The 69932-nt window shown below is 34.0% G+C and overlaps 10 protein-coding genes across 14 annotated transcripts; 3 read left to right on the top strand and 7 right to left on the bottom strand.

The window, feature by feature from the left end:
* Positions 1-10251: 10251 nt before the first annotated feature.
* On the bottom strand, positions 10252-11503 carry LOC107178185 (zinc finger protein 7-like). The gene has a single exon (XM_015533060.3). It carries the CDS (start codon positions 11225-11227, stop codon positions 10616-10618), a length of 612 nt encoding a protein of 203 aa, XP_015388546.2. The 5' UTR covers positions 11228-11503; the 3' UTR covers positions 10252-10615.
* A 5909-nt stretch (positions 11504-17412) lies between these two features.
* LOC102622612 (uncharacterized) lies at positions 17413-21579 on the bottom strand. The gene is made up of 7 exons (XM_006466466.4): positions 21429-21579; positions 21257-21347; positions 21097-21141; positions 19760-19857; positions 18528-19461; positions 18322-18431; positions 17413-17747 (listed from the first exon to the last, which is right to left on the bottom strand). Exons 2-5 carry the CDS (start codon positions 21308-21310, stop codon positions 19383-19385), a joined length of 276 nt encoding a protein of 91 aa, XP_006466529.1. The 5' UTR covers positions 21311-21347; positions 21429-21579; the 3' UTR covers positions 17413-17747; positions 18322-18431; positions 18528-19382.
* Positions 21580-21657: 78 nt separating this feature from the next.
* Positions 21658-23634, top strand: LOC102622905 (pentatricopeptide repeat-containing protein ELI1, chloroplastic). The gene has a single exon (XM_006466467.4). The coding sequence runs from the start codon at positions 21738-21740 to the stop codon at positions 23604-23606; it is 1869 nt and encodes a 622-aa protein (XP_006466530.2). The 5' UTR covers positions 21658-21737; the 3' UTR covers positions 23607-23634.
* Positions 23635-23924: 290 nt separating this feature from the next.
* On the bottom strand, positions 23925-33044 carry LOC102623204 (WD40 repeat-containing protein HOS15). 5 transcript variants are annotated; one of them, XM_006466471.4, is made up of 15 exons: positions 32720-33044; positions 32249-32398; positions 31594-31734; positions 31117-31473; positions 30254-30348; positions 30104-30150; positions 29167-29317; positions 28094-28157; positions 27438-27596; positions 27221-27342; positions 26281-26355; positions 26019-26072; positions 25840-25913; positions 24696-24770; positions 23925-24430 (listed from the first exon to the last, which is right to left on the bottom strand). In XM_006466471.4, the coding sequence occupies exons 3-15, from the start codon at positions 31607-31609 to the stop codon at positions 24211-24213; spliced, it is 1509 nt and encodes a 502-aa protein (XP_006466534.2). In that variant the 5' UTR covers positions 31610-31734; positions 32249-32398; positions 32720-33044; the 3' UTR covers positions 23925-24210. The 5 variants fall into 5 exon arrangements, with proteins under 5 accessions (XP_006466534.2, XP_006466532.2, XP_006466531.2 ...); XM_006466469.4 differs by lacking the exon at positions 32249-32398 and having other exon boundaries at positions 31117-31465; positions 31589-31734; XM_006466468.3 differs by lacking the exon at positions 32249-32398.
* A 7369-nt stretch (positions 33045-40413) lies between these two features.
* LOC102624248 (cytochrome P450 81Q32-like) lies at positions 40414-43202 on the top strand. Its single transcript, XM_006466473.4, has 2 exons — positions 40414-41369; positions 42300-43202. Exons 1-2 carry the CDS (start codon positions 40470-40472, stop codon positions 42915-42917), a joined length of 1518 nt encoding a protein of 505 aa, XP_006466536.2. The 5' UTR covers positions 40414-40469; the 3' UTR covers positions 42918-43202.
* A 1355-nt stretch (positions 43203-44557) lies between these two features.
* LOC102624536 (cytochrome P450 81Q32-like) lies at positions 44558-46472 on the bottom strand. Its single transcript, XM_006466474.4, has 2 exons — positions 45421-46472; positions 44558-45282 (listed from the first exon to the last, which is right to left on the bottom strand). Exons 1-2 carry the CDS (start codon positions 46315-46317, stop codon positions 44656-44658), a joined length of 1524 nt encoding a protein of 507 aa, XP_006466537.2. The 5' UTR covers positions 46318-46472; the 3' UTR covers positions 44558-44655.
* A 4250-nt stretch (positions 46473-50722) lies between these two features.
* On the top strand, positions 50723-52742 carry LOC102624820 (cytochrome P450 81Q32-like). The gene is made up of 2 exons (XM_006466475.4): positions 50723-51790; positions 51897-52742. The coding sequence occupies exons 1-2, from the start codon at positions 50855-50857 to the stop codon at positions 52515-52517; spliced, it is 1557 nt and encodes a 518-aa protein (XP_006466538.2). The 5' UTR covers positions 50723-50854; the 3' UTR covers positions 52518-52742.
* A 141-nt stretch (positions 52743-52883) lies between these two features.
* Positions 52884-53963, bottom strand: LOC102625103 (hypothetical protein). Its single transcript, XM_006466476.3, has 4 exons — positions 53583-53963; positions 53373-53477; positions 53107-53250; positions 52884-53022 (listed from the first exon to the last, which is right to left on the bottom strand). The coding sequence occupies exons 1-4, from the start codon at positions 53829-53831 to the stop codon at positions 52981-52983; spliced, it is 540 nt and encodes a 179-aa protein (XP_006466539.2). The 5' UTR covers positions 53832-53963; the 3' UTR covers positions 52884-52980.
* A 1447-nt stretch (positions 53964-55410) lies between these two features.
* On the bottom strand, positions 55411-59159 carry LOC102623579 (PKS-NRPS hybrid synthetase cheA-like). Its single transcript, XM_052444916.1, has 5 exons — positions 58645-59159; positions 58472-58558; positions 57194-58377; positions 55934-57113; positions 55411-55807 (listed from the first exon to the last, which is right to left on the bottom strand). The coding sequence occupies exons 1-4, from the start codon at positions 58687-58689 to the stop codon at positions 56246-56248; spliced, it is 2184 nt and encodes a 727-aa protein (XP_052300876.1). The 5' UTR covers positions 58690-59159; the 3' UTR covers positions 55411-55807; positions 55934-56245.
* Positions 59160-66817: 7658 nt separating this feature from the next.
* On the bottom strand, positions 66818-68847 carry LOC102614380 (UDP-glycosyltransferase 84B2-like). The gene is given in 3 exon segments (XM_052444414.1): positions 66818-67638; positions 68246-68783; positions 68785-68847. Coding segments are annotated over 3 exon segments (1422 nt in total).
* Positions 68848-69932: the final 1085 nt, after the last annotated feature.

Below are 69932 nucleotides of genomic sequence, written 5' to 3'. Positions count from 1 at the left end.
TAACAAGAAACCTATATTGCCTTTTGAATAAATTATCATCATTTAGCTTTAGGCATAAAATTTTGTTGTCTAATGATTTCAACAACTTGTAGTTATTTTATAATAAGATGATTGTCAGAGATAAATTAATTATTTAAAGATGAATTATGGTGCAGCAATCACGTGGATGTGATATGATATTTAATCAAAATTGATTTGGTTAGAATTTGTGTTTTGTACTTGTTCTGGTGTCGAGGATCATGGTGAACAATTTTATATGACAAGGGTAGGTGAGCTCTTGCATTTGCTTTAATTTACATCATTATACAGTTGAGTTACAAATTACACACGCACACATACACATTGTTTTCTTCACCATCTATTGAGACTGATTATATTATTATGATAATTTTGATTAAATATATATTTGGGGATTGAAAACATAGTGATTTACATTGACATTAAAGGAATCCTAAGGAAAAAGTGTATATGTGTGAGTATAATATTTAAAGTGCTGGGCAGATAGAATGAGATGCATGTGTCTCACTTGTTTACCACTCTAGCTAGCTAGCCAGTTAGGGGATGATATCTTCATTTCTTTTTATTAATTTTTCTTTTGTTACAAGAAGCTTTTTCGACAAAGAATCCAATCTTAGTTAAAAATTAAGAACAGGGATTCCAATATGAAATATGGAACTTTTTAGGTAGTTTAAATACGAGCACAGTACGTGCAAATATACTTACGCACGCAACTCAGTTTATGTGCCAAAGTTTGTATTAATTAGATTTATATGATAAAAGTAAATAATCAAATACAATATATTCGGTTTTTTTTTTCATATTTAAATTCTTACGATGGTTGTTATTTTTGTCATATGTGAATGAGATAATGTTTTTTTAAATCTTACCATATGTGCATTGCATAATTAATAATATTAATTCTTGTTATTTATGTATATCTTAATGGTTTTGATCCTTATCATATGTGAATCACATATGACAATTTGGACCTCTCAAAATGTAATTAAATTAACTAATCAAATGCAATATCTTAGATTCATTTCCAATTGACTGCATGCACTTGACAGTCATATTTCTGGGTCATTCGTGCATGCTATATTAGTTTTGCTTCTTTCCATAAATATGACTAAAAATATCAAAACGTTTATGTCATATGTTTACAAAGTAGGAGGGGTTAATTCTAGCCATTCGTGCTTGTTATATTAGTCTTGATTTTAGCAACTTATGGATTTTCATACCATTTCTATATATCATAATCGTCTAATCCTTGTCATGTGTGTTTTACATAATGATGTTGATTCACAATGATCTTTTGTGGGATTGATTGCATCAAATAAAATATATCACAAAGTGATGTAAATGTTTGATATTTATTTAAATTTAGCTCACAATCTTACAAAAGAATTAAAATTCAATTTTTTCTAATATCTGGTGTCAGATTTTGCATAATTTAATTTTCAATTGTGATACTTTAAAAACTTCAACAATAATACTACTAATACAAGTTATGTACAAATTTTATACATGCAATCTAATATAATATGTTGTATATATTATTGTAATTTTTCTAAGAGTAATTTTCAAGCAACTTTATTGGTTGACCATCAGAGTACTAATATTAGAGAATTAGGGGCTTAAAATATTCATTTGAACTTTCTCATTCCTCTAACTTAAAAGTATAAAATTAAAAATAGATAGTTTATTTTCTTTTAGCTTTTTGAAAATGTGAGATATATAAAAATGATAAAATATTCTCCAATTAATTTATGAGTTCCATATGAAGAATTAATTCAAAAAAAAAAGGATTATATACTAAAATCGGTCTAATTTAATTGTTTTTCCCCTAATTCATTGTTTTTAGGTTAAATGAATCTAATTATAAAGAGATATTTTATATTCTTCAATTGATATCCTAAGATATTTTATCCAACGTTACGTGATAATCATTCATTTTATGGTTGATGATTAAATAAGTAATTTTATAAATTATGAAATTGTATTGTTCTATAAATAAATAATGCATCACTTGGGTCCTATTTGATATTGCGGTTCAAATGTTATAAGTAGTTTATTCATAAGTTTTGACAAAAATGACACTTGAAATGTTTTTTAAAAAGTTGTTTATTTCATAATTTTCTTTATTTTGAGGGGTTTTCTTTTTATAAGCAGCTTATTAAATAAATCACCACACCTTTTTAAAATTTGTATTATAACCTTAATATTTTTAATAAAAGAAAAATTACATTTTTTTTTAATAAACCCTAATGCAAAAATAAAAGAGAATTAGACTTATGTCTATTTTGATTATTATATAATAAAATAATACTTTTGTAATAAAATTTAACAAACACGCTTTTCAAAATTACAGAAAAAATAAGAAAATAATTTACTAAACGCCAAGCTATTTTTTTAATTAGCAGCTTATTTCACTTGTACGGAATAAGCAACTTATTTTATCAATCATTGTAATCTCAAACTGACCCATAGACCGAATTGTTTTGAGATATCATGCACACAGTTCTTGTAGAGTTTTGAATTATAAATGAAACAAATTATTTTAATTTTCTCATTAATTTCTTGTTACAAACAATTATACAAACTAAAAAGGAAAAAGAAAAAGAAGCGATTGTGAAACAATTGAGAGCGATGAAAAATGGCGAGTGCGAGCCTTTGCACATATTTGTGATGGGCAACAAATCAATTCTCACATCACATGCGTCGTGTATCTCATAATATATATATAATATATTTTGTGAATTGGGGATCAATCGAGCTCTTTAGTGAAAGTAATTGGGAAAGAGAAAAGTTCTTTTAATTGTGTATAATTGGCATCTGCCATTAATTATTTGCTTCATTAAATAGGAGCAATTATTTGCTTTCTGAAGTGAAAAGAAATTGCTTTTAACAAATTATTTATAGGTGTTCGTTCATTCATAGAATGGGAGGTTGTGGATGTCCAAGTTGCAAGTTGTTGTGTTAATTAATCACTATATATAATTATAAGATATTAATTAAATGGCTCAAAAAAAAATTTATTTTAATTTATTTATTAAATCTAAATCATAAAGATTTCCGTTTAAGATCAATGATGATCTGGAACCATGCATTGCTTCTAAGATCGATCTTTACTTATTATTTGTTAAACATAAATATTCTTTTAGCGCTAAAAGAAACTACATCAAACTCACCAAGAAGTACAACTGAGATATATTTATGCCACATATATATGATTACAATAACCTGAAGGCTTATAATTAAGAATAATAAGAATGGATTTAGAAAAGATAGCTGCAAAGAGCCCTAAATCCGATAAAACGAATTCTCCTTAGGCACAGCCAATGGTGTAACAAAATGTTTGAAAGAGCAGGTTCATCATCTGAATGGCGAACTCAATAGCTCGCTCCCAAGGAAAAGACAATGACTCCGATCTAATTCTATCCGGCATATATTTAGAAAGTGGAGAAAGACATCCTACAATAATAACCGCAACAAAGTGTGGGCAAAACCCACTAAAAAGAGAAATAAAATTCCACATAAAATAAAAATAAATAAAGATAAAACTCTCACAAAAAGGAGAGAAAGACAACCATTCTATTATTGGCATGAAAAGATTGATGATTTACTCCTTCTCTCACAAAAGGAAGTGGCGGAGAAGATAGTTTTGATGGCTAGAGTTTATTATTTCGGAGAAAAAGAGAGATTTTTTTATAAAGTTATTATTGTTTTAAGAAAAAGATAAAATCATTGATCGTAATAATATCTTTGATAGAGAGGACCCTCACACTTATCCGATCAATGATGTCCTTTTCATTTTGCATTACAGCTACCATTTTTCATGTGCACGTACGGCTCTCTTAAGGGGATTATTAAAAAAAAGTCAGTTTTTTTTTTCTATTGAAGTTAATATATATCACTTATTTTTCACTGTTTTGATGATAGTCTAGATAAAATTTAAAGGAAAAGTAAGGAAAATGGGTAGTCATTTGCATAATATTTTATCTTGAAATATAAGATATATATTTATTATAAGGAAAGATGTTCAACAAAAAGTATAATAAAAATATTTTATTATTAATTTTTTACTCCCAAACTTCTATTTCTTATTTTTAGCTTTTAGATTTTTGTTTATATAATTTACTGAATTCATAATAAATATGAATAAAAGTATATTTGAAAATGAGAATAATATTGTAAAATTATTGTGGTAAGGGGATAATTAGTCATAATAAAAACAGTTGGGTAAATGATATATATTGATTTCAATAGAGAGAAAATTGACAATCTTTCATTAAAAAATTATCATATTTTCAAGTGCTATTTAAAAATGTGAATATTTTACTTAAGAAATGACTCATAAAAGTTAATAAAATAACAATCTTATTCAATAGTTAATTAATCAAAATTAAAAATTGGATTAAAAAATTAATATTAAAAATTATCTCTAATACTATCATTGAATTCTTAACTAGTGATTTTGATTTTGAATCAAACGTTTACGTATTGTTAATGGAGTAACGGACAGATCTCACGGCTCATCCAATCAAAATGATTTATGGAGACGTTTTTCTAAAATAAAATTTTCATGCGCATGGAGCCATCAACACGGCCTACGGTGCAACAGTGGCACCGTGCCACAGTTGCACCTAGCCGTTGGATGCAGTTGGATTGGTGGGATCCACTGACATCCAACTGCATCCAACGACTAGGTGCAACTGTGGCACGGTGCCACTGTTGCACCTAAGGGGAATCCCTAATAATAATATATGAATTATGGATGTGACCCATCCTTATCCTCATAATCCTAAATTTTAATTTATCAAGAATTAATGTTGAAGCTTCAACAAAAATATAAAAATATATCTTTAAGAGATCTATTAAAGTTTTTCTTTCACTTGTTCACTTGAGTATAGAGTTCTTGTTCTGAATTTGCACATCATAAAACTAACCTTGTTTTCTCTGTTTTGTTCACGCAATTGACTTCCGGTTTACGACTACATACAAGGGAACATATTGACTATATGCCGATAAGCAATTGATTTTAACATTGTTTACTTGTCTCAACATAACTCGGTCAGAATTTGATTTTGAATTTGTAAGTCATCAGAGAAATAATCATCAAGTCCCACTCGCAAACATCCATACTCTGCAGAAGAGTTTTAGATACAGAGTCAAGTAGTTAATTTTTTAGGATTATCTAGTTGGAAGAGACTAATAAAATCAACGCCAGTCTTATAAAGGAGTCCGTTTTAAACGGGTTTAAAATTCTACCACCTCTAATGTCTTCGCTTTTGGTCATTATTTGAACGACAGGGCAAAGTTAACGTCAATTTAATGTGATTTTCGTTAGCATGATCAAATTTTAAAACACAATCCTATTTTTTTTTTTTCTTCTTCTCTTGTTTAAAATCTGAAGAATGACCTTAGTGAATACATGACGTGATAGTACAGTAGTCAGTTGTCAAAAGATAAAATAAATGAAGAATAATTTTAACCATACACAACACAAGGAGAGCTCAAAACAAGAAAGATATTTCTTCATTTCAAATTTCAGGACCTTTGATGGATCATGGAATTATTGCGGTGAACCCCAAACATTCCCGCTTGCCTAAAAGATTAAAAGAACCCCCATCATTCGTCATACTTAAAAATTTTGACTGACGGGGCGGTACATATAATAAGATTCTTATTACTCGATTAGCTTTGTCACATCCCCAGATATGTCATTAACTAAATGAATATAAGTAACCTTGTTGTTCCTCAAACAAGCAAATAAAACAAGAAAAACGCCAACCTATAATTTCTTTTTCACTCACGAAACGTGGTCCCTGTGTTAGGCATATTATATGTGGTGGAGACCAACTGGGCACTGGCTGCTGGTGCACGCACTTTTTTCCTTTATGTCTTGCATAATGCATATTGCCTAATCTGCTCTTGTAATAATTACAGTCGTACAAGTTAGGTCACTCCAACATCCGTACGCAGCAGCTACTTCATTAGTTTGTGAAGAAATTGCAATGACACTTGAACTTGAAGATGAATCGATCATCTTCTGAAACTGAATTTTCAAACTCCATGAACATTAAAATCACACACCCGTGCACTTGTCATTTTCACATGTTCTTAGACAATTGAGTAATTAATTGTGCCATCAACGAAAGGACTTACAGAGAATTTTCATCTATCTTACCCCAAAGCATGAACAATTAATGTAGTATCATATCAACTTATTTTAAATCCATCTTAAAGAAATAATAGGTAGTTAGTTTATATAAGTGTGAGAAGAAAATTTCATCTCTCGAGGTAACTTTTATTTATGAGTTAAGTTCATGATCTTTTATACATTATCAAAATCAAATTCATACATAAGTAAGATCCATATAATATTTTCACATGATAAAGACTAGTAAAAGAAAGACCACCTTATACATGACAGGGATGTTAAATAGGAAAATTATTTCATGTTGGCTGAAAATGGTTCTTGAACTAATTAGTATATAAGCTTAGGCAATCTTTAGCTCAAATCTATGTGAAAAATTGATGGTCATTTTATAATCAGGCTTACGAGCTTCTATAAAAAAATATTAATAATTCTGTGAAAAATACAAAATAACAGACACTTGCTATCATGTATATCGTTGTCTGTTAGGCCATGCAGCCTCATGAAATAATTTTCAACTTCAAAAACTTGCATTAATTTGTCATCGCTCCATCTCAATCTCTATCAATCCATGGGGAACTTTTATTTTTAACATTCATTGCATTGTACACTCCTACAAGATTTTTATAGCTAAACATAGTCGTTGTACAATAAGTATACGCTTGGCCGTTCTTACCAAATATATATTCACACTAATTACTTTCATGCATGCATTTTCTTTTCCTATTATCTTTCAGTTTTATTTCTATTCATATCATTATATTTAGTGGTGAGTTGAGTTCTTTACTTGCACGAAAAATGATGCATGCACTCGTAGATGCACCTTTGAGTAAATATTAGACCAACACTTACACTGTATCAGCATTGAAAAATTTTAAGTATAGACTCTAGACTGTAGAAGTTGAATTTTTTTTAAATTTTTCTACTAAAAAAGGCAAAAAGAAATATATGCACCCGTGACAGATTTTCGCTTGAGAATTATACGCAATATCTAGAAGAAATGGTTTAACTAGGTAGCAAATAACAATCTGACTTCCTCAAAGATACTGGACAAAAGGCATGCATCCATAGGAGCGCTGTTGCTTTCGAAGGCTTTAGTTTTGAAGAAATTCAGCATACGATAATCACTTCACGTTCGGTGATAAACCAGTATTATTATTCCTTTCATATTGGGGACCCAACTATCATGTGGGCAAATTGATATATGCATGCCCTAATTTAGTAAGATTGAACTCAATGATTTTTCATTCTTTCCTTTTCTACTTACACGACGAGCACACCGGTGGCAGGCTTTGTCGTGATCTCTCACATATAGAATGCCACCTCAATTACCACTATTTATTTTACTAGATGAACATGTACCTCTTCATGTTTATCTGTGGCTCAAAATTTATTTTCATGAGTGCATGTTTGAAATAAGTTAAAAAGCGTATCATGGAGACAATCACGCGTGCTTTGTTTCTTTTTCATTCATTCATTCATGTTAATGAGATCAATGACGTGACTCCATTTATATATCATTTAAATCATCTTGATTCATAATGATAGTTGTTTGTTTCTGTAATTGGTATTAAACGAAATTATCTGTAACTAAACCAACTATATCTAGGAGCATAGCCAATTGATTATTGCTGAGGCCTTGGGGATTTTGATGCGCACAATTTCACATATGGGTCCATCTGACAAATATTTCATTATCTTCTGAAATTTCAAAGAGATTGATACTCAATAATTGACTACTACTCTCTTTTTTAACTAGTTATATTTTAATAATTATTGTCCCACTCTGGCTAATGTTATCCTATTTATTTAATTAATAATCATATCAAATATATTTTATATCGATGGGTCATCAATTTCTCCATTAATATTTTAATTAGTTAATAAATTCAGTAATTCATCTATATTCTACAGTTATGGAACACGGATGGGTTGCACGTGAAGAATGAAGAGTGATTGTGATTTAATCCAATTATTCATGATAGACAATCAACAGATCCCCTTTATAAAGAAAACTTTATTATTACGACTTATAACGAATTAATGTATCAAGTTTCTTAATTATTATTATTTTACGTAACTAGAAGAACAACATATGACACCTAGTTTTTTTTTTTTTGGGGGGGGGGGGGGGGTTGAAGAAACCTCCATGTGTTCCATAAAATTAATTGAAAATTTTTAATATTTTAGAACACATATAAATTTCTTGAATGTCAACTTTGTTGCTAGTATTTAATTAATTGAATACTTTTTTTAATCAAAATTAATTAAAAATAAAAATAAAAAATTATAGAAAAAAGTGATGGAGCTGTCATAATTTTACAAGCTACATTTCCTCTTGTTAGGTGGAGAAAAAAAATTAAAAGAATGAAACCACCTGTTGTTTGATAAAGTTATTAGTCGAAAACTCCGTGATTTCTAAAAAACATTAAAGCTCTACAATAAAAGCAAAGAGTGATAGAACATTAAATGATAATATTACGTTTGCCATGAATAAGTTTCCACAAAAAGTCAAATCTCATTTGTATGCCAAACAGACGGTGGGCATATGGCAATTGGCAAAGGCTCATCAAATAATATATCTGTTTCTCGTGTTGAGAAATGCTTTAACGCCTAGCTGGGCGATTTTCATGATGGTTGGTGATACGATGTAATTAAATCGAGAGAAATCGAAGGGCTGCAAGCTAAATTTAGCCTAAATGCGAAGGTTGGCGGTTAGGTTAGGGTTTTAGGTATCTACAGTAGTTTTAAGGCGTTTGTGCTCTTCTTGGCATGTGTAAGAGTAAAAGGATATGATAAGAACACTGATTTCAAACACCACATGGCTTGTCGTAAGAGAGATCATCATTATTCATAGGCTTTTGAGTTTTGAGGCCAATGTGTTGCATATGTGTGATGTATCTTAATTTCTTGGTCAAGGCTAACAAGATTCTTGTCTCATCTCGCACGGGTGTTTAATTAAAGAGGCAACTTCGTCCTCGTATGTAGACAAATTTTGTTTATTATGTGGAGAATTTTGCCCTCAAATTCAAATTCCAAGCATCCTATTCCGGCACGCTGATGCCTAACTTTGGTCGTGGTTAAGAAATTTCCTGTCTTACCTCACACGGCTACAACTTGATTCCTCGCAGAGACTTTTGATCAATAGCGGACAATGATATCTAGAAATTTTATTTTTAGTTCTTATTTTATTTGATATTACATTGCATATTTTATAGATAAGTGCAGCATGAACCCTCGGTTCATCTACTCAGAGAAGATCATCACATACACAATCGATACTTCTCGAAATATATAAACATGGTCAAATTAATTGTTTTCTCATAATGTATATGCTAAGTTGGTATCAAGGGTTTTAGGATGTTTGTGGGCACGGCTGTGGAAATATGGTGCAGAATCTTAAGCCCAATGAAATGAGTATGAATTGTGAGTAAGCCTTTTTACAATCCTAAAATTTCTCATAGAATCCATTTCTTAATGAAATTATCCAAATACTAAAGATAAATTAACTCATTTTTTTGTTTTGAATAATAATTTAATTAAACACTTGTATAAAATATACTTTTAAAAAATATTTTATAACAAAAGTATTTGAACTGCACTTAAATTATAAAATATACTTTTAAAAAACATAATGTTAAGTGAAGTATTTGAACAAAAGTATAAAATATACTTTTAAAAAACATTCAGACCTTTTTTTCGGCTTTCACCCTTTCGTCTCAGCATTTGAATTCTTTCTTGAACTGCACTTAAGCTCCTACTAAGTTAAATTATAACAAAAGTATAATTTTATTATATAAAATTAATTTTTTTGAATAATTTATTGTTTTGTTTTTTCTTATGCACTTAATTACACAACCTTAGATTACAGCAAAATCTGTGTTATTAATGATCTGACCCGAAAATAGCTTAAAAACTCAAATATATTGTTAATTTAGTAATTGAGTAATATGAAATATCCAATTACTTGGCCATCAATCGATGTGGCAGCTTGTTATAATAGTCACGTCAGATTAATTACTGAGACACAAATTAAGACTCGAGTAACATAATTTCGTTTGACAGCAAAGAGAAGGAAATAAAACCCTACCGAATCTCCATCATTTATTGGATGAACCGGGGAATTGGAGGCTGGATAAAGGCCCAATTGTTCATACACAGTCGGCCGGAAAAGCCCAATTGTTGGTCAAATGAATGTTGACTGCTGGTCCGTTTGCGACACTCGACAAACTTGGTAATACTGCCGTTTAAAAACTCGACGTACTTTCAGTACGATCTAAATTTTGGGATAAAATTGCAAAAATATGGCTATCAGGCTATCTTCTTCCACGCACACCTATATCTATATTAGTATCTTTGTTTCATAGATAGCGTATTACAAGAATTTCAACACGAGCAGGGAAAGGGGTTAAAAAAAGAAAAAGAAAGAGACAACATAGATACATACTGTCTTAAAATTTATCCCAACTTAAGATTCAAGTCGAGCTCGAGATTGTGCAAATCTGGTGCCGGTTTTGACGAATTATCGACATGACAGCTTCCAGGCCAAAACATATCAATAGTATCTTCAAGCATGAATGGCGTCCATGGGATCATATCAAAGCCTGTGCTGGTGGCATCGCCAAATCTTGCTACTAAATTCGGCCCCAAGGCTCCGCTGGATCTGTCAACGAGAGAGTGAGGCTGGACGCCAAGTGATCTAAGAGGGACAGAATTGAAAAGAAATCCAATTGAACTCATCATCATTCTATGATTTTGAAACCTTCTAGCAGCTTCTCTTTCCCTTTTGTGAGCATTCTGGTGACCACCTAAAGCTTGTGAACTATAAAACTTTCTCATGCAAAAGTTGCATGAGAAAACCTTGTTCCCACTTGCAGGTTTTGATCGGCGATCAGTGCTGTCCCCTGCTGCTGCTGCTGCTGCTGCTGTGAGAGCTTCATCTTTTTTAAGTCCTAAACTCAACCAATCCCCCACTTCTTTAATTCTGCTTTCACCGTTGTCATTTGCTTTCAGTTCTGCATCTAGATTGTTGCACGATGTCTGACCAGCTTCTTCCTCCTGGTAAGTCATGGGAATAATACTATTCTCCAATCAGAAGGGTATATGTAAGTTGAGTTTTTTATTGTGCTGCTCTTAAATAGGGATAGATCACTAAGGAGTTTAATGGACAGAAAGAAAAGCATTAAAAGGAAATGCAAGTGGCCTTGGATATTATTAACATCAACTCTCAATTCTATCTGGTGTTCCCACAAAGTGATGCTTGATCATTTGAGGGGAATTGCTGATGTCAACTTTTAGTATTGGTCTATATCAACACATGGATTCCATACTTTCACCTTTATAAAGAACCTTCTATGGCATCATACATGATTTCTTAACAGAAGCTTTAGCTTAACTAACATTAGAGCAATTAATAGTCCAACTATATAAATTGCAATCAATTTGCTCAGAGGCCACGCTTTAGACTACGTAACAACATTAGTGAACACGAAGTAAATTGAAGGAATGATTAATGGTGAAGGTGAGCTATAAACTCTGATGATCTAAATTCAACATGTAACTCGTAAACAATTGTACATATCAAGGATTTAGAGCAGGCCCAAGAAAACATAATTACCTACAAAAGAATCACGTTGGTTAACCATTTAAAGGCGTAAAACTTGCATCAATAAAACACTAGTATCACTAGAATAAATGGTCCCAAGCATCATGTGCTCTATTCTATTTATCCCATACCACAGTACTCAATCTTCCCATGCAGGATTTTGCAAAATTATGGACCACTCATCTATATGCTTCACAGTGTTGATCTCTCAAAGGTTGGGTTTCCTAATTTATACCAGTATAAAACAGTACAGTTGATGCTCTGTTCTCACCTCAAAAGGTCTATGAAAGATATGGTGTAGTACAAATAATATCAGATGTGGACCATTTTGGCAGTACAATAGGGTAGGCTTTACATTCACTGATTCTCAAACACCATTACTTTCTCTAGATTGCTAGGAGTTATCATTACCAAAGAATTTGTGCTCATTTAGTGAATGTTAAACTCTATTCTAGAAAGATTTATTTGAGTAGTTTCCATGAGGGCCAGGTGAAGTGACTGAGAATAATGGTGATGAAAAAGTAGCAAAGAGATGGGGTTGGTTACCGTTATTATTATTTACAAAAGCTCAGTTTCCCCGCAGACGGGATGGTGATGAAAGCAGCTTTCAGACTGAAGCTTCTTTCTTTACGATAAAATAATCGTGGTATTGGAAAGCGGAGTCAGATCTTAAACAACAGACTTTGTCTTATCAGTTAATTTCATATTACAGGTCAAATTGCTAGGAAACGGAGTTAAAATGCATAAACAAATAAGAACAAGAAATTCAGGACAATCTAGATATGCTAAACAAATACATATGCATTTCAGTAATCTAAGAGATGATTAAAATAGCATAGAAAAGGTACCAAGTCATTGATAAAATAACAGTTGTGGGGCAATCCATATGAGGACTGCCCTGTTTCAGTTCAATAAATAGCCAAAAATCTCATTGTATGCTTTGCAGTTGTTTACTGCGGCCAACAGTATTGAACTATCTTGTCCAAGCCAAAAACTATAATTGCAGTATTTCCAAACTGTCTAAAGTTTGGAACACAATTAATGAGTTAAATTGTAAAATGCAGTCCACTTCATTTGGAAATTGAAACAAAGGCATTACATGAACTCGAAAACGGAAATTACTCAAGGATGCACAACAAGGCACAGTCTTATCTAGGTATCAAATTGAAGCATCTGTTAATAAAGTTGCAAATTAGCTACAACCGTGGACGTCATTGAAGTACTGATTCCAAGGGTGTAGGCTAGCTAGCTCTAGAACCCCTTCAATTTGACAATCCCATGGTCATGAATCAATTATAAAAGCTTACTTCAAAAATTGTATTCTATATTTACAACGATTCTTGAAAAAGTAAAGCTTGAGCGAGCCTATTTTGATATAGGACTAGTTTAGGATTGCAGTTACTGATTAAATAAGTTGCTTCTGTTGTGTGGATGCAATAAGCAGCTGATTAAAAAAATCGCTTGGTGTTTGATAAATTATGTTGTTGCAATTGTTGTGAGTTTGAAAAGCACTGTACATGCATTTGGCAAATTTTATGACAAATGTGTTGTTCTAGTATATAATGACCAAAATAGACGTAAGTTTAAATTACCTTTTATTTCTTTGGAATATACTTAATGATGTTTAGACTTACTTTTTTCTTTTTAAAACACGTAAAATTACATATAGTGAAAAAGAAACTTAATAAACTTGTTATATAAAATATGATAAAATTTCTACTAATACATAATCCAAATAGAATAAAAAAGTAATATGCATTACATTCATATTAAACTTGATGCAATAAACACCGTGACTATAAAAAAAAAGATTGAATATTAAAAACCATTGTTATGAATTAATTTTAAGAGTTATGGTTAATTTTCATGTGAAATTGTTCAAAATTCAAAAAAAATTACATAATTATATGCAAACATTTTTTAATCTTATAATAGAAAGTATAAGTGAAATATTAAAAATATGAACTCATTAGATCAAAATTTTGATACTACAGAGAATATACAGTAGTTGTGGGGGTAATTTGATTGCGGTGATAATATGATATCTAATTGCTTAATATTATGGTGTACGGGAAAATAAGACAATTATTATTTTTAAATATTAAGGTTAAAATAAGAACTTTAAAAATGTATGATAGCTTATTTAATAAGTTATTTATGAAAAGTAACATTTACCTGCTTTTAAAAGTTACTGTCAAAATGAAGAAAATTATGAAATAAGCAGCATTTATAAAATTTACCGAACACTTCTTTTTTATCATAAATTATAAAATAAGTATTTTATTGAGTTTCAACCTTAATTTCAAATGAGGCCACATTCTATGGGGAGGCTAGGCTTTTAATGGGTTGATGATATGATGCGGCAATATGAAGCAAGTTTGTTCAACTTCACCAAATCCATCAAGGAAAATGACCAAATGCTGTTGCTATCATTCTTGTTCCCTTTAATCTGATTTGTAGTAATGGCGATGGTAACGAATGCAAATGGTTTCTATGTTCACTTGTCACGTTTAGCAACATTGTGAGTAGATCTTGCAAAAGAAGTTTGCTGCTGTCATTATCGTTTAAAGTCAGTTACATGGTTAGTCAACAAGAGTTGCCAAACTCCATTTATTTTTTATTTTCTATGGATAGATACCCTTGACAACACGAAAATTCAACCAAACAGATGGATCCATTATAGACTGTACCATCCCTGGCCGGACAACTTGGTTTAGTCTCTTGAATTAAAGTAAGAAATCTAATAATTGAACTTCACTAACTACAACATTGGACGAAGATTATGGCAAATGGTATCTTTTTAATCGTGGGGCGGTAGGTACAAAGAAAATAATTAGAACCTCTATACTTGAAAATTGAAATACATAGAACGAAGCAATGGCATCCAGTGCCAAGTGCATTGTGGGGCTTTTCGTTCCAGCCAACAGCCAACTAAGGGCGGCACAGCTATCTCATTCGTTGCAAGTGTTAACTCCCCACAAGATGATCGACTGACCATTTACTTTCAGAACAAGTTCTCTTAAATATATTGCTCCATAAATTATAACCCCAAGAATTAGATTGAGTAGTAGACACAGTCACACTAGTCACTCACCATATTCTGTTGCAACATGTGAAAGACCAAAACACCACGCCGTACAGAAATTGAGTGGTGCGGAACAGAGCGCCTAGCATGGTTAGCACGTGCTAGAGAATATTAGCACTTTATTAAGCATCAGCCCAAAGCGCTAACCTATATCGTTTTTTAATATATACTACCACAATTAACCATGCTTACATTTGCTATGTGTTCGATTGTGATATACATTTGTTATAAGTAGTTTCTGCTTCGGAGTTAGATGGACTCCTTCAGAAAAGGGTAATTTTCGGATACCTCCCCTGAGGTTTGCCCTTGTTACACTTAGAGAGAATGTATGCGTATATTGACATATAGCACCCCTGACCGTGAATTAGCGTTAGACTGCCGTTTGCTCTGTTTATGCAATTACAATAATGGCCTTCACTGCACAATACCATAACAGACGATATTTGTTTGCCTTGTCAACTGCTGAAGAGAGTATTTATTTGTGGTTGTTGTGCTTCCTTCTAAAGTGCTTTTTGATGCCAACAAAATCTCCCAAAGCATGACAAGAGTCATGGTGCAAGCAGCCTGCCTCTGGACAAACAAATACTCTCTTCTTCACTACTTTTGTTTCTCTCTTCAGCAACTTCCGTGGCACCTTGTGCCTTCTTCTATGCATTTGCAGGTTCTGGTCTCTTTGAAACCCATGGTTGCAGATCTCACATACATATCTGTCTGATACTAACAAGGTCTTGGGTGATAAAGATACCACCTCTGCATCCGGATCTATACGCGTGCGCTTGTATTTGTGTGTATCAAACAAAAAACAGAAAAACATAAGTTAAAACTTGCAATTCGCCTTAAAATAAATGAACCCATATACAAAAGAAAACTGAATGGGGTGCCTGCTGGTTTTCTATTTCTTTTTTTCGTGAATAACTAGAGCACCATTTTCTGAAGAGGTGAAAGGATGAGAAGAAGAAGGAGCATTAATATTGGTGTTATTTTCTAACATGGGGTTAAAATTTTGTTTGACTAGCAAAGCAATACGACAAAGTGGTGGCGATGCAGAAATAGTGACCTTTGTTTTTCAGCTTTGTTGATAAAAGAACAAAATGGGTGGAGAGGAAGCGGGGAAGAGACAAAGAAAAGAAGAAAGTGTTTTTTTTTTCACTTTAAATTCTTTTGAGAGAGAGAGAGGGAAAGGAAGCAAAAGCTCCTGCTTTCTGGCTTCGGGTAATTTTTAAAAACCTCCCGTGAAATTTGGGTTTGTTATAAGCAGATGGTGATAATTGATTTATTTGTAAAAAATTCTCTACCGTCAGTTAATTTTAATATTGACCGTTAGTTGACCGTGCAAAGACAATATTACCCTTAACAATAGTTTATAAACTAAAATAACTAAAAAAAACTAAAATTATTGGTGCGAAAAGCACAAACCCTATTTTTTAACAATTTTATCCTTGTCAATTCCAAAAATTTACAATATCATAGGTAAAGATTATGACTATTTCATTTTTAAAATTTTAATTTTATCTTTCTTGTAGGAATTTTAAGAAAATATCAATAATTTAAAGAGTATTTTTTAATTTTTTAATTTTATCTTTTTTATAGGAATTTTAAGAAAATATCAATAATTTAAAGATGGTAAAATAACTAATAATTTTGATTTTTTTTTTAGTTATTTTCGTTTATAAACTATTGTTAAGGGTAATATTGTCTTTGCACGGTCAACTAACGGTCAATGTTAAAATTAACTGACGGTAGGAGATTTTTTACAAATAAATCAATTCTCGCCATCTACTTGCAACAAATCCAAACCTCAGGGGAGGTTTTTAAAAATTACCCTTCTGGCTTCTGTTTTTGCAATTCTTATTCGTGCAATTACGTTTTTGCCCTTAACAACCAAACGTTGCTGTAACGCTGATACACGGTCAGGGTTGCTATATGTTAATATATGCATACATTCTCTTTAAGTGTAGCAAGGGCAAACCTCAGGGGAGGTATCCGAAAATTACCCTTCAGAAAACGATCTATGACACGATATTTTATCGGAAAACATGGCACGAGACGAACACAAATGGTCCGTCTCATTTTTTCTAGATGGTTTTACAATTAAAAGCGATTACGAATTTAGGAGCCCTTTGTCCATAAGTAGCTAGGGCATGGACATAAACCTGAGCATCTTATGAGAAAAGGGGAAAAATGCAAAATTGATTCCTGGAATGAATCCATCCTTCAGAAACTAATGACTCACGAACACTAAGCAGTCTTCATTTAATACATGACCAGATTTTACATTTTAGTGCTCTTATGACCACATCAGTCTCATTCATCAATTACTCAACACAATGAATGACTTACAAGCCTTTATGTTACTTCCCATGGCACAGCATGCAACAAGTGCATAATCCTCAAGAATAAAAGAAAAAGAATGCCTAAACCGCTTCATTTTATTATTTGGGTGTCAAGCAGGCTGTATCCCATATTCCAAGTTACACCATCCATACAAATACAAAACAGTGGTTTTTATACAGAATTTGAAGAGCATGGCATTTATACAGAATTTGGAAAATAAGTACATAGAAATCACAAAAACACAAATATATATTTAGCGGAGCATAAAAAGATATTGCAAATCAAAATCCTGGCAAGCCATGCCAGTTAGTCGGCATATATAAATAGTTAACATGACAGTTCTTGAATATAGACCTATATAATCTCTTAATATTTTCAAGTTACCTTCCACAAAGTCCAAAAACTACTGTGAAGTACATACTTTCAAATAAACTAGAACTACAATAAAATGAGAACTCAAATGCCTTTTACTTCAAAAGACAGTCCCCGCTTGATGTACTGCAAAATCCCATATGATGTAGCACTAGCACCTGTGTGCTGATCCAACCAAGAGTTTAGTTAAGTACCTAGAAAACATACCAATGCAAACAATTAGCTCTGCACAGACATCCCATATTGTCATCACGACACAGATATAGAGTATTACAGACGCACCCACACACACGCGGGCACCCACACACACAACTCATAAATGAATAGATAAATTTAGATTTAAAAAGGAAAATACAAGTTCAAGATCATGAAGAGAACTTTAGCAGAAATCAAGCTGAATTCAAGTCTGAAAATCATTAGAAAATGTGCAACTAAATTAACCGCACAAATATATATATAGGGAAGGTGCATTCTAAACAGCTAAGTACATTCTCAACTACATCATCGATCAACTAAAATCTCAACCATTTGACCGAAAGATTACAGAATTAAAAAGCTTTATGCAAAGGGGCAGAAGATGAAATTGTGATAAACATTTAAAGACTTGACACATAAAAATAATTTAGGATTATTATTGGTAGAAATGATTAAACAATAAAGCTAAAGATGCCGACCTTTTTTGAGATTAGAATCAACAAACAAATGGCATAAAACGAACCCTAAAATCTAGGCAGTTAAAATAGAAACAGAAACAGAAACACAGGGTACCCTGGGATAAATCGCAGAAAGCACGGGCATGGACGGAGATGTGAGAAGTGAGACGAGTGGCCGCGACCACGCCATGAAGCGGCATTAGGGACTGGGTGCATCCAATAGACCTGCCAACACTTGTCACATTAGAATGAATTCACCTAAACAAAACAAAGTGTTGTTTACGAATGAGTAGCGTAGTCCTGAGGCCTGAGGAGGGTTACCTCGTGGTGGTGGGGAGGGAGAGCCGAGAGCGGAGGCGGCTGGCGTGGACTGGTGGCGGTGAAGGGCGGATGCGAGGGAGATATGATCTAGCGCTAGACATCACCGTCCTTGCTGAAGTTCCGCAGCGCCAAGCCATTCCTTCTTGCTGCTGCCAGTTGAATTTGATGAATGATGCGTCGTCGGTTTAACTTTCAAGTCCTTCAATTTATTTTAGGCAGATGGATTTAAAGCCTATTATAAACGACAGCGTTTTCGACTCCGTTGGTCGGTCGAAGGGGAGGCGGGAGCCCCTAACTGTCTCTCACTAAGGCTGCTGGCAGCTTCAAAGAAGGCTGACTCTGAGTGATTCTGGCCCAACTTGAATGGGCCTGGGGTCGGGTAGTTATTATAACCGTTTGGAAAAATTGGAACATTATACCCATCAATTCACGATCATGATTCCAACACCATTCTCCGGCTAATTAAAAAAGGGGGTTGCTAAAAATTGTAGGGGTCAAAAATTCTATCGAGAATTTTTTAGATGAATATGAACGGATGAGGTGCCCGCTGCTAAGAAAACTCTATCAATAGAGTTGTGGAACATGTACTTTTACCCTTGGCTGGAAGGAAGGAAGCACAGTTAAAATGGTGAAAAAATTGGCATGTTATTTTATAAAGGAATATAAAGGCATTATCCATTACAAGCTATTTGCTTCCTGTTTGATAAGCTTCCACGAGCTCTCTTCTTTCTCTTGCCATAGGTGAAGAACTGTGGACGGTCAAGTCTCTACTCTTTTTATTAATTAGTAAACTGCTAAAACTTCGGAAGATACATGAAAACCGACATATGAGAAAACGAAGAATCCAAAACAGCATCAGGAACTCTTGCTGAATTTACGACCAGACAATCTCTCAGATTCATATAGTATATGGTTTATAAGTCCCCTTGCAGCACTGCAAACCACAAAGACATAATTACCTTGATTTTTGCCGGCAAAACTTAGAAAAGAAAATTTATGGGAAAATCAGATCAAATAGAGAGAAAAAAGAAAAAGAAAATCATTATTACAAAAGGACATGCTTTTCAGCCTTTTAATTTTACACAAGAACTGGAAAAAGTGGAAGAAAAAGAGAAGTATGTGACAAGAAACTGCCCAGTGTAAAAGAGAAGAGCTAAAAGATAATGCCGTGTGTTGGGAACATACATCCTTGCCATTTTAAATAATTAGAAACAGACAGAGCTGAAACTTACTCATCCTTCATCTTCTGAATCTTCTCTGGATCAGTCTCATGCTTGTTCCTTTTAAATTGCTGCCTCACCATATTAACAAGAAGCTCTGTATTATGTTTCTGCATCATTAAATGAGCAAGGTACAGAGTTAATTTCAAAAACTGCTTGGAAATGAAGAAAATTAATAAAATTCTACAAGGAAAGGCTAGTAAATGGAAACATTGCCAACCATGCAAATTATCCTTAGGAATAGAAAACAACCCCTCAGCCAGGAAAGAAGCATGGACAAAGGAGTAAAGTATGCAACAAATTCAAGCATGGTCTCATATGTCTTTAAAGGACTTCACATAATAACTTACAGTCTGGTAAATAGTACAGCATTCAACACTTGAACTGACACGATTAAATTCCCAGACAAGTTTGAGAAATGATAAAGCATGGATCACTGACCGAAGAACTTGTAACAATATGCACTTCATATATTTGCCACTCACATACCACCTAATATTTAACTTTTACCATAACAATCGTCATTCCCACAAATTCCTGAATACCTATATCACCAGTTCACACATAACTTCTGAGTCAAATGGTAACATGATCATCACTCATTATGTATTCATTTTTCTCCATTCCCTCCTAAGCCTAGGAGCTACCTCAGGTTTCAAAAGCTTGTAAAAGTTTTCCATCCAAATCTCCTGCAGATGCTTGATAAGCAAGTTGCAATTCATGACATTTAGGAGACAACCTTGCTCACTCATCTCCTTAAGAACATCCAAAGCTTCATGAATTCTCTTCTTAAATTGAAGTGCATGAATGATACAATTGCAAATTGCCACATGTTCCTCCCAAATTTCTGGAACAACCTCATTCCCATCCCAATTTTTCTTTATTGGTTAACTAAACTAAACATTTCTGACTCACACTGAGATGAAATTATATCCTTTGAAATCCTATTTGACTCATGCATGTTCTCTAACACACGCCATCCACTGAAGAAAATATTACTTGCCTTTATATCAAAACGGTCATTCTTCCTAGACTCAAAAAATGATTTGCAGCTTCAACATGCTTATACTATATAACACATTACAAAATCTTTCCTCTTATTAAAAACACTAATACAGCTCCATATCTAATAAGCAAGAATCTGTAAGTTCTCTCGTTCACAAGCTTTCAGACATTTCATCAAACAATTGAACTAACTCCTCGAAATACCACACTCTCCCAAGAACATGTAAAATCTCATTGTGAATACTGGACCCATGTGAATAATTAACTTCTCCACAGACCCATTAGAAAGATACATAAGCTTATTTCCAATCAATGGTTAATTTACAGGGAGAACATGCGTTTACCTGATGACCAATGTATTTAGCTCTTCGAAGGCACTCTCGGTAAAGCTGAAATTTTGTTCATGTAAATTAATTAATAAATAAAATATAGATTCATCCGAGAGTGCGACTATAAATAAGATGTGTTGTGATCTTAAAACCAAGGAAATGATAGATACTTAACTCTAATAACGTTGTTGGCAAGTTCAGGAGGCAACGCTGTTTGGAGAGACGGCATATTTTCCCAAGTTTTACTCTGTTCTTTCAAACTTTAGCTGAGAAAAATTAACTCAAATCATTACGTAAAAACTATTAGATCAGCAAATGATTAGTGAAGATTAAGAAGCAGATCAAACCTCCACGTCTCTACGATTAGTGGCAGCTCACACAGTGGGCGGTCGGCGAGGGAGAGAGCATGTGTTTGTGTAAAAATTGTAACCCTGTGCTAAAGGTTTTTCACTAACACGAAGCCATAACATTTGGAATTCTAACACAGAATGAAGATCAAATTCCGTAAATGCCCTCGTTAGTGCCTACTGGGTGCTGGCCCACGCACAAACAATTAAACAAAATCACAAGTTACACAAAAATTCGCAGCCTATAGGTAATAGGATGGCTCCAAGCCTTCTGAAAAGTGAAAACCCAGCAACGAGGCAACGACAGTCATGTCTATTTTCGCCACTACACAGGCTACACCGCCACCACACACGGCAGCCCACCGCCTTCCACCACCAAACAGACTCGCCGGCGTAATCTCGAACTGCAAATCAATCAGCGATGTCCTCAGAATCCACGCTGTTCTCTACCGCCATAACCTTCACACCGAGCCCCTCATTAACTTCCATCTCCTCCGCGCTTACTCCTCGCTCAACCGCCTCGACTACTCTATCACTCTCTTTCATCAAACCCATAAAAAGAATGTCTTCATTTACACGGCAATCATTCACTGTCATGCGCAGCGCAATTCTTACGAACAAGCCCTTTTCTACTACTCCCAAATGCTCATTGACAATATTGAACCGAATGCGTTCACTTTTTCGTCTGCTCTAATATCTTGTCCGTTGAAACCCGGACAAGCACTTCACTCGCAGACGGTGAAGTTCAGTTTAGATAAGGATTTATACGTGAGCACAAGTCTAGTTGATTTGTATGCAAGGGGAGGTGACGTTTTGTCCGCGGAGAAACTGTTTGCAACTATGCCTCAGAGGAGTTTGGTTTCTCTAACAACGATGTTGACTTGTTACGCGAAACAAGGGGAGGTTGCTGCAGCGAGAGTGTTGTTTGACGACATGGAAGAAAAGGATGTTGTTTGTTGGAACGTGATGATTGATGGGTATGCACAACACGGGTTGGCTAATGAGGCTTTAGTGTTGTTTAGACGAATGTTGGCGGAAAAAGTGGAGCCTAATGAAGTGACTGCTGTGGCTGTGTTATCTGCTTGTGGGCAGATTGGTGCTTTGGAGTCTGGTAGGTGGATTCATTCGTATATTGAGAATAGCAGGAATATAAAGGTTAATGTTCAAGTGGGTACTGCTCTTATCAATATGTACAGTAAATGTGGCAGCTTAAAGGATGCACGTCTGGTTTTTGATCGGGTTAATGACAAAGATGTTGTTGTTTGGAATTCAATGATTGTAGGATATGCAATGCATGGATTTGGTAAAGATGCATTACAATTGTTCAATGAAATGTGTAGGATTAGACTGAAGCCTAGTGATATAACCTTTATCGGTCTTCTTAGTGCCTGTGCTCATGCTGGTTTGGTTAATGAGGGAAGGAGATTTTTCAATACAATGAAAGATGAGTACGCAATTGAACCAAAAGTTGAACATTATGGTTGCATGGTGAATCTTCTTAGTCGTGCCGGGCAAATAGAAGAAGCATACAAGCTTGTTATGGATATGAAGATTGAACCGGATTCAGTTTTGTTGGGGACTTTGCTTGGAGCTTGTAGGCTTCATGGTAATATTGCTTTAGGAGAGAAAATTGCAGAGTATCTTATTAGCCAAAATCTTGCAAATTCGGGGACATATGTTCTTCTGTCCAACATCTATGCTGCAATTGGTAACTGGGACGGAGTGGCAAGGGTGAGGACCTTGATGAAGGAGAAAGGAGTGCAGAAGGAGCCCGGTTGTAGCTCAATCGAATTGAGCAACAAAGTACATGAGTTCCTTGCTGGAGATTTGAGGCATCCAAAGAGCAAAGAGATCTATATGATGTTGGAGGAGATCAATGGTTGGCTTAAGGCAGAGGGTTACATACTGCAGACGCAGATTGTGTTGCATGATATTGGGGAGAAGCAGAAACAAAACTCCCTTGAAGTTCACAGTGAGAAACTGGCCGTTGCTTTTGGACTAATTAGTACTCAACCAGGTACTTCAATAAAGATTGTGAAGAACCTCCGCGTTTGTCCTGATTGTCACGCTGTGTTCAAACTTATCTCGAAGTTCACAGGACGTAAGATCATGATGAGGGATAGAAACCGATTTCACCACTTTGTGAATGGTACTTGTTCTTGCGGAGATTATTGGTGATTCTAACGAAGCCCTATTTTACTCTTAATACCATGTCTATACTTTATGTTGTGAAGTCATTATTCAACTAACGAAGTATTGAGATTTGAGGTAAACGGATCCGATGTTGATACGAGCTTGTCCCGAGCACCGGATCAATGGTCAGCAATTGCTAAGGACCCACATAAAACAATTGCTGACCATTGATCCGGTGCTCAAAACAAGCTCAGATCATATGACATATAATTTCTTTAATTCTTTCAACTAATTCATACCATTTAAACTCAAATTATACAAGCTACCACTAAACTTGGGACGAGAAGACAAAGAAGAAAAGGATTTAAAAGAACACCGAGTCATAAGTTAATGAAATCCGCACAAATAATTCTGTACACAATTTGTTACCAATTCATACCCTAAAGGACAACATCCCGTTGACAACTAAGTGAGCCGTCACTTGAAACTTACAACAAATCAGAATTAATAATTAATGCCTACACCTAATCTACTAGGCAATGTAAAATCTACCCAATAGTTATAAGACTGAATGTTAAAGAAGCAGGAACAGCTTCCCACATTTCCAACAAGGTTGGAGGACATCTGAGTCCCAACATCATTGAGATCTTCACATTCTGAAGTCCAAAACACAAACTGTATGGTTGGCGAAACAGGCAGCAATCTTGTCACCTTCCTTATTCCAACATACTTCAAATATACCGCCATTGCCAGTGTACGTCTTCACAATCTTTCCTTCCTTCAGTGACCAGATGTGCATGGATTTATCAAGAGATCCACTTGCTAAATACTCCCCATTAGGGCTAAATGCGAGCGAGTACACAGGTTCCCTGATGATTTAATATCCACGCATTTGTTAGAAACAACCACAATCATCATTCATCAGAAAACAAGGAAAGTGGGCTAAAGAGATTTGGATCCAAGACTTAAACAAATCCAAATTGCTTGTGATTTCATCTCAAAAGAACCAGTAGAACTAAAGTAATGACTTATTCCATTATCAACGTTTATAAGACCTATTATTGATAATAAAAACATTATTGATTACCAATCTCCCTAGTTGCTCACATACAAAGAAGCCATAAGTTAATGTACCTGTGTCCATTCAAACTGTAGAGGAGTTTCCCTAGCTCTACATCCCAAAGCTTTACTGTAGAGTCGAAAGAAGCACTGCATAAAAACAAAACTATAGCATGTAAGAAATACAATTGTAATAATAAAATATTGCACCTCTAGTTATATTTTAATATGTGTGTGCACGTTTTATATAACTAATACTATATACGTATAACAATGTCAACATCTCCACATTGGAAGTCTTCATTTCACTCCAAATATATGAAAAGCACGTCAGCTTTCCTCAATCAAGAGACAGCAAACTACATTTATGCAAAAGAATCAATTGCAACAGTCAGAGATTTCCAAATCAATAAATATGATTGACTTTCCAATACAAGTGCCTGCTCAGCTAACACAGATAGCACTTACTGGTAGTACGAAATTCACAAAAAAGTAGTACACACATCAGGAATACATACCCTCCTATGATTGAGAAATTTTCACACACATGCTAAAGGTAATCAAAACGGTAATAACACAACAGTGAAATTCAATGGATATAAATTATAACTAATTAAGTTTTGTACAAGCATCATCTACAGTACAATGTCAACCTACATTTTAATGATGTCAAACTACATTTTCTTCACAATTCAACGTCACTACATGCCAAATGTAGTGGTAAATTGGCTCGTTCGGTTGTTGCAAAATACTTAAAATATATAGAACAAGAGACAGCAAACTACATTTATGCAAAAGAATCAATTGCAAGAGTCAGAGATTTCCAAATCAATAAATATGATTGACTTTCCAATACAAGTGCCTGCTCAGCTAACACAGATAGCACTTACTGGTAGTACGAAATTCACAAAAAAGTAGTACACACATCAGGAATACATACCCTCCTATGATTGAGAAATTTTCACACACATGCTAAAGGTAATCAAAACGGTAATAACACAACAGTGAAATTCAATGGATATAAATTATAACTAATTAAGTTTTGTACAAACATCATCTACAGTACAATGTCAACCTACATTTTAATGATGTCAAACTACATTTTCTTCACAATTCAACGTCACTACATGCCAAATGTAGTGGTAAATTGGCTCGTTCGGTTGTTGCAAAATACTTAAAATATATAGAACATATCCAATATAAAAAGTATGGTATTAACCTCGCTAGGATCAATTGCTGGTTAGGATTATTCGTCCCTGATCCTGTAGGACTCCATCTGATAGTATATATCTCCTGCAACACAATTATTCATAATTATTACGATATAATGGTAACAATTATGCACGTGTATGAACATATGCACAAGAAATGATCGAGGAATTAACATATCAGTGGTACCTTGGAATGCTCTCTCAAATCATGAACATACTTGTCCTGCTTCATGTTCCATATCTGAAAATCCAATAAGAAAACAAACTTCAGAGAATGCTAGGAAGAGAAATTATTAGTGCCCAACTGGCCCAACTAACAACTGGAGCCAAAATACTTAATGTAACAAGGCTCCCCTTTATGAAAACAGAATGGTTGGCAGTGAAAAAATGAACTACATCATGTAGCCAAATGAAAATTATTAGTTAAGGAGAAATGTAGCAGAAATAACCTTGGCAGTGACGTCATCTGAGCAAGAGGCCAACAACGAACCTGTTGGATCCCATTTAACACAGTTAACCTCACCCTGAAATTGCAGAGTTCAAAAGATTAGCTTAAAAAGCATCACATGGTTTCAATATGAATATTTTGGCCTACAAAGGTTTAATACTTTTCAGACATTCAACATAATTGTAGTTTAACATCAGCATTTCAACAAAAGAATTTGTCAGTGAGCGAGTTAAAACATCTACACTCCAGTGAGTAAAAATGTTCCCAATAGGAAGGCTCGCACAATGCAAAATATGTTTTATCTGTTTTGATCTGATGAAAACATTGATCCACCAGAAACAATAGAACACCAGTTAGGAACCATTTAATCTAAAGAAAAAATGCCCAAGCCATTGTATCTGAATGCTCCAATCAAGCCTTTGTACCTGCCAACCTTTATTTGCTTAACCAACCCAATTATTACATAGAAAATTAACTCAATTTTTAGTTTACTGCATAGACAAACCATTGTCTATATATAAACATATATAAACATAGTGATATCATTTCCTTTTTTTAGTCGTTCTCTTTTCTTTCGTATAGTAACAGAAACTTGCATTAGTTGCAAACAGAATTATAAAATGGAGAACAAACTGTCCACAGAAGCAGACAATCCCTAAAACATGCTTGTGCATACCATACATGACATTGTCTATTAGTGTAGTAATGACACAAGATTGGTAGCAAGGCAGCTAACCAGAACCACACAATTGGGTTTTAGCTTCAGACACACGCACCATCTTTGAATTGGGCATTCCAGAGAGATTGAATTTGAAATAAAGCAAACCACAAATTTGACAACTCTACTTGAAGAGGAAAAGCAGAATAGATTACAATATCACTTCAGTAACGACATTGAAGTTTTAAGACAGAATAATGATGGGTAGAATGCAAGATCAAACCTGATGCCCTGCAAAAGTTTTAATAGGGCGGTTTTCCCCAATTTTACACACATATATCATGTTGTCTGTCGAGCTTGTGGCAAATGAAACATTATTGCGCCAGTCAACATCAAGCGTTGGACCTAAAAAGAACAAATTATGAAGGTTTAATCCCGACACAAATGAGTGTAATGCCGATATACATCATGGACACTCAAAGTGTAGTCAAACAGCGTACCTGAATGAAATTCAAATTGCTGTTTCCATTCCTCTGTCTTCACATCCCATACTATTGCAGTTTTATCACAGCTTCCGGTGAGAAGGTAATCACCCTTCTTGTTCCACTTAAGGGAAAATATGGGTCCTTTATGTTTACTCAAGGTACACTTCAGATCGCCTAGATCAATTAAAAAGACAACCCATAAGGAGAGCTGCAGACTCCAAAGTAAAGGGGGAAAAAAACTAAACTAAAAGCAAGATTGACGTAACTATGAGTACTATATCACAAAGATATATTTTCTTTTATTTTGGCCAATACTTAAGTCTTAATGTTTAGAAGGAATAGATGACATGAAAAAGTAGCATCTTTGCTTCCACTTGTTTGGTAGGTAGAATGGGGACATGGAGGTAATGGAATTATACATATTCCTTTCTCATCAAATGCCGTAGGACATAAAACATAATGGTGAGGGTGGAATATAGAACGCAAAAAGAATTAAAAAGTGAAGGTGTCATCAAGCCACTTGTTTCGTCCCTAAATAACCATCTTCTCCGCACAATGGTTAAGTCATCATTATTATTGATATGAGGATGGATCTTAGGATCAGCAAAGGATTCATTACTTTGGAAACACCATGACCCACCGATGCAATATCAATAGTAAAAACATCTTACCATTTGTACTCCATATTCTTGCCTGGCCATCATATGAACCAGTCGCAAGTAATGTCCCCTCGCCCTGCACTCAGGTAAGCAAAAAATTTTGAACTCTTCCATTGCACATAAAAGAGAAAGAAAAGTATATAGTCAGGTATTGGCGCACTATCTAGGATCCCAGATGACAACTGGAAAACAATTTTCTACAGAAAGCGCAAGTAAGAGAGAGAAAGAATTTCATAAGAAGGGAGAATATTAGAACATGATGTTCAAATATCGATTAAGGAGAGCAGCAATTTATTCTCAGAAAAGCATACATCCGGTTGACAGCAAAAGTTTTGCTTTATTTTGTAAATTTTCATCATCAACTACACACCCATAGTGCCACCATTACACCAAAGAATACTGAGAATTGGAACATTGGGACCCCTTCCATCACCATAATCGAATACAAACTTAAAACATTAATTGTTGAAATAAATGTGAATAGACAATTCAAGTAATTGCTGAAAACAAATGCAAGATCAAAGACACTTAAAATAATTAAGTGCTGAAATTTACCTTTCCACAAGTAATTGAATCAAACAAGCTCTTAACTGTATGCAAGACTGACTTACTAACTTCAAAGTGAGTGTTATTCAGAATTAAATTGGCTAATTTGCTGAACTCCATTACCAGTATTTCCATTTTTGAAACATTGTTCCATCACAAAAAAAGTTGCATAATAAAATATATAACCAAATTCCTAGCAACGCAATTTCTGCAAGAAAATTGAATAAGGTAGACCAGTTTTCCTTTATTCAGCGCCAGGGATATTTCTGTGCTACAAATATTGCTTTCTAGGCAGGGATGTTTCTTATTTCATTGGAACTCATCAACTAAACTTTCTAATTATGTCTTAGGCCAAAGGGGAAAAAGGTAAGCAAACAAGTTATTTCTTGCACAATAGAATTATCAACAATAAGGCCAATTTCACGGAGTAGATACCTTGACAAAAGGTTATTGGTTCAAAGAAAATGAATATTCACAATAACTAATGCAAAGTAAACAACTGTTGTCAAAAACCTTAGGAAAAGACTGACAGAACTCACATTCCAATCAAGTGTTGTGACATCCTTGCTCTTCTCATTTGTTCTTCCTTTTACATGCTTCAGCACCAGAACATTTAAAGGACCATTTTGTGCACCACCATTGGAGGTCCCATCAGCAATTGTCCAAATACGAGCTGTCGAATCTCCCGAACTAGAAGATGAGGGAAGGATCAAATGTAAGGTGTTAGGATAATAAGGATAAAATTCTGCAACCTTTCGAAGCTAGTTGCAGGATATTACCTCGGCAGATGTGAAAATGCTCCAAAATATTGGGGATAATTACACCGTATAATTCAGGACAGTTAACAATCAAGAAATCCAACAACAAAGATTTAAATTCCAGGCCTAAATCATAAACCATTTCCAACATCAAATGGCAAGTACAAAAATTTAGACAGTTATGCTCAAATTGGCTAAAAAAGGGGTGGAAAGTAACCCATACTGAAGCTCAATTAGTAAAGGAACTCATAGGAATTTGTAAAAATATATAAGCCATGTTACATATGCAATAGAAACAGTACAAACTTTCCAATAATTCTTTAAGATTTAATTTCCTAAGCCTAATCAATACAAAAAGCACGACTTAGTATACTTGTTTTCGCTTGAGTTTTTTGGCATGAACAGCAGTGCTCTATCAATCAAAAATAACAACCCAAAAAAATTTAAATAAAGCTAAAAATTACTCCTCCGTTGCGATAGACAGAGGCACCATAGTTATCTAGTTTGAATATTTAGCAATTCAATATCCATACCATAATCTCCCCCCCCCGGGGAAAAAATGGAGCAACAGAATTAAAAAAGCCTTTATAAAAAAAGAATACCCAAACAATTAGAAATTGAAGCTGAAAATGGAAGTGTTACATATAACAGGGAGTTAATAGGACAATAAAAGAATTATTCCCACTGAAATAAGCTCATCTAGAAATAAATTACCCACCCAGATGCCAGAAGAGAACCTGCTGGACTCCATGCACATGCACAAACCTGCAAGCATGGTTACACTGTTATCCAGCATAAAGCTGAAACATAGGACAAGAAAAACCAAATAAAGAATCAAACAAAATGATGAACAGGAAAAGGCTCAAACCTCAGAAGTATGTCCTTCTAAAATTGTCACATCAGAATTTGGAATTTCAAAAGACTGAGATGCTGAGGTTGTAGCAATATCCATTGGTTCTGGCCCTATTAAACAAATACACAGATTTCATAACTATGATAGGGGAATTGAGAGTAGTTATCTTTCATAAATCATTTGTAAAATCGTCGATTACCAACTGAAAAAGGAACTCAGAATCCTTCTATGGGACAAATGTCTAGTAACTAATCTGTTCCCGAATAATTAATGCACACACAACCCTAGTTTTAGAAGCTTTTCTCATAATCACAGTGGTAAAAAATAATCAGTAACTCTTAGCAGTAGTAAGTAGATATGACCACCTTCAGTCTTTTAACTTCCCCAGACTTTCTTTTGGAGTGCTAAAATAGAGGTGTAAACTTTTAGATATATTATCCTAAAGAGACAACTCAATAATAACAAGAAGAAAATTTTAAAGGCCCCAATCAATGGACCATCCGAGCTCACAATTTATTTAGGGGTCAATCACAAAGCCGAGTAAATACTACCATTAAAAAAAAAAAAAAACTCTGAACATTTTCAGTCAAATGCAAACAAAAACACCCTTATATTTTAGGTTTTCAGACAACTATACTTTATGTAAAATGACTATGACGTTGCTCTTTAACAGACCAGTTTCTCCTTGCTGTTTAAGAATATGCTGTCTTGACCTATTACCTCACTCATCAATCACTTTCAATAGCAAGCATCTATAAATCACACATGCACTCAGTTGAAGAAAAATATAAAGAAAACAATGCGGTGAAACCACAACTATAGAGGGCAAGAAAAATGAAGAGAAAATCATTACAAGCAAACAGAAAAGATTAAAAAACCTTTTTCGCCCCGCAAGACTCCATTTTCTTCGGGTTTGGAATTAACTTTCTCTTCTTGAACAGTTAACATTTCTTTATCAGGGTGACTCTCATGCTGCTTCTCTGGCTCCTTTTCATTCTCTACCCTCTCTTTATCCCTTTCACGTTCCTTCTCTCTATCAAGTCTTTCCTTCTCTTTTACCCGCCCATGTTCTATTTCATGTCCCCTGTCAACATCAATCTCTTTATCTCTGTCACCATTTAGATTTTTCTTTTTTTCTTTCACCATTTGTCGCAGTTCACAGACATCCTTTGTTATGAGATCCATAGGTTGTAAGAATGAGAAGTCTTCATCCATGTCTACATCACTCTGGCAAGCTTAAAAAAAACACCGATCACCACAATTCTAAGATATGGAAAAAAAAAAAAAAAACACCTATAGGGACACAAGTGAATACAGAGAGTATCAAAACCGAAAGAATTGCATTCTAACATTACTCAAATTTGCTTCCATCTCCAAGTATTGAAGCCCCTTTTGTACAAATGTAATCAGAGCACGAGGTGGAACCAAATTGCCATCAATATTGCATTTGTTGATACCAGCCTCATATCCTAAAACAAAAGCCGAGTGTAGTAACCCTGCAGGAGTGAGATTTGCTACAAGTGAGAAAATACTTAAATATAATTTTCTAAAATCATGGAGAAGCCATAATTTTACAGCTCTACTAACAACTAATCATTATTGAATCATATAAATCCACTTTGCATTTAAACATTAGTAATTGATCATTATTGAATCATGGAAATTAGTCAAGACTATATTTTTAGCAATTAAGTATATTACTTCAGTGCACATCACATTATCATCATGCAAGCGCAGAGTAATTTACATCTTCACTGTTAATTGAACTAGCAATTCAGGCTTCTCTCTAAAATTTGCAAACAGTAGACGATACAATAATTTGTTAATCTTCTCTATATATTGGCCATCTGAAACCAATGAACAGGCTGAAATATAAGCTAAAGTTTTTACCATTGTAAAATATAAGCTAAAGTTTGCATAATAAATACGAAAGCCAAGCTGCCTCACTACTCTAATGAAATTCAGTGACTAATCTTCACTTCATACTAAGCGAGATTCACCGTCACGCACATATTTACACAGCAAAAAACAAAGGAATTGATGGTCACGCCATATCTGCTGCTAACGAAAACTTCAGCTTAAACCAATCAACAACAAATACAACCCCACAATCAATCAACTAAATGCATCCTGTAATAGCAAACCCTAGGGGAACATTGCCTGAAACAAACAAACGAAAATGAAAAATTATCACGGCAACATATTAATGACCCTTAAAAAAAATCATGAATGGATCTAAACACTCGTGCACGTTATTCCATAACAGTACAAAATACAAAAATCATCTCCAAGATTATACCTTTTTCTCCCAATCCAACCCTAACCTAATTCAACAGTGATTGAATAAGAGAAACCATCTAAAACAGCCAAATTAGGTTGTAGTCTTGGAAGTATAATACAAACCCTAGATAAAGAAAATCCGTCTTGCTTAAAAAAAAATCAAAATCATAACTTGAAATAAATTTTCAGAATAGATATTACCTGATTCCTGCAAGTAGCGGAAGACTAGGTAATTCAACTCTTCAGAAGTGATAGAACTCATCGTTGCACGAAATTCGTCCGAATCAATGGCTGGGATAAACGGTCAAAAAATCATGCGGTCAAGCTCCAGCAACAGTAACAGGACAAAAAGAGATTTTCGTTTTTCTTTTTTTGCTTTTTTTTTTTTCTCTCTGTGGTTTTTTATGAGTCGGGCAAAGCGTGGCCGTTGTTATATTTGCAGAGGCGAAGAGGCCTTTGAAACCGCCGTTTAGAATAGGTATGATAAAAGAGCATTTGTGCGCTCCTTTTTAAGTTCGGGCAACATTTCACTTAAAATTTGAACATAAAATTTGATGGTATCATTAAATCTTATTTGTTATTTTTAAAATCATCCTTAAATTGTGTATGGATTTAATGGTTCAAAATTTATGAAAAATTTTAAATCAAAAATTTAAGTTGAAATACCTCCTTCAATATTTTTTTTTCAATTAATGTAAGCTTATAATTGTTGTTACTCATAGAAGTAGGATTTTTGACACTCCTTATAATTTCTTATACAATCCTTTTCAATTGAAATTGCTTAAATAACAAAGACAAATTAATTCATTTCTTATTTTAAATAAAAATTCAGTTAAGCACTTAAATAAGATATTATTTTATAAAATTTTTAAATCCATCCCATTTTATAATTTTCTATTTATATTTTTTAAATTTTAATTACAAATATTTATTCTTGAGAAAATTATGAGAGTTTAGGATTGTGGAGATAAAAATTATATAATAAGAAAAAATAATTTAAAATTTTAAGACTTTTGTGGATTTTGTAAATAATAGTAAAACAAAATTTCTTTTTAGAGTAAAATTCTATGGTAAGATGATTGATTTTAATATATAGTAAATATTTCATAAATTGAAGTGGAGTATTTTAAGAAAAAAAAAATTCAAAAGGGGTGTTACAAGGAGTTTGTGGGGGTGTTAGAAGCTTCCCTCTTTGAAGAGGTCTTTCTTTTATGTTTGGGCCCAGACATTAACCAAGCATAACGAGTAATGTTTTTGTTGGACTGCAAAGAATGGAGCTTGTAACTCCCTCTTAAAAGACTTTGCCTCTTTTCAATTATACTTGTTTTAATTACCAAAAACTACTTACCTTTTTTCCTAATTTTCTCACTCCTGAAATAAAAATGGGGTCTTTTTAGTTACACTCTTGTTCTTTACCCTCTACACAAACAACGTTTCTAGATGATAAATTTGATGTAAAATAAGCCTATTCATGTTTCAGTTTAAACGTAGACTTTAAGTACGAAAATAATTAATTAATTTAGAAAGATATAAGAATTATAAATCTGTAAGGAAAAGAAAAGAAATAGAGATTATTTCAATTGAATAATTGGAGATGAGGAGTCACAAACTTATAAAAGTAGGAAAAAAATGACATGTCGATGCATTGAAAGAGTTTGCAGATAAAATAAAAATAATAAATAATGGAATGCATGGCAGAGGTGGATCCACTAGCCGCCACTAGGAAAAAGTTTCCTTTTAAAAAAAAATTAAAATCAATTGAATTCTAAATAGCCCATCAAATTTGTAGGTGGCCCCATTCTTACTTTGACTTAAAAATCAAAGCCGAAGGTCCAAAATATTTTGTTATTGAATCGTGGGTGCCAACACTTGCAATTGGAGAATGTGTTAAACAAAAAAGCAAGCTACAAGCAATCAAGCTTCTTCATTCATTCGTTATTCTTAGTGAAGAAAGCAAAAGGTGGGTCTAATTTATTTAGTTATTGTTGGGTTGGGTGGGGTCAGCAGAGTGAGTTTGTCTCTACAGCATCTTTCTATGAGGTAAGCATATCCCTTTCAGATTTTTTTTTTTCGAATTAAGTAAATAATTGAGTATTTTATTCCTTTTCACATATCAAATTTATGGCAATTTTAACTTGTATTAATATATCTCTATGCAAAATGTAATAGTTTAAGTGATTGAATTCTAGCCTTTACAAATTTTTGTGATTTTGTTTATAGTTACTAGTTATACATTAAAAATATCAATTTTAAAAAAATTTTAAGTTAAAAAAAACAATTTAACATTTATTTTTGTCGATTCATACAAAAAAAAATCATTTAGATTCAGACATTCAACTCTATTCATAATTCAGACTAATTTAAGTGTATTCAGATTTCAGACAAAAAAAACGCCACCTTAATCTTTTTTTAATTATAATAAAGTTATTTTATATAAATACTCCCTTAGATAATTATGAAATAGATAGAGGAAAGTATTTTAAAAGAAAACTAGTGATGCCACAATTTCCAAAGAGAGATGATAGTGGTCCAAAAACATGAAATAAGTCTAATTTAAAATTGTCAAAACTTCCTCATGATATTGGACAACAACCCTAATTTCTTCTTACAATCCTGACGTTTGAGATAAAGTTCATATAATATATTTACAAATGGGTCCTTGCCAACCTAAATTCCACAATTTTTGTAAGTTTAAATTTGGGCTACAAAAGTGACAATTTAATCTTGTTTGGTTCAATGAGTATGAAAATTGGTTAGAACATAGTATATAAAAGAATTATGCATATTGTTGTTATTATTATGTTTTCAGACCAAAATTGGTGAGTAAGCAAGTGTGAAACATTTACAAAAAATGAGTTCTCAAATTGGAAGAATTCAAAAAGATTGGAAGAGTATATTAAAGGTCTTAATAGTGCTCACAACAAGGCCATAAGGGATTGTGAAGTTTTAAATTAAATGAAAACAATATATTCGAATATTTTTTGACAGACATTCTAATCAAGATATAAAAAAATATAAAACTCGCTTGTTAGCATCCATTGATGTTTCTTGACTTTTTTTTGAACAGGGGCTTGCATTTCATGGTCATACTGACTCTGATAATTCAAGTAACCAAAGAAATTATCTTTAGATTATAAGATTTCCTACTAATATCAATGAATATCTCAAAATAGTTACTTTGAAGAATGCTCCTAGAAATGACATGTTCATTGCGCATTCAATTCAAAATGATAATGTGAAGGCTTGTTTTACTGAAACCACCAATACTATTATTAGAGATATAGGTGATGCATTATTTTCTATTTTGATCAATGAATCTCATGATGTATCTATGAAGGAGCATATAGTTATTGCATTATGATATGTAGATAAGAATGAATCTGTTATTGGGTGTTTTATAAGTGTTAAGTGTGTTACTAGTACCACTACAATCTTGCTCAAGGAAACTCTTTTTTCATTTATTTTTTAAGTATGGACTGAGTATATCTAGATTGCTCATGCAAAATTTTGAGGGGCTAACAACATGCAAGGAGAGTTCAATGATCTTAAAACACTTATTATGAATGAGAATGGGTGTGTTTGTTATATTTATTATTTTACTTATCAACTAAAGTTAGCTACTGTGGCTATGGCAAAGAAACACGATGAACTTAATTCTTTCTTCAATGTAATTGGTAATATTGTTATGACTTCATGTAAGTGGCCAAAATATTCTTTAAGAGAAGCAAATCAATCACTTTCAGTTGTTGAAGCACTTGAAAAAGATGATCTACCAAGTAGGCAAGGCTAAAACAAATAGGCTACATTGAAATGTTTTAATGATACACATTAGAGCTCACATTATGGTGCATTACTTTTTATAATTTTTTTTCCACATATATTTAGTGTGCTTGAGATAGTTGCAAAAGATAAGTAAAACTCTATGAATAGAGATTTCAAGCAAATTACTTAGCAGAATTTATACAATCTTTTAATTTTATACTTAGTCTATATTTGATGAGAGATATAGTTTTATTTTCAGATGAGTTTTCACAAGCACTTTAAAGAAATGAACAAGATATTGTAAAGTCTAAATGCCATTCAATTGGTTGAAATATGTAAGAAAAACTTACAAATGATGAGAGATGATAGATAAGATTATTTACTTTGTGAGATTTTTTTTTTTTGTTTGAAGCATGATATTGATGTCCCTAACATGAATAATGTGTTTTTATCGTGTGTTCAATCATGTTGTAAGGTCAAGAGATCTAAAACACACATCATTATCGAGTTGATATATTTTTTATGTTTTAGATTTACAACTTTAAGAGCTAAATAATTATTTCAATAAGATGAATACGAAATTGCTTCTTTGTTTGGTATGTCTAAGTCCAAATGACTCATTGGCTGCTTTTGATAAGGACAATTTAGCATGTTTGGCTCAATTTTATCCAAAGGAATTTTCTCCAATAAAGCTTACAGTACTTAAAACACAGTTTCAAACATACATAATAGATATGCACTATAATAGTGGGTTTACAAAATTAAAGGGAATAGGTGACCTTGCTAAAAGAATGGTTGAGAACAAAAAAGAAAAGAAAAGAAAAGATGTATCCATTAGTATATTTGTTGGTGACATTACCATTCATGCTTCCAGTTTCCATAGCCACAAAATAGAGAATATTTTCAATAATGAAATTGAAGAATGAACTTCAAAATCTGATCGGAGAAGAATGGACGAATGATAATTTGATTGTTTATGTAGAAAAATATATATTTAATAGTTTTGATAATGAGTCTATTGCACAATGTTTTCAAAACATATAACAATTGGAAAATAATTATAAATGAATTACAAAATTACACATTCAAGTTTTAGTTTTTATATCTTGTTATTATTTAATTTAACCCATGGTCAATAATTTATTTAGATCCATTGCTATATGTGGGTTTATTACAATAAATGAGAGAGAAATAGTAGATGAGTTTAATTATAATTAATGATTATCTTTGAATGTAATTCCATAATAAAGGCGGAGTTATAAGGATAATTAAAGGGTTCTAATAGCATTACTCGAATAAAAAACCATGAGGCCAACTAATAATCAAACTCCCAAATACTAGCTAAAACACCTACCATTTTTTTTTAAAGTTGGATCACTGGCATCCCTCTAAAATCCTCTCAAAACTCTTTTTTCAATAATATTTCATTTAATGTCAAAATTACCCTTATCTATAGTTTGTTAATCTTTCGATTTCCTAATATGTTCTCACTTCTAAAGTTGTTTTAGACTTTTATTATATAAATCTTTGCACAAATAATTTATGTGGGTGATAATCTTCTTAATACAAACTAATGAATCGGATTTAATATATTTGAAACTATGATGTAAACAGTTTTATTATGAGTTTGAAATAATTCCGAAGGAAAAATTATCAAAAGGAAAAAAAAAATGCCAAGATTCAAACAATTAATTTACAAAAAAAACATCATGATTTTTTAAAAAAAATTTATTTGATAATGAATTGCAAATTTAAGAAGTACTCACGAGAAAATAGAAGCCATCGGAACTAATAAAGCAGAAGCAAATGCATAGTATAATAACATACTAGAAAAAGTCATTAGAGGCGTGCAAGATGGCATGACTACCGCTCATGAGCATTTAGAAGAAATCAAATATGAGATCATTGCACTTGAAGTAGAGTGACTAAATTTTGTTAATGATATATCTTTTGTTCCCTCGGCTAGAAGGTCCCTTCTAATAAAGCTAAAAATTAGGACAATTGATATTGTACAATAATTTTGCTTGACAAATTGGATTTTTATAATGAATAGAATGTGTTAATCAATGAATAAAATAAAAATACAGAGAATTTGAGGGAAATTTTTTAATGAGAAGAAGATAAAAGAGTTTGAAAAGAGGTAAGATACTAAAATAGATGAATTGGCAATTATCTTTGTCCTTCAATGTTATTGTAATAGAAAAGGGTTTTTAAAAATTTTTGGAGGAATGTCGATAATCCAACTCTTTTAAAAGCCCATTTGGGATTGCTTTTGAGAGGTTTAAAAATAATTTTGAAAATTTAAAAACTAATTTTAGTATTTGATACTTTTTTCAAAATCAACCCCTTTTACAGCTGATTTTGAAAAGAAGGGTTGATTTTGAAAAGTATGTAATGAATAATTTTTAGATTCGGATTTTGAGGATCAATTTTATCATTTAATACAATTACATAAATAACCTTAAAATTATTACCTAAACCAAAATTATCCTTATTTGAATTGGAAATAAAATCAATATTTAAATAAATTTTTATTGTAATTCATCAATATAAATTTATTACTATCAATTTGTTGGTCAAATTATTAATAAATTTGTTTCACTATATTATAAATTTAATTATCAATTATTTTAAAATAAAAAATAAATTATTATAAATTATTTTTTAGTAAAAATTATTATAATACACAATTAAAAATATTATACGTGTATGTTTTTACATCCATAAATAAATTTTATCATACATTATATATATTTTAGTAATTTATTTTCTCTCAGTAGTTTAACAGAAATTTACCAAACCTTCATAATTACTTTCAAAACTCACAATATTTTTAAATACAAAATTTATCAAATACTTAACTAATTTTTTTTTATAACTGATTATTTTTATAATATAAGTAACAATAATTATTTTAAAAGTTATGGACCTAAGAATGAGATAGTAAAATTTGCTTTTATCTTAAATGCTTTTTGTCTGAATCGCACGATATGATCTGCACCCGTAGCCAGCATTAGCGTTCCTATCAATCAAATATTATAAATAAAAAGATAATGCGTAACGAAAAATAATAACAATTGCAAGGACGATCGATCACTCTCATTGTGAACTTGTGATCCAACGTTGCATCGTTACCCATATTTTGTCATCATCCAAATCTTCGTTTGCGTAATCAATGACGTAACACGAAGAAAATATACGGATCCAGTCGTCAAACAAATAGGCAAAATTATTGAGTGTTTTAAGTGTATTGTTCTCTGTGTGTGTGTGTTTTTTTTAATTATTTATAATTTACCATGGCTATATATTAATTATTTGTAATAATATTTATGTACTTACTAAAAATGAATAGATTAAGAACCTCTCTTTCTATCACATGAATTGAATCTAATAATTTAGTTATATTTATATATTATTCTAAATATTTAAACTTAAGACACACAAAGGCATTTGTGATTGCTAAATTAAACTCTTTCCAAAATTAATAAATAATCTTTCACAACTTACAAGGCCTCCGCTGATGAGTACTTATTCATTTTGGATGGCCATCGAATTATGAATCTTCCAGACTCCGGTAGGCATGAGATTAAAGGACGAATTTGAAATCTGCTTGCGGATTTTAAAATAAATAATAAGTAAAGCGATTGTCACAAAGAAATTTTTTATTTCAAGTGGGATAAAGTGATGTAAAATCACAAACGTCACGAAAATCGTGTAAGACGTGGATTGGGCGGCTACCGCACCGAACTAAATCTTACTCTACAATAACTAATAAAGTACTGGTTCCACTCGTAATTGAGTTTCCTTTAAGTGGTTTGACTGGATTTATTTTTCAATTTGAGTCGTAGAAAAGTTGCTTTTGTTAGAAAAACTTATGCCTCCCAATTTAAGCGAGAACTTCTAATTTAAATTGTGGTACGAATTTAAAGGTACCTTTTATAATTGGGGTAATTTTCAAAATACACAATGATTAAGACAAAAAAAAAAAAATCTCACTCCACAGCAGCTATTAAAACACATGGCGATCATGCACGACAGGAAAACTCAATCCAAACTTGGATCCCTCGTCTAAGCTTGTCGAGATTCAACTTTTGTCGTTATTGTCTGTATTCATTTAATTTGTGTATAAAGTAGTGGATGGTATCCACTCGCTTGGCATGCAGCCAGCATTACTAGCCAGCAAGTGAGCATGGAAAACACAGTCATCCTCTACTCAGCTCTTTTGCTCCTCTTTCTCAATATTATTATTATTGCTCTCAAGTTCTCGTATACCCGCCGCAAAAACCTTCCTCCAAGCCCGCCTTCTATTCCAATCATCGGCCACCTTCACCTCATAAAGCAGCCCATGCACCGCATCTTGCAAAGCCTCTCACAAAAATACGGCCCCATCATCTCCCTCCGCTTTGGCTCTCGCCTCGTGATAGTCGTTTCATCCTCTGAGGCTGCGGAGGAATGTTTCACCAAAAACGACATCGTCTTCGCCAACCGTCCAAAATTCCTCACCGGCAAACACCTGGGCTATAACTACACGGTTGTTACGCAGGCATCGTACGGTGAGCACTGGCGCAACCTCCGTCGCATCACCGCCATCGAAGTATTCTCATCGCACCGTCTTAGTACTTTTCTACCAAGTAGAAGAGAAGAAATCAAACGGTTACTGAAGAAACTGTTGAGTACTGGTTCACGCCAAGGGTTTTCAAAGGTGGAGCTGAAAACAGCGCTTTCGGAGCTGACATTTAATATTATGATGAGAATGGTAGCAGGGAAGCGTTACTACGGTGATGACGTGGAGGATGAAGAGGAGGCGAGGAGGTTTAGGACGATCATTAAGGAAGCTGCGGCGTATGGTGGGGCAACGAATGCAGAAGATTTCTTGCCGATCTTGAAGTGGATCGACGTTGGTGATCATAAGAAGAGGATTTTGAGGTTTAGTAGAACTACTGATGCGTTTTTGCAAGGCTTGATTGATGAGCACAGAACTAAGAAGCCAGGTTCTGAGAGCACCAATACTATGATTGATCATATGCTGGCTTTGCAAGAGTCTCAGCCCGAATACTACACCGATCAAATCATCAAAGGCCTTATACTGGTTAGTCAAACTTTAACTCGATCCATTCATCTTTTTTTTTTTCTTTTAAATTAAAACAATCAATTAATTGATTAAATTGCTGGAACAGTACTCTTTATATCAAATAAAAACTGAAAATAGAAAATAGAAGTTGATCAAGTTTTGATATCTCAAACATTAAAATTTATGCATCCACATCCTGGAGAAGTTTGTGGTTTGTGATTCATGCATGAATTAGAGCGTCTATAATAATCGCGGCTATTAATTTGTCGAGCTTATCCTTGAAAGCTTGGACCTGAACTATGCGCGCATGGACGGGTAACTTCGAACTTGAGAGTATCATGATAGTGCAAGGGTGTCGGACGTCGTCGTTTTTGAAAAAAAAATGAAATTGGATTCTAGCCTTTTGTTTGAGCCGCGATACCGAATAGCATATAATTCTCCACTAATTCTGAATAATTAAGAAATTTGTTTAAGAAGATATAAAACCAAAAGTAGAAACAAAATTTTGTTATTCGAAATTTAAAAATGAGAATAATTATATAATTTATAAATATTTTTCTAAGAACGCAATTAGTGAGAAGGTGCTTTTTGTATCATAAATTAAATTTAAGAAAAAATAATATAAGAAGAATTTGTATGTTCCCAGTTCTGAAAGTTCCAAACATCTTTAGCCAATCAAATTACTACATACCCATGTCTTCTATTGACTATTGGCAGATATATGTATACATATATATTCAAGATCTTGAGTTTTATTAAATTTCGGAAATTTTAGTCTAATAGAATAATGGTATATGGTGTAATAACTTTTCTAGATTTTAATAAAATTCAAATTTGAATTTACAATCTTGAATTGGATGATTAATAATATGCATCAGCTTAATTTATCCGATAAATAAACGAAGGGTCGAAAGCAAATTAATAAATGTGTATGCATAATGCATGCAGGTGATGCTGCTAGCTGGGACCGACACATCAGCAGTGACAATAGAATGGGCGATGTCCAATTTGGTCAATAATCCAGAGGTACTAGAAAAAGCCAGAGCGGAACTAGACAGTAAAGTTGGCCAAGAGTACTTGATCGACGAGCCTGATCTTTCCAAACTACATTATCTTCAGAGTGTTATATCAGAGACCCTGCGACTGTATCCAGCAGCGCCACTTCTAGTACCTCACCAATCATCCGACGACTGCACTGTAGGAGGATACCATGTTCCACGTGGCGCAATCTTATTGGTAAATGCATGGACTATTCACAGGGACCCTAAGTTGTGGAATGATCCAAACAATTTTAGACCAGAAAGGTTCGAGAAGGGAGAATGTGAGGCCCACAAGCTAATGCCATTCGGGTTGGGAAGGCGAGCGTGTCCTGGATCGGGTTTGGCCCAACGTGTCGTGGGCTTGACTTTAGGCTCGTTGATTCAATGTTTCGAGTGGCTGAGAATTGATGAAGAAAAGGTTGATATGACCGAAGGGAGAGGAATCACCATGCCTAAAGCCAAGCCATTGGAGGTTATGTGTAGAGCTCGCCCCATCGTGAACAATGTTTCGGAACTCTTTGACTAAATCAGAGTGGTTATTTCTTTTATTTCTCTTTTGGCAATGTTGTGCTCGTTAGAATAGTTGAAGCATTTGTGTGATGATTTTAGGCAGTGTACTAAGAGATGTTTATGTATGTTTTTGCATAATCGACTTTTTCATGTATTATTATGAGTTTAAAAAAAAAGGTGTTACATTCAAACTATTCTCAAGTTGCGAACTAAATGTTTGGTTAATAGATTCTTCATTTGTAAAGTTCGATTGTAAAACCTTCTTTCATAATAGAGTGCTTGATTTTGGTAATTATCATCATTCGTTGAGTTTATAAATATTTATACGTATGAAATGGATTGAATTAAATTGAAAAAAAAAAAAAAAACCACAAAGTATCTAAAGAAACATAAGAAAAATACTCCAATTAAATTGTAAAAAAGTCGCGGTGTTGAAAAGCATGCGATGCTAGCCCCTGCGCTGTGGCCATTCGCTAATCAGGGAGATGACAAATTTGAAAATTCATAGGAGACAATAAGTATCATTTAATTAAATAAATAAAAATATTACTGTTGTTTCTTCATCTTTGACATCCAATATATTTTCGTTTCAATATAAACTAAAATTAAATAAGAATAATAAGAATTTAATTTTAAAAAAACCTCTTTTAAATTTTTAAAAATCTGTCATTTGTCATGTATTGCTATGGTATAATTAGAAATTTAATTACTTTTATTTTTTTAATTTATTAACTATTAAAAATTGCACTTTGTTCAAGAAAATATCAAATAATAAAAGGATCCTGATTAATTACAAGAAAAATTTATGTGTTTGCACTTTTTGTTTATCTTCACATATATTTATTTGTATATTGATATATTTTTATAAACAAATGTCTATTGATATTTATAATGATAAATTTGCATGGGAGTAATCTCAAATCAATTGTATTATGATATGATATAAATTTCTATTCTCACATTATAACATATCTACCCCTCTAAATCTAATATTCGGAAGATATATTTCTTATTTATGTCACATTTGTTAGAGAAATACCTACATTTACCTAGTTATGAGAGGAGAATGGAGTCCTCATACTCTGACTCAAACTTCCACCCTCAACTGCTGATTGTAGTCCAATGGCTAATATAGCCACTTACTAACAACATAATGTACAAAAGTTTTAGAAGCAAAACCATGAAAATAAATATAATTGAATTTTTTTTTTTTACTAAATTCTCAAGAACTTGAATGTAATAAACTAAAAATGTAGTCGAGGACTTTCGTGGTGTATTTTTGAAATTGAAGTCTCTGATTTTTTTTATTAATATTATTTTGCTTGAATTCATGTGCAAACAAAAGAAATCTTGCAATAATTTATGAAAATACTATATCACAAAAGTTCTCTGCGTCGACATTTTTTTTATAAATAAAATTGTCACTACGGTAAGAGACATTAAATTATAATGATTAAGGGTCTGTTTGAAATTACTTTTGAGAGATACAAAAAAATAATTTTAAAAAGTAAAAAATTAAACTAGTTGTTTAGTAAATTTTTTTAAAAATCACTTTTGACAAAGTTATCCCATCCTATAGCAGATTTTGAAAAACAAAAAAAGAGTAGCTATTCAAAATCTAATTTTGAGAATCATAAATTATTTTTATTAATCGCATATGCCTTATGATAGAGAATTCAAGAGATTTATATGGTTCCATTTTGCAAGAACGTTGCGTATAAATCTTAGTTAAAAAGAACATACTAAAGCGAGCTTCAAATCTTTTTATCACTATCGAATAGAATCTTATGTATATTAGGACATGCTTTACGCATAACCTGCAATGCGACGGCTTTGGGCATGGTGATTCCTCTGCCCTCGGTCATGTCAATTTTGTCTTCACCGATTCTCTTCCACTCAAAACATTGAAGCAACGATCCCAACGTCGAGCCAACAAGGCGTTGGGCTAGGCTTGCGCCTGGGCAGGCTCTCCTTCCAAGCCCAAAAGGCATGAGCTTATGAGCCTCACTTTCACTGCTTTCAAATCTTTCTGGTTTAAAACAAGTGGGCTCATCCCACAACTCTGGGTCCCGATGAATTGCCCAAGCATTGACCAACAAGGTTGTGTCACGCGGCACGTCATATCCTCCTACAGTGCAATCATCCGATGATCTGTGAGGGATCAGAAGCGGCGCTGCTGGGTTCAATCGAAGGGTCTCTGATACGATATTACGGAGATAAGGTAGCTTAGACAGATCCGATTCGTCAATTAAACACTCTTGGCCAACTTGAGCGTTCAATTCAGCTCTAGCATTTTTTAACACCTCTGGGTGATTGACTAAATTTGCCATTGCCCATTCTAATGTGATTGCTGATGTGTCTATTCCCGCTATTATTAGAGTCTGCATGCAAAGTTAAAAATTATACATGAAATAAATACTAAACATTTTTAATTTTTAACGACGTTAAAATTAGTACACCGCACCAAACTTGTTGTTGTTATTATTATTATTATTATTATTATTAAAAAATAAAATTACCAACATAAGGGCTTTGATATTTTGATCGGTGTAGTACTCGGGCTGAGACTCTTGCAAAGAAAGCATATGGTCAATCATAGTATCCATGCTTTCTAAACCAGCCTTTTTATTTCTGTGTTGATCAACCAGACCTTGCAAAATTGTGTCCATTGTTTTGCTGAGCCTCAAAATTCTCTTCTCAAAATCGCCAATCCAGTTCAAGAAAGGCAGGAAATCACCAGGATTTGAGGTCTCATTAACCGCTAAAACTTCTTTCACAGTATCCCTAAACCTCCTCGCCTCTTCCTCATCCTCCACGTTATCACCGTAGTACCGCTTCCCCGCAATCATTCTCATCGTAATATTAAACGTTAACTCTGAGAACATCGTTTTCAGCTCTACCTTTTTAAACTCTTGGCGCGAATTATAAGTCGACAGTTTCTTAAGCAACCTTTTGATTTCTTCTCTTCTTATTGCTACGGACATGTTGACACGTTTTGAGGAGAGTAATTCAGTGGCAGTGATGCGGCGGAGGTTCCGCCAGTGGTCACCATACGGGGCTGTCAGAATGGTGGTGTAGTTGTAGGAGATGTGCTTGCCACTTAGTGATTTGGGTCGGTTGGCGAAAACGATGTCATTTTTTGTGAAGCACTCCTCGGCGTCTTTAGCTGATGATACGACTATCATGAGGCGGGAACCGAGTCTAAGGGAAAAGATAGGGCCGTATTTTTTGGACAAGTTGTAGAAAAAGCGGTGCGCTGGGGGTTTTATGAGATGAAGATGGCCGATAATTGGCATTGCAGGTGGGCTTGGGGGTAGCTTTCTATGGCGCCTTCTTGCCCAAAACATTAACAACTTGAAAGCAAGCATTAGGAATAGGAGAAAAATTGATGAATGGTAGAGAGCTGTCTCTTCCATGATTTTCGCTTGGCGCTTGTTTTGTTTTGGTTTGAGGATAAAGCTTTCGAGTGAGTTTTTGTGGTGAATTATTTGTAGGTGGAGAGGAGTTGGGTCTTTGTAGCAACGCTTGTAGTGTGGCGTTGAATTGACAAACTTTTATCTTATTTTTTACAATTTCCTCAGCATCTGCATGTTCAACGTGCTAATATATTGACGTACATGACCAACGTGCTAATTTTGTGAAGCTTTCATTAATTTTGTTCATATCAAAATCACTATATATGTAACAATCTTTCTTATCCATTACGTTTTTTTTTTTTTAATTTTATGCATTAAAAAATTAATTTTGTACCAAAATAATATTTTTCACTCATTGTGCACGTCATCCTCTGCTTCTTCTCTTCAGTTTATATATTGTCAAATGAAAAAAGGCAAAAAAGAAAAAAAGAAAAAAAAAAGAGAAGAAGAAGAAGCACAACCATCTAACTCTTAACGTTACTATCTAGTATATGTTGGTCTATTAGATGGCTCGAATAATATTATGCCATCAAAAGAATAGTATCTAAACTTTGTTCTTTTGAAGTGAGATGCCGCTTCTTTATTAGATGGTAACATATACTAACAAGTAATTTGACAAGTAATGAATCAAGCAATTTTATTTAGTTGACCGTCTAAATTTAAATTTAAGAAGAAAGAGAGAACTAAAAAATTGATTTGAATTTTGTCCACCACTCTATATTTTAAAAACAAAAAAGAAGAAAATTACAAGTTATGAATCATTCAATTTATGAATGTCAACTCAATACTTATGTGTGTGTCTATACCCACACATATATGCATGTACAAATATATATATACATATAATATCCATTAAAAATAACACTAAGGGTAGCCAAGTAGTGTCCCAACTAGCATTTAAAGTAGAATTGTGAAACAATTAGGTCCCATTTGATAAAGCTGCATTGTGCTTTAATCTTAAAAATTATCCGAAAATGGTTTCTCAGATAATTATAAACATGTTTTTTTTCTTTAATGTCAAGCATAGGTGTATTCCGATCCAATAGGAACAAGCAGTAAAATAGCATTTTCCTTTATCAAACACGAAACCCATGCAAGGGACAAATATGAAATGGCAGTCATAAAGTTGTTCAACCAGACGATATTTTACACCTACAGGCCGCAAATGCATTGTCGGTTTAGGCACCATTTTTCTTCATCAATATTCCGAAAGGCCCCACGTAAAATTTTTGGGTCTACAAAGGTCCATTACCACCACCATTTCCAGAAACACTACGCATCAATCTCTGTCTGCTTTTTTTTTTTTTTTTTAAAAAAAATATCTCTGATTTGATTTGTATGGCTAGAATTCAAGCATCCGAAATTCCAATTAACCTAGATTTATAAAATTAAGAAAAACGGTTTGCACGAGCGTGTAGTTTTCAGTCCTTTTGTTTAGTTAGCCATCCGAACTTGATTCCACAAAAAATAGAAGTCAAAAATTATTTTTGGGTTAATCCGTCAAATCCATCCCTCCCTACCTACTTTTAACATAATTAAAAATATTGAAACAAAAATAAATTGGGTTCTACATTATTTTAATGCAAAATAAATTGTTTATGCTTATCATACGCTAAATATCATTCTCATTCATCCTAGTTCTTTTATACCATCCAAAGAGATAAGGTGTGTCCTATTTTCGAAGAGCCTACATTATACCATGTGTCCCACCTGGGCTAAAATGAAAAAAATAATTAATTATGGATGAATTTCGAAGTTAGCTAGAGTGTTTGGAATAGAAGATAACCCTCATATGTGTCTCATTTTTTTTTTTTTTTTTTGGAGTCTGTTATACATAGATATTACTGACATTACATCAGACATTACAATTAATATTTACAATCATACTATATAACTGGGACCACCATCATACATTGACACACTGAAGTATATGCCCAGATATTTTAAACCCTCTCTAATATTCGAGGGGTGCCTGCTCCACTCAATTAATTGATAATTGAGGAAGAACTGAAACTAAACTCCATAATGCTCTTATGGAGGCTCGAACCCTTGCACTCAACATTGTAAGTGCAAGGCTTCTCCCATTGGACCAAAGGCCCATTGGTATCATATGTGTCTCATTAATAAAGCACACGAGGTCACAATAACTTCAGAAGTGCTCACATGAAGAGGTATATGACATGCATTGATGAAGTAATAATATTTGAAATGAATCTAACTTGTCTTATTAGAGAAATGCTTGTAAATAGAGGTATGAGGATGACTGAAAGGAGAGGATAATTCACTTTTGAGATTGTGAACATTCTAAAGAGAGAAATATTCTTTTTTTTTTTTTTTTTTTGCATGCGTTCTAATAGGAAAGTTGAGTTAAGCATTGAAGTGCTGTTTGCCGGTCCTCCAAAGTCCAAACCACGTTCCCGACCAGCAAACTGATTCCCACCCAGTAAGTTCTGAAGGTGTAACTCTCCGTTAGTCCCTAAAGGTGTGGTCGGATTACTTGCAGTGCAGTTGTAACCTTTATTAAAATTCAGATTTGATTCTTAAGAGTAATAAAGGAGTTAAAAACTGTATTTGGGCTTACCCACTCCCTTACTTTAAAAAAAAAAAAAAACTCTCTGTCACAAACTAAGCTAATTCAGCTGACACCCACTCATGTAAACTGGTTTTATAACCAATTGACAATTCTCGCCAGCTGTATCTATTAGGAATTATGATCCTGTTAATTTCATCAACTTATATCAATTCACATAATTTTGTTAGGCATTTTGGAAAGTGAAAGTTGTAATACCTAGATTTATAGTTTTTGTGCGGAAGACTCGTTTCGCTTCAGTTGTCGAAAAGGACTGAAAACAAAACCTGTGGATGAGAAAATCAAAGTACGTCTGATTTCTACAAGACCACCCTTGCCAAAATTGCCTGTGAAATGAGAGTAATTAAAATGGGAACTAGTGTACAAGCAATGAATATACATTCGTTTCCAAAAAAATTTAAAAATAACATTGCTATTTTTTTTTTTTCTAAAAATAAGGGATTCGATCCATGGTGATCAACTAAATAAATCTACTTGAAAACTACTCGGTCACACTCTTAAAAGTGAACACCATCATTTAATAAAGAATAATACTATATTTACAAAAATTTTATACAAATATGTATATATTTAAATTTAGATAATGTGACAATTGGCTTGTCATTCATTTATTGGTCTAGTGTAACTATCATATTAATGATGGTATTACTTTAAACACATCTCAATCACTCATTAAATAATAACACGTCATTTGTGTTAATTTTCACGACATAAACTTATTTATTCATATCGTGTTGTACTAAATAAAAGATTATGTTAAATTTTACCAACTCTACTTGTCCCAACACAAAGTAAGCTTCACAATTCTTTTCTGATAATTACCGATGTAGTTCAATATAGGCAACTAATCTCCTGGATCCGTAAAGCATCTTTTGCAATCTCCCTAATTACCTCCTCGCCTCTTCCTCATCCTCCACAGGGTCGCCGTAGTACCGCTTCCCTGCAACCATTCTCAACATAATACTGGAAGTAAACTCCAAAAACAATGTTTTCAGCTCCATCTTCGGAAACTCTTGGCGTGAATAAGTCGACAGTTTTTTCAATAACCGATTGATTTCATCTCTTCTAATTGATATAAACGCGTTAAGACGATTTGATGAGAATACCCTCGATAAAAAGACTATTAGTTTAATATCCATCATTAATCATCTTAACAGTAGGCAGAATAATTTAATTATACTTACTATTAGTATTTTAAATTCCAGGTAAATCAGTCATTTTATTTATTAATATTTTAATTAGTCTTTTACAGGCCAACGTATGCAATGAGTCTTGAATTTATTTTTTTAAAAGCAAAGGTGTAATTAATTTTTGAAAGGTCAACTAATAGTCTTTAACGAAAAAATAATAAAATCTAAGAATTTGTAATTATTTAGTAGTAAAATGTTAAGGTACTGTAGTTGCAATTAAATGTTATTCCGCAATAATTTTAGTAGTAAAAAGAAAATAACTTTAATAATTTATCATATGTAGAAATGTTTTTATTTGATTGATTTGTGTCCCAATTATGTTCCTGCTTTTGGTACAGCTATAATATATTATTTTTGAGTTTTTATTTTACAGTATTAAATTCTTGTGGTCATTGCAAGTGTTTAGAAATAGGAAAATGATAACTGAACTAAAGGACGGCAAAATGAAGACTGAAACGGCAGCATATTGATACCGTTTAGTGATTTATAATTTGCTTCTCCTTGGGTCCACGGAGAGGACAAGAGAGAGAGGAACCGTTTCTGTGCATTATTTTGTGTACAGCGACTGCCACGTGCATTATTTTTTATTGTATATTTTCCTACGGATAAGTGTTTGACGAGAGACAATAAAAAATTAACAATTTCTAAATATTTTAGTGGTCATGGCAATGCAAATACAATTAGTTAGTTCTTCTGCAACAGCAAGTCAGCAGCAGCGCACCTTGGAAACACCAAAATTAGCACTCACTAGAACCTTATGATCAGCAGCAGTCAGCAAATGGAGAAGAAGAACACAACCATTCTCTACGCTTGTGTTTCTTTTATATTCGTAATAATCGCTTTGATGAAGTTGTTTCAGTTTAAGGGAAGGAGGAGAGGCTACAAAAACCTGCCACCGAGCCCACCTTGCATGCCGGTCATCGGCCATCTTCACCTCATAAAGCCCCCGACACATCGCTTTCTTTACAACCTGTCGAAACAATACGGCCCAATTGTTTCCCTCAGATTCGGCTCCCGCTTCGTGGTGGTTGTATCATCCTTTGAAGCTGCGCAAGAATGCTTCACCAAAAACGATGTCGTTTTCGCCAACCGCCCGAAATCTCTCAGCGGCAAACACATCTCCTACAACTACACCACTCTCGTGCAAGCACCGTACGGTGACCGCTGGCGCAATCTCCGCCGCATCACTGCCATAGAAGTGCTCTCATCAAATCGTGTCGACGTGTTTTCACCCATCAGAAGAGATGAGATTAAACGGTTGTTGAAAAAACTGTCCGCGAATTATGCACGCGAAGAGTTTTCAAAGGTAGAGCTGAAAACACTGTTTTCGGAGCTAACGACTAATGTTATGATGAGAATAGTTGCAGGGAAGCGGTACTTTGGCGATGACGTACTGGAGGATGAAGAAGAAGCCGGGAGGTTCAAGGAGATTGTCGGGGAAGCTTTCGCCCTCAGTGGGACCTCGAATCCTGGAGACCACCTGCCTATGTTGAACTGGATCAGCAATTATGAGAAAAGAATTGTGAAGATTAGCAAAAGAATGGACGAATTTTTCCAACGTTTGGTTGATGAACGCAGAAATAAAAAGGAGGCTTGTTTAGAGAATACGGATTCCATGATTGACCATTTGCTTTCTCTGCAACACTCCGAACCACATTACTACACCGATCAGACTATCAAAGGGCTTGCGAAGGTTAGTAGATTCGATTGTATCTCTTTTTCAATCCCCACACACACACACACACACACACTGCGGCGATTTACAAAATTAACGACACCACACACACACACACATACAGACTATGCTGCTGGCAGGAACAGACACGACAGCTGTTACAATGGAATGGGCAATGTCCAACTTGGTCAATCACCCGGATGTGTTGCAGAAAGCTAGAGCGGAATTGGACACTCATGTTGGTCAACAACACCTATTCGATGAACCGGATCTTTCCAAACTAAAATATCTTCATTGTATCATCTCCGAGACCCTTCGGTTGTATCCAACAGCTCCACTCCTGGTACCTCACAGATCGTCTGATGATTGCGTCGTTGGAGGATTTGATGTGCCACGTGACACTACGTTATTGGTCAATGTATGGGCCATTCACAGGGATCCTGGGCTGTGGGATGAGCCCACTAAATTTGAGCCTGCAAGATTCGAAAATGGCGAAAGCGAGGCCCGTAAGCTAATGATGCCTTTTGGATTGGGAAGGAGATCTTGTCCTGGGATGGGGCTGGCCCAGCGTTTGGTAGGCTTGACTTTGGGCTCGTTGATTCAGTGTTTCGAGTGGGAGAGAATTGGTTGCCAAAAAATTGACATGACCGAAGGGAAAGGAATCACCATGCCCAAAGCTGAGGCCCTCGAGGTTCTGTGTAAACCGCGTCCCATCATCAACAAAATTCTACTTGGTAGCACTTGAGAATTTTTCAATTTGTTTTGTTTTGTGATGTTTCTCGGTTCTGGTTGTGTTTTAATTACAAATGACCCGAGCTACGTTATTGCATATTAAATATGGTTTTTGTTTACAGTCGCGGTTGTTGAATTACATTTTTTTTTTTGTTTAACTACTAATGATATGAAAACACTTCCTACCTTATCTGTTCTATATTATTTAATTGAATTAAATGTATTCTTTTTACCGATATTTATTGAACATGCCAGCACGTCAATTTCATTTGTTGGTTAGTTCGCCTGCGTTACGGCAGCAAGTGGTGATTTTTAATTTTTAATCATTAATTTCGGTTGCAACAGTGAAAATGGATAAGTACACCAACATGTAGAAAAATTGGGAGTAAAAGCACATTAATTCCATTCACACCAAAATCACTAAACCCACAACCTCATCAAATTTGAAGAACACATCTTTTTTACAAGTCACATATCTAACAGCCCTCGCTCCGATTCGGCTTGGAAGAGATGAATCCCTGAAAATAAAAAAGAAATCATCACCTATTAGCAGAAATTCCTTTCGACGCTAGTTTAGGACCTTGATTAATTTAGCATAATACCTGATCGTATTCGACACTGGGAATCCAGTCATTTGTTGCAGGGTTGCTTTTGTAAACAGGCCTATCGCCACTGTCGCATCCATTTGCCACACGAATATTATATCCATTTCCTTCATTCGCGACTCTTATAAACCCAGTTCCCGTCTGTTCAATCATAAAATTAAATAACCCAATGATAAAAAGGTGGGGAAGGGGGAGTTTGAACAACACTAGAGGAAGAATTAATATAATAATAATGGGAAAATGAAGATTAATTGAAGCAAAACCGTGTGATGGTCCTTGTCAATCGAAACCAACTGCTTATAGTACTGTGTCTCAACAAACTCATCTTGCGCCGTATTGTTTACCTCTGCTGAATATATAACCCCAACCTGCGGATACATGCTTGAATAAATAAAACATCTAGACTATTAAAAAAAAAATAATAATAAATGAAAATGGAAAGGAGAGATACGTAGATCGGGATGGATACGGACATGAGATTGGGACTGAAGAGATCGAAGCTTGTCGAGCTCGGGGATGTTTCCGTTGGCAGCAGATTGGTCGTTAGTGGGGGCAATAGAGTCAGGTTCGCTTCTGTTGGGCTTGGTGGGACGTTTTGGGGCCATGGAATCGATCTGAGCCCTGACCCGATTGGCGATCCTGACCTGTTCGACTGCGTCCAACACCTCGTCGCTCCGGCTTGGCTTAGTCACCGTCCACTGATCCACACCCGCCAACACCATCGTGATTCTTTTTTGACTAGCTTGTTTTGATGGCGCAATTGTCTTTTAAGTGCCTGATGGGGTCGGCAAAACCAAATGCATGTATATTATTTTATTTTGTAATATGGCAAGGAGGTGGAATGGCAAGAAATTGAAACTAGGGGCACACAGTGAAACCATTTTGACCCAGTCTTACGATTCTTTTTGGGTGGTTTTACTACTAGCTTCTAGAATATCAAGTTGGCCTTGGGCTTACATTGTTAGCCCAGATGCGGAATCAGGGTGACATTGGGCTTTTGAGCCGTAATTCCCTGGATTATTAGTGGCTCACAGCTTACTGGGTCAAAGTGTCTGTTCGGGCTAGTTAACATGCATCTAGTTCTAGCCATTTAAAAGCTCAGTACGGCACGCAATCACAAACTCAACAGAAGAATTTTGAGCTACTTGTTAACTTCTCCTACGAAAAATATTAAAGAGTGGTGATATTTAACCCCTAATTATATCTCACAAACCCCCATTTTTCAATTAACCCCATTAATAATTTTAAAATAATTTTTATCTCTTAATATACCCCACTTAATTCCTAATTTACCCTTATTATAATTTTTATCTTACTTCATGCACCCATTTATAAAACTTATAAAAATTATTTTAAAACAGAAAAAAAATTCTGATAATCGCCACCGTAACCATGGAAAAGAATTTAATAATTCCAGTAAGGATTGGACCACGAACCATGCCAAGTCAATCCTACAAAATCGAAGTATCATGCTAAGTCTATCAAGCCCAAAGTGAGTATAGAAATACAAGAATTAGCCAAGGGGGTAGACATGATAGTTCTGGAATTTCTTGCAAGTGCAGCTACCTTTTTCAGCATGCGGAGGTGTGGTGTTTACAAATTCAAGAAATTATATATTTAAGTATTGTAGTTAGTTTCAATTTGTATTGGCTTTTCTAGTTCTTTGAGTATCTTGACTGGTTGTTTTTTTGTTTACAAATTGAAGAATTTATGTATTTCATCATAGCTGTTAATAGTCTTCCAAGTGTTTGTCATTTTTACTGAATGAATAAAATTATTACTTTCATTCTCTGTACAAATGATCATTACTGTTTTTTTTTTCTATATACAATATATGAAGTTTTGCAACTGCCGAGTAGATTTTGACCACCAAAGTGACCAAATTTCTTAAATAAGCATACATTATGAATCTATCAAAGTAGAATTAGGTTCAAAAGTAGCTATTGTAACTCTCAAGTAACCCTTCTGATGGTAATTTCCTTGCTCATATCACATATTTAACAATTTTTTAACCTATTTACACTTGCAAGAAATAACAAAAGTAAAAACCAATTAAATCTTATTTATTCCTATATCAACATCTGGATATAGCTCTTCTAAAAAAAAAAATCCAAATATAGCTTCCTCTTAATGAAATACTCAGCAGATAGTACAAACTTCTCCAAACCAACAGCTGTCTGGCTTCAGTTAACACAACAGAAGAATTTTTCATGACTTTCCTTTCCCCATTAATTCCTTTCTAATAACAATCAATTTTAAGGATTTGAGAAAACCATGCAATTAAAACATCGACATGATATCTAATAGCAGAAATAAACTGATTTTCATAGCTCTTACTCAAAATATTGTAACAATGGGTAGTTGGGTACTACATTCAACCAATGGCTTTGTATCCCCTCTTAGTGTTAATAAGTTGTTGCTGTTTCTCTGGATAAAATTGTATTTTCTAAATAATATGTGAACTGAAATACTTATTACAAAACAACTTGCCCAAATCATTTAAAAAAACAATAAATAATGGAAATACTTATTGATCATCCAAATCAATTGTGTCTTTGCTTGCCACATTAGGTACTAAATCTTTAAAAGCAATAATGTTCCTATCATATGGAGTTGCCCATCCTTCTGCTACAGAAGAATGATATTTTAACCAACTACTTGCTATTGATGGCATCGGTGAACCTAGATTCATGAATACCTGTAATAAAAAAGTAAAATATTGAAAAAATCATAGTTAACAAGTGTTAAAAAAATCTTTTTTTTTCTTTTCTTAGAGGGTTGTGGTATGAAATAATAATTATTAACAAAATGTCTAAAAAACTACCTGTATGAAATGACAATTGTGAATGAATCCAATTGCAATAATCTTTTGAGAGGGCCATGGTAATGGAGTTGATCTGAGTGGAAGAAAAGTGAGACACTGCAGTTGAGATAAGAATATCAGCACAACATTATATTTAGAAGCGATAAGATATCCTGCTTCAGGGAAGGTCATCCAATAATCATTTGATGGATTGCTTTCAAAATATGAAAGTGACTGTAGAATCTCATCAGATCTACCTGCATACTTAAATATTTGGGTATAGTCATCAAAGTGGCTTTTTAATTCATCAATTAAGTCCCTCCTCACTTGAATCTAATTATCCTCACCCAAACCAATTAAATCAGCCACAACACGAAAACCACAATTACCATCTGCAGCAACATCTTTAACATGATGTATATATGGCCGCAATCCTTGTGGAAATGAATCAATGAAAGAAGAATGCTTAGGAAGTTGAGACTGGTGCACCTTTTTTCTTTGTCGTAGTTTAGATTGTACAGAAATCTTACTTGAAGATAAATGTGGAGAATGACTATTCAGTGCAGATAATACATGTTCAAATTTGGATGGATCTCGACGAGTAGAATTATCTGCCTTTGAAGAAGGTCGGCCTCGTGTTCTTGCTTTAGCTTCTGGCTCAATAAGATAAGTTGATGCTGGATTTGCTAGTTCTTTTAACTTCTTCAAAATCTGTAACTTTCCAGTGTAATCATTATTATTAAAACGCTTCAAAATCATCTCCATCTCAGTTGAACAACTTAAATCTGTAGTTTCAGCTTTGGTAGTAGGTAATAAGTCTAGTTTCTTCCAATGTAGATGTATAGAAGACAAAGGAATAGGTCTTCCTTCACGCTTATACCTTGCAATCTCATGTGCACATGGAATTCCATGAGTGCGTCGAACTACGCATCCACAAGCCAATGGATCTAAACCAATATAATCAGCTCGTTTAGACTCACAAAATATCATGTTGAGTGCATTTCGTGAAACAAATCCTCGCAATTCCTTGAAAACTGAAGGTTTGAAATCATATTGCACTATTGTTGAACTTCTCTCTAACGAAGCTTTAATCTCTGTATGCTGCAGTTCTACTAAAGCATGGATTTTAGTCCATAACGTCTCAAAAGTTCCTCGTGATGATTGTAGTTGCCTTTTTAATGCTGAATGAGATGTCTCAACCCTATTAAGAAAATACCAAAAAAAAAGTTATTTTTTCAATAATAAAATTAAATATAAGAATATATTTTAATGAATATTTACCTGTTTGAGGTTGTATTTCCTAAATGCATTATTGAATCAGTCCAAGCTGCAACAAATTTTTCCTTGTACTTATCCAGCCATGTGTTCTTCACATAATCAATAACTTCTTGATATCTAACAAATTCACTCTCCAAAAGTCTTAGGTGTTGCATATAATGGTCTTTTGTGGCAGATAGTACTAATATATTCCAATTAGTGATGAAAGATTCCCATACCTCATTAGTCTCAAATAACTTCTTACAGTTAGATAAAACATTTTTTGAGATATGCCATCTACACAGAATATGAGTTGCAGTTGGGAAAACATTTTGAATAGCATTCATTAGTGCTACCTCTCTATCTGTCACAATTACACTCGGTAACATATTATTATCCATAAAACCTTTCAATTTATCTAGTGCCCAACTGTAGTTATCCTCCCGCTCGCGTTCAATATATGCAAAACATACTGAAAATGTCATCTCAGTCGAGGTGAGACCAACCACCTCTAGTAATGGAAAAGCATACCTGTTGGTCTTGCATGTGCAATCCATAATTAACACATGTGGAAATGCCCGCAATAGGTCAATTGCAAAAGGATGAGCCCAAAATAAGTCCTTAACACTGTCTGTATCAGCATCACTTCGATACCACTCAATGTAGTTATGCTCAGTCAATTTGCTCATGAGTAGTTGCATCTTTGACCTACCGGCTAGTTCTTTAACCTTGTATCTATGTCTTGCATTGTAAATAGACCTCATAGTAGTAGCATTATATATATCTCTTTGCTTTATCGTATATAGTATATCCTTTGGCCTTGCATTACTTTTTGACATATCAATCAATAAGTTGTTCTCTTTTTCAGTAAGTCTACCTGCATATGAGTGCCCCTCAAGATGTTTTGCTGCAGGATGGTTATGTTCTGCACATATCACTTTCAAAACCCAACAATTGTCATTTGCCAAATATTGCCCTTTTAATCTGAATGGACAATTGCATTTTTTTGTTCCGGTTGCCTTAGGACATTTTGGCCTTTGACCTTCACTAGAAACACACTTGTAAGCACCACTTCTTTCACAAGCGAAAATTATTCTTGGATTTCTACCATGTGCACTTACATCTGACTTTTTTATTATAATGACATATCCATTTCTCTTTCCAGCATTTCGCGTCCACTCAATTAATTCTTCCCTGCTATTAAAAACCTAATCAAAACAAAATTATAATATATCCAATTAGAAAGCTTTGAATAATATTAATTAATAATAAAAAATTAAAAAGTGAAAGTTAACTGTCTACCTTGTCAGTGCTGAAAACACAAGCACAATCATCTACAATGTTCGATTCTCTTGTGACATTGTTTCCGTGATTAATAGGCTTTTCATCCTAAAATTTGTTAGAAATATAAAATTATTAGGGTGTTGAAAATAAATAGAGTACAAAAATTAAAGGGAAAAAAACTTTAAACTTACTTCTTCTTCATCCGCTAGTGAGTACTGCAAATTAATTTCTTCCATAGTTACAAAAGCAAGGAGTATATAATATATGAAAAGAGATAATTTAAAAAGTTAGATTCTAGGGTTTTATACAAATTTTAAACGAACTCGCTTTTCCCTATACTAGAAGAAGAAGACAATCAACCATGGGTCACTCGGTAGAACTCTCACTCCAAGACTTACAGGTTCAGTTGTCGTGCTTGTTGAGTTTATGGGATCATGCAAGAATCAGGAAATAAAGGCTTATTTGCTACAAACAATACTTCCGTAGCAATAACAAGGAGATTGTTTCATTAAATGCCACTAAACCAATAATCAGGCAATATAAGGACCATTCTTATGACTTTTTGTTTCATCTATGATGCTTGTAGGGAATTTCTATTTCTCAAGGATTGTTCTAAGAAGATTTGACTGAACGTTTAACAAAGCAATTGTTGGCTAAGAATATTATTGATCATTATAATTAGGGTTTAATCAATTCTCACCAAAAAAAATTAAAAAGTTAAAGGAAATTAGGGTTTAAAAAATTAGACTAGTTTTATTAATTATTAATAAAAATTATTATGTGGGTGTACTTAAAATATATTTATCCTTTTAAGTCATTTCATATAAGGATAAAATAAGTATTAATATAAAAATAATTAGTGGGGGTTGGTGAGATATAATGAAGGGGTCAAATATCACCACTCAATATTAAAATCTGAACGAGACCCAACAAAGATAAATAAATAAAAGAAATTTTGCTAACGGACATCCACATCCTCCTCTTGATTTCCGGGATCAGATAGTGTCAATTACTAGCGCTGAAGAGGGAAGATATTCAAGTCTTTTTCATCCTTGAGAAAATAATCTCACCTCACTGTACAGTATCAGTTTAACCTGTATATGGTATTTACCAATTTCCAGGTTTTGGAAGCCTTCAAAGGATCAGGCCTTCCATCATCGGTTAATCTTTTCAGGAATCGGATATAGGATGGAAAATATATAGCATCCCAAAATGCCCTAGATTAAGCAAACAGACCAATCTGCTGCCTTAACCCATTAGCAAGTAGATTGCAAGGAGTGCCATTATTGTAGAATTCCTACCATTGTGGGGCCTTCTGCTTCACCCACCAAATGCAAGACGAAATTCAATACATTTAGCCAGTTTCTAAGTTTTCCACGGGTCCACATTTACTTTAGCTTACATAATTGGCCTGTATATAGTCAGCTATTTCGATATCAAGGGGCGAGGGCATCTTCTAATGGAGAGCATAAATTTCTATCGTCGTGGCATATATTTTGTATTCCTGTCATAAAATTATGTGATCATTATGTTTTTTTTTCCCAGATTTTCATGTTTAATTTTTCAACTATGTCAACACAAGTATCTTTCAGCCACTACGTATTCAAAATTCACAGAGATTAGCTTTCCTCCAACTAAATTCATGGCTAAGATTCAAACCATAAAAGTCCCTAAATCTTCATCCCCTCTTATTTTTCTCCTCCATGTCTTATCAGTGGGGCTTACTTGTGCAGCTTACGCTCTTCCAGACAAGTACTTCATCAACTGTGGTTCAGATACCAACATGAATCCCGGCAATCCGACATTCAGTGGGGATCTGAGTTCAGATTCCATCTCCTTTTCAAAGCAGAACTATCCTGTTTAAAACAGCAGCCAGTTACTAGATATATTAGTTCTCTATCAAACAGCAAGAGTTTTCAATCAACCACCTCCCTACGAATTTGATGTTAGCAGTAACGGTACTCATCCAGATGCGCCTTCATTTCTTTGCTTTCTCCTCTGCAATCAATCTCTTCAAAGCTGTTTCCGACGTTTCGACCTCCGATTAGTTTGTGCTGATGCATAATTTTAATGTCCAAAACAGTAGGCAGTCTCCAGTAAATATAGCGTCTACTTTAGGCCTCAAGAATCATCTTTCGCGTTTGCTAGTGCCATTGAAGCCTTCCCTGTGGACCCTTTACCTCTTAAGTTTCATTCATGATAATGCTTCATAAGTTAGTCCTCCAGTTTTTAAGACTAATTATTAAAGGGGCATTCACTCGAAGGCTCTACGAACAATTGATAGGATCAATGTTGGTGGCCCTATGATTACGCAAGAGAATGACAATCTAGGAAGGAACTGGATTCGTGATGATAATTACCTGTACAACCCGGATACAGCGGGTGCAGTTCCTGTGGTGAATGGACCTAAGAAAAAGCAGTTCATGGTTGTAGTTGGCTCAGTGCTTGCATGTTCGGTTCTGATTTGCATATTGGAAATTGTACTGTTTTTTGTTTGATATGGAGAAAGCAAAAGCCTGATGAATTTCCTTTAGCTTTGGATTGGTGTCTGTTACATGTACATGAAGGAGGGGGTTCTTATCGTGGGGTCCCTGAGGGAACTGGCTTCCCAATGCATAATGTAAACTTTGGATTAAAAATTACTTATGTGGAAATTAAGTTTGCGACGCACAATTTCGATAGAAAGTTAGTAATGGTAAGGGAGTATTTGGGAATGTCTACAGAGGAACTCTCAGGAACAGCATGAAAGTTGCGGTAAAACGAGGCGAAACAGGCTCAGGCCAAGCGCTTCCAGAATTCCAAACTGCAATAATTGTCTTATAAAAAATTTGCCATCGCCATCTTGTTTCCTTAATTGGGTGTTGTAATAAAAGGTCTAAAGATGATGCTAGTATGAGTTCATGGAAAAAGGAACTTTGAAAGATCACCTATCTAAGTCTTCTCATTAGAAAATAAAGTCTTCTCTCAACTGGGAATTGAAGATGTCAGGTAAAGTTACACAATTTGAGTTTCTTTAGCCTTTGCAATTCGTATTAGGTAAATATAATCTGGACAAGCTTGCTTCTGCTTTCGCTGTTTATTAGTTCTAATATATTCTGTATGCTTTTTAAGGCAACTGATAAGTTATACTCTGTTTGTAAGAAAATTTGTATAATTGGAATATATTTTAGGACAACAACTAGATTTTATTTTCAACTGTTACATAGGTGGCTAAAAAACTAATAGGAATTTATTTAGGCTTTATTTAGTATTGAGATGTTATGCAAATAAAACTATAATTGTAAAATAATAATTTTGATAAGAAAATAAAGGTATTATAAACCTTTCATCATATAATTGTAGTGTAAAATAAACTTATCCTTCAAATCATTACAACTAGTTTTCGCCAAACACATTAGTATTTAAAGGTAGACTTATGACTTTTTATTACCCCATACTAATTTATAAATTTAATTGGGTAATATTTGTGTGAATATCCGTCCATGTAAAACAGTAAAATAACATATGTATTAAGCAAGGCAACTATAAATTTTTTTTAGTAAAATACATATATTTAATAAAAGAATGACAACTAAGTAACAAATAAGCTTATAATATAAGTTATTAAACTTGGACATTAAAAATTATTTATGAAATTATCTTTATTTTAATAATAGAGAATATGATATGTGTTGTCAATTGTTACTATATCATTTTGTAACCTTTTAATACTAGTGACAATATTATATATTGGCATCTTTTTTTTTTCAATTAGACCAAACTATGATATTTTTATAATAAGTTAAAGCAATACTAACATTTTAATCCCATAACTATTTTAATTTATTTAATAAACATATAATTTAATTACTTTATAAAATAAGTTTCTAACTCTATTTATTATTTTATTAAATTTATTATAAATTAAGGGGTATCAATGAAATTTTCTTGGGCAAGGGGGTCCTAGCATTAATGGATACTAGTCGTGGCTTTTAAAGAAAGGCGAGCCTAGCAAAGGTAAAGTTTAACAATACGAGGGAATGCCGTCCCTAAGCTGTCATTATGCAAGTAAACATCAACACCAGGGGGAGGGGCAGTCAAAACATGGATCCCAATAGGAAGTGAGAGTGCGAAATTAATGTAGCGTAGTCGTGGCTTTTTAATTACAGCTACAAAATTCTATATATTCGATAGTATTTTGTCTATGTTATTGACTTTAAAAATAATATTTACCTACTTGTATCGACTTTTATCTCGGTTGAACCTTCCATCTCCAAGTATCTCAACTTTTAAACACAAGGAGTCTTGACTCTTGAGTGGCACGACCAACAATACACAGGCAATTGTCAATTCCATTGTCAAATACAAAGTAACACATAAACCTGAAATTTGGTCACACGGGGCTTTTTTGTTCAACGCTTACCATCGATTTTTGACTTGGCTTAACTGGCAGAAACTCGCCAGGTTGCCTGTAATAATTCCATTTTTTTGCGTATTAGATTGTGATGCTCCTAATTACACCACAAAAGATTTTTAAATACTCCATCACATCGCATGTTTGGAAAATAATAATTTTTAGGTACAATTTCATTAATATATAGCACACCTTTTTTGTCCAAGAAATTTTTAAATCTGTTGGCGTTGGAATTTTTTATGCGGAGACTAGAAAAATAGGGAAGTGAGTTGAATTTTTTTTAATAATTGAGGGTTGAGTTATGAGCTCTTTTTCTTTTCCTTTCTTCTACCTCTTTTCAAAATTTTAGAGCGAAGCAAGTAATCGGAAATAAGTGACTTTGCTGGCAAGTTGCTACACAATTTGGAAACTATTTCTTAAACGATGAACCGATCTTCAAGTTGATACCTTTATACATTCAGGCGCGATTTGAAATTTGCTTCGGCTAACAACATATCAAATCCAATGATACCCATAACAAAAACTGACAATTGATTTATCACGCAAGATTAAAAGACAAGATCAAAGAATTTCTCTGCCTGTTACTAAAAACTTGGTCCATTGTACAGTAGCTAGAAACATATATTACAACACCTACGGTACCAGCTACCAATAACAAACAGAAATCTAGAAATGAAATTAACTAAACAAAAGGAGTCTTGAATAACAGAGGATATTAGTGGCCAGAGCCTTTCCTGCTAGGTCCTGAAGCCAACGTAAACACTTGCTCCTTTACCAAAACCCGGACAGTCAAGTCCTTATTATTGGCGGAGTTAGCTGATGATGATGATGATGATGATGAAGATGAAGAAGATATCTCGACAGAGCTCTCATCTGTTCCCCCTGATCGAAGAGCCCGAGAATCAACACAAATTGAATGAGAAAGAATCATCATCATCAAGATCATCAGAACTAAACGCAGGTGTCTCATTGTTGATGCTGCCTGCTGCATGGTGAAGTTAATTTCGTCCTTCCGAATTTCAAGGACTCAAGTATTCAACAACTCTCCCCTTGCTTTTCAAATATTCTCTCTTTCGTAAATTAAAGAGCGGCTTGGCATTTCCATTGGACAGGGTACCGTCCTTTATATAAGGAACGATTTTGGTGGCAAAGGCACGCTAGTAAAGGACGGTGAAGGGCTTTTTGGTTGTGGGGACTCTTTTTAAATTATTTGAGGATTTGACTCCAACAACTTTATATCGTTGGTCTGTGATCGGATGCTGAGTTTGAAGTTTGAACCAAGTTTTATTTTCACGCTTGTGCTTCGTCAGAAATTGACTTTAGAATCTTGTTACCATTTCAGAATGCGCAATAGATCCCTAAGTAACCACTAAGCTGAATATTTTTTTCCAGAAAAAATGAATACCAGACATCAAATGGGAGGTGCTTAAAAAACTAGAAACTAGCCAGCTAGAAAATAATGCAAAAATTATGCAGGCCATTGTTATTCTTGATACCATTTTAATGGTAAGCGACGAAAGTGTACATGATATTATTAAAGGTAACTAATAAAGATAATCCTTCTTTTAAGAATCCAAACCCAATCAAAATCCTGTTCGTATAGTTTGAAAATGCTGTATGCTTCGCCTTACGTGTCTTCCCAAGCACTAAGCAATTTCTTTTCACGATAGACTACCGACCGGCCTGTGGAGCTCCAAGAAGTTAGAGCGTGCGTAGATAATATATTATAGGAAAAGAGCCGAAGGGTGTAGGAATTTCTGTGTCTTTATTGAAAGGGAAAAGTCTGGGTTCTCTAAAAAAATTTTTACTTGAGAAGGTAATTTAAAGTTCTATCTATTAATTGTATTTATTTTATTCAACGGTTTCTGGATGGAGAAATAAGTTCCGTATTTTAACTTTAAATCCTCGTTATTGGATTGAGTGAATTTAACGGATGAAATATTAAGTTATTTTTTAAAGTCAAAATTTTAAATTAAGAAACCATTGCAAAAAAATAACAGGATAAAATTATGTCTACTTGGTTGGATGGATGGAGTTTCTGGCAAGGCAAAGGCTAAGATAAAAATGAATATTAAACAAAGTATAGATGCGAAGAACGCATGAAATTGACCCACTGAATTCTTAATCGCCACAACTTTTTGAATTGACGATACACTTCCGGATTTTGCTCCATTCGTTATTAGCTTAACGACAGCCTGCCAATGAAAGTCTCTTTCCGGTTAGCATTTCGATTACTTGACCTTTAATTTGTATAAGCTTCAAGATTATGTCAATGACAGTTGTTGAATTTTTTTAAGCGAAAGAAAATCTTTATGGAAGATCAACAATTTTTTTTTTTTAAATTTTATCTTTTATTTCAAGCTCCCAGCTATGCACAAAAATTTTAAATCACTACGTGAGATTGGCGAATCTTAATTCGTTATGGATTTGTGAAGATTTTTCCGAAAATCTCATCATGTGAGCTATATATATTTCCATAAAGCAATTAAATGATTATTGTGGGTTGGTCAACACATGAAGCAGCATGTTTCGGGTACGTTCTTTGAGTTTTGCAACTTGGGGGAATCTTACTGAAAAACGTGGATGAAATTTTTTAGGCGTTATAAACTCTTACCTTTATTTATTTTCTTTTCTTTTTGCGTGATAGTGTCATGTAATTGTTAACTTTTTTTAAATTAACAATTAAAAGTCTACAAATTTCAGCATAGTTGTATCAAATCGAGCCCAATAGCTTATGGCTTTTAATTAAATGAAACCCTTTAAATAATACATGAGGTGATTATGACACTATATTCCGGGAGAGTGACAGGTCAGTTGTCTCATTATTGATAATTTTTTAATTAAAATTTTAATCATCGAAGTATTCCAGTTAAATTAAACTTGGACCCCAAGTCTTTCACTTGTTTTTTACACAAATCATCTTGGTCAATAGACAATTGGACACGTTTGTTTGAATACAATCATACAGAAAAAGTCATGATCTCATTTCAATTTTATCTTTAAACTCTTTCAGTCTAAAAAGAAAAAAAAAATTATTTAGAGTTTCAACATATCATTTTTTTTTTCCAGGATTTTGAAAGAGTATTAGAAAGGTGCGAATAGCGCACGACTTTGGGTTTAATTTGACAGCTTATGTCAATAGCCAAAAAGGAACGAAGAACGAAAGTCGTGACAGCTTATCTAATCCGTACAGGAGTGTCGTATGTCACTATTTGGGCTTTTCTGGGCCCAAAAGCCTTATTCTTGTCTTAATGTCCAGTTTAATTAAATAATCCTTTTTTCACGGGTCATAATCTAATTTAACCCGTTTTCCTTAAAGCTTCCTATGCTTGGGCATTTAATTCAGCTATTCTCCTCTCATGCGAACTCGACCCTTTCTCTAATTTTTTTTAGAAATTCTAGAATATATCAAAGCTATCATATCAAGTCATATAATAAATAAATAATATTATAACATATGTATATTTATTTTGAGTTAGCTTTCAATATAATCATATAGTAATATATAGTCAGCTTTCAAATGATGTTATGACATAAGAAATTCCATAAATATGAGTCAGCTTCCAATATGGGAATTTTGCACTTGATTAAAATGCGGGACAAGTTTATAATATTGTAAAATGCCTTTTTAGTATTTTACAATGTTGTAAATCGGTTTATAATATTATAAAAGTCTATCGAAAGACTAACTTTACAGTTGATTTTATAGCAAACTTGATCGTCTCTCTTCCGTTGGGGTTTCATATATTCCATAACCCTCCAGTTGTTGCTGCTCCTCTTGTTACTCATGATATGTATGGGGTGATTTATCCCCGTTTAGTTTCTCCTTAACTCTTTTTTAGAGTCCTCTTGTATCATATATATAAATAAAGATAGAAAGAGACACACACATATATTGAATAATCAGACAATAATAAAAGAAATTTGTAAATATGGCTGAAGTTAATGCTTGCTTATTGTTAATAATGGCCTCATTTTCTAGTAATTTCATTAATAAAACGATTGATATTGGCATCAGAGGAGCCACCATCCTCCAAGGCTTTCTTTGCTGCTTCTTTCCAGGCCACAGCCCTCTTCTTCATTTGCGTTGCATTGAGGCCTTGTGTTGCCTCGTCAATGCACCTTTGCACTTGTTGAATGCTAAGCGTTCCATCTTCCTCGTTTCTCATCCTCACACCAATCTTGAAAACATCAACCAAAAGCTTCGCGTCCGTTGGCTGATCTGTCCATTCCGGATAAGCAATCACAGGCACCCCAGCCGCCACAGTTTCCAGGGTTGAATTCCATCCGCAATGAGTAAGGAAGCAAGACACGGCCGCGTGCATAAGTACTTTCTCTTGAGAACACCATTTTACGACCAAGCCTCTGTCTTTTGTCTCTTCCAAGAACCCAGCTCGCAGCACTCCTCCCTCCTTATTCTCTTGGGACCTAATCACCCAAAGAAATGGTCGTTTGGTGTTTATCAGTGCTGCGGCTATGCTGTCTATCTGATTTTGCGATAACACAAGTAAGCTCCCAAATGATATGTAAATAACCGATGAAGGTGGCTTCTTGTTAAGCCATTGATGTATTTCTATGCAAGAACATTCTTCAGCAGTACTCCACATATCCAAACTAGGAGCAGTGGCGTTTTCTTGTTTTCCAAGCATAAATGGTGACACTAATGGACCCACGGGAATAATTGGAGTAAACGTAGCCATCGACGCTACCACATTCTCTTCTAGCTCATAGAAAGAACTTCCCAGAATCCATTTTACCTTATCCAATTTTTGCACGAAATCTAAACCAATTGCTTGAAGTGTGTAAAGTAACCAGTGAAAGCAATTCAGTGGCATTCAAAATGACTTGAGAAGAGTGTGTTTTGGTGTTTAAATACAAAGCTAACTAAAACGGTATCAGTGACTGTCGTTTAAGTTAGTGAAACACATGATGCGCACGTGAATGGTTCTAATGAGAAGCCGTTAAAAGTCGTTGATGAAGCATGGCTTGCACGTGAGCATCTGGAATTAGTTTTCCAGGAGGTTATCAGCAACTAAAAGGAGCCGATTCTGGTGCAGATAGCTGGCTACGAATCATGAGTATAAAAGGGGGTTAATCTCTCATATGAGGGAATTTAATTTTCATGAGATACAATCTGTAAATTCTCTGTAATCTTGAGTTCATTCAATAAAAGCCTGAAGTCTTGTTCCTCTGTGGATGTAAGCTAAGTGATTTAGCTGAACCACGTTAAAACTCTTCTGTTCTTTATTCTTTAGTTTGATTAGATTCTTTGATTCTTAAACCATTGATTGTTCTGTCCAGTTGAGGTTCTTGATTAAATCTTTTTCAAGTCATCTATAGACAAGCATCTAGGAATCTGATTTTGGATCTTGGGCAGAAGCTAAAGGTGTTTGAGCAACTAAAATACCCTTTAGTTTCTACAAAGTGAATGGGACCTGAAGGAAGGAGAGATGAAGGAAGTTCGTTTACTAGTAACGATGGCATAGCGGGCAAATGGACGGCCTCATTTGGGTTCTCTAAAGATGGGAATAATTGCGGATGCTTAAAGTAATGATAGTAAATGTAGTAGGCAGCGCAAGCTTGGATCCAAAGCACTGCACAAGGGATTTTGTGCTCTGCTGCAACATCGGGGACCCATGGCATAAAGGGATTGGTGATGATGCAGGATTTTTTTTTGTCGTTGTTGGAGAGATTGTTAATAATACTTGAGAGATTCTTGGACCCTACCTTTTGAAGTGATTCAATGAAGGCACCTACGTATTTGATGCGATCAAAGTCGTCGCTGAGGCCATCAGGGAAGAACACAAATTGAACCGTGCTTTCGGTGATGCGAGTAGCCGTGAGGTTGAGCATCAAGTGCTTACGCGCAGCTTCAGTGGTGGCGACAGTCACATGAAGGCCCTTCGAAACGAGGCGTTTTGCGAGCCTGAGAGTCGTGGTTCAAGTGCCCATGCGTTGAGAATGTGACCATTAAAACACGTACTTGCACTTCGCTTCCCATCGCTAGCTTGTGTGACTGAGTGAGCAAGAAGGCAATTGGGTAATTTTAAGATTCTTAAAGAGAAAGAAAAACCAGTTCAATTGCACTGATATTAAGCACTTCAATGTTCTATGTTACAAGTTAAACTGATTTTATATGTCTAAAGAATCATATATAACCTAATGTCGTCAATGAATTTTAATTTTCTGAATTATCGTTTTTAATTATTCTAAAACCTGAATAAAAATAACTTTAATTTTCTATGAAATTACCATCTATATCACTGCACAGGGCACACACAACAATGAAGCAAAGCCTTTTAAGGAATATCAGGCAGGATCTGACAGTGGAGATCTTCCATTTCAAACAACATGGAAAAGAATTCAATTCCTACCCTTGCCTGTCTTGGCAGCTTGATTGTTGATACTGGGGTATTTGAGTAGATAAGCCTAAAATTAACTTTTATTCAAATTTTGAACCGCTATAGAACTTAATTCTTATTCAAAATTTAACTACTGTGCTATTTCATGCTTACTTGCCCCTTTTAAGAAAATTTCCAGACCTTTTTCCAAACAAGATGGTTTCCTTATAACCCGCACGGCCGCACCTGCCATAACCTAAAACACTAAACTGGCTAATAGGAGTATGCCAAATTTATGAGCCATGGAGAGAGCCCACTCGAAGTCTCCAATTCACCCCAAACTCATTAAAGAATAAATAAAAATTAAGCTAATAACAAAGTTTCCGAAGTCTTTAATTGATAACAAACCTACTCCAAAAGTCTGCTTTGGTGAGTTTGAGATCAGGTTCGATGGGTAAATATCATTTTTCCAAACCTATATAAATTGGCATGGCCAACTCACAAACTGGCTCTAATTCTTTGCAGTTTATCATCAACAAGGCAAAATGAAAATGAGTTGAATCCCCACGTGTCTAATTCTCAGCAGTATATTTCGGGGTCAGCAATAAGCCAAACGAAAAAGACAGGAACTTGAAACAAACAATTTGCCGCAACCATATTTCAGCTGAATTGAAAGAAATTGAATCCTTTGGCGGGACTCAACTTTACCTATGTGGATGGCCCTTAAAGTTATTTCATTCCAAAA

Source organism: Citrus sinensis, chromosome 7 (assembly GCF_022201045.2).
Source record: "Citrus sinensis cultivar Valencia sweet orange chromosome 7, DVS_A1.0, whole genome shotgun sequence".
Taxonomy (NCBI): domain Eukaryota; kingdom Viridiplantae; phylum Streptophyta; class Magnoliopsida; order Sapindales; family Rutaceae; genus Citrus; species Citrus sinensis.
The sequence above is the reverse complement of the archived record's forward strand: the minus strand, read 5'-3'. Positions and strand labels throughout refer to the sequence as shown.

What these genes read in the sequence shown, in the direction of transcription:
- LOC107178185 (XM_015533060.3), bottom strand. Translation starts at nt 11,227, where the DNA reads ATGACTTACCAGGAGGAAGAAGCTGGTCAGACATCGTGCAACAATCTA.
- LOC102622612 (XM_006466466.4), bottom strand. Translation starts at nt 21,310, where the DNA reads ATGCCGTCTCTCCAAACAGCGTTGCCTCCTGAACTTGCCAACAACGTT. An exon ending in TTGCCAACAACGTTATTAGA is followed by an intron (nt 21,142 to 21,256) that starts GTTAAGTATCTA and finishes ACAAAATTTCAG; the next exon opens with CTTTACCGAGAGTGCCTTCG. An exon ending in CTAAATACATTGGTCATCAG is followed by an intron (nt 19,858 to 21,096) that starts GTAAACGCATGT and finishes TTAATGATGCAG; the next exon opens with AAACATAATACAGAGCTTCT.
- LOC102622905 (XM_006466467.4), top strand. Translation starts at nt 21,738, where the DNA reads ATGTCTATTTTCGCCACTACACAGGCTACACCGCCACCACACACGGCA.
- LOC102623204 (XM_006466468.3), bottom strand. Translation starts at nt 32,780, where the DNA reads ATGAGTTCTATCACTTCTGAAGAGTTGAATTACCTAGTCTTCCGCTAC. An exon ending in GGTTCTCTTCTGGCATCTGG is followed by an intron (nt 29,318 to 30,103) that starts GTGGGTAATTTA and finishes CTCATCTTCTAG; the next exon opens with TTCGGGAGATTCGACAGCTC. An exon ending in AAGAATATGGAGTACAAATG is followed by an intron (nt 27,597 to 28,093) that starts GTAAGATGTTTT and finishes TAATTGATCTAG; the next exon opens with GCGATCTGAAGTGTACCTTG.
- LOC102624248 (XM_006466473.4), top strand. Translation starts at nt 40,470, where the DNA reads ATGGAAAACACAGTCATCCTCTACTCAGCTCTTTTGCTCCTCTTTCTC. An exon ending in TCATCAAAGGCCTTATACTG is followed by an intron (nt 41,370 to 42,299) that starts GTTAGTCAAACT and finishes TAATGCATGCAG; the next exon opens with GTGATGCTGCTAGCTGGGAC.
- LOC102624536 (XM_006466474.4), bottom strand. Translation starts at nt 46,317, where the DNA reads ATGGAAGAGACAGCTCTCTACCATTCATCAATTTTTCTCCTATTCCTA. An exon ending in ATATCAAAGCCCTTATGTTG is followed by an intron (nt 45,283 to 45,420) that starts GTAATTTTATTT and finishes CTTTGCATGCAG; the next exon opens with ACTCTAATAATAGCGGGAAT.
- LOC102624820 (XM_006466475.4), top strand. Translation starts at nt 50,855, where the DNA reads ATGATCAGCAGCAGTCAGCAAATGGAGAAGAAGAACACAACCATTCTC. An exon ending in CTATCAAAGGGCTTGCGAAG is followed by an intron (nt 51,791 to 51,896) that starts GTTAGTAGATTC and finishes ACACACATACAG; the next exon opens with ACTATGCTGCTGGCAGGAAC.
- LOC102625103 (XM_006466476.3), bottom strand. Translation starts at nt 53,831, where the DNA reads ATGGTGTTGGCGGGTGTGGATCAGTGGACGGTGACTAAGCCAAGCCGG. An exon ending in CTCTTCAGTCCCAATCTCAT is followed by an intron (nt 53,478 to 53,582) that starts GTCCGTATCCAT and finishes ATGTATCCGCAG; the next exon opens with GTTGGGGTTATATATTCAGC. An exon ending in CCAGTGTCGAATACGATCAG is followed by an intron (nt 53,023 to 53,106) that starts GTATTATGCTAA and finishes TTTTATTTTCAG; the next exon opens with GGATTCATCTCTTCCAAGCC.
- LOC102623579 (XM_052444916.1), bottom strand. Translation starts at nt 58,689, where the DNA reads ATGGAAGAAATTAATTTGCAGTACTCACTAGCGGATGAAGAAGAA. An exon ending in CACTAGCGGATGAAGAAGAA is followed by an intron (nt 58,559 to 58,644) that starts GTAAGTTTAAAG and finishes AACAAATTTTAG; the next exon opens with GATGAAAAGCCTATTAATCA. An exon ending in GTGTTTTCAGCACTGACAAG is followed by an intron (nt 58,378 to 58,471) that starts GTAGACAGTTAA and finishes TGTTTTGATTAG; the next exon opens with GTTTTTAATAGCAGGGAAGA.